Below are 72,089 nucleotides of genomic sequence, written 5' to 3'. Positions count from 1 at the left end.
CCGCGATGGTTCTTTTAAAGATGAAGATATGCGTGGTGCAAAAGATATGATCTTTGGTTCTTGGGGTGACCCAGGATGGCCAATTGATTATATGAAAGATGCGTATAAAGCTTGGATGAAGATGAAAACTTATTGGGATAAGGGTCCAGAGTTGAAAAAACAAGACAGCTCTCTCTCTCAGTCTCAGTTGAAACCTGATGCGTCTCTTCCCCCATATGAATGTGTTGTTTCTGCTGAAATTCCAAAGCCCTTGACCAATCGATTGTATCCGCAGTTGCCGTCCACAACTGAAGTTTTTCCGTTTGTACAGCTTCCAGATGGTTACAAAATTACTCCTCTGAGTGTTATTTTATTTTGACTAAAACACTGCCTGCGGAAATCACAGAGGAGGAAATGATTGAAGAAGTTTATTATTTAAACCCCATCTACGATACACCGCCTGTTCGTCGTGTTGTATCTCAGAAAGCTGGAGATTCGAAGCCCCTTGATTTGTCTAAACCTTCACGAGTGCTTCTAATTACTGATTCGGAGGAAGATGAGGACGAAGCAGGTGATTGGATTTGGGCCAGCTCAGGTAAACTTAAAGATTTTTTCAAGCAATTGACTGCTTTTTTGTTAAAAGTGTCTTCTGCTAAACAAGACATCTCGCATGCAGCCAATACCAAACAGAGAACTGGTGAAAGCCCTGTTGCATTCTTTAATAGATTTAAACATGCATGGGTTGAGGAATCTGCGATTCCTATTGAACAAAATTGTCCATTGTTCTTAAATACGTTCCTAAATAATATGAACAAAGACACTGCGCAATTAATTCGTATAACAACTCAGAATATTACTACCATTTCTGTTGATGAATTAGGACGACGCTTGCGTGAGCTTTCCTCTGCTGGAGCTTTTGATGTCTCCAGGGGCAAAACTCCTGCAATGCTTCAAGTGAATGCTGCTGTGAATCCTCGTCCACAACAATTTGGAAATGTGAGACGCTGTTTTTATTGTGGCAAGCCAGGACATCTGGAACGTGACTGTAGGAAAAAGGCTTGGGATTTGAGGCAGAGGTCAGAAAAGCAGAAGAAGAAGGGCTCTGGTGGTGGCTTGAAGCAAAAGCCCCCACTTGCGCTCCCTTCTGCAAAGACTGACAGACAAAATCCAATGTATCCCATTTCCTGGCAACAATGACTGAGTTCAACTGAGCCCTCTTCTGATAATTTTTCATTGATTTCTTTGAGTTATCCGAATGTGTCAACTGTTTTGCCATTTATTGAATTAAATGTTGACCATAAACCCTATGTTTTTCTCATAGATACGGGGGCGTCGATGTCATCGTTATCCTCTCTTGTCTATGAGGGCTCGATTACAGGAAAACATGTAAACTCTGTGGGAATCAATGGTGTACCTGTGAGATGTGAAATGACACCAACATTTCCGGTTACTTCTAATGATATCCCATCACTGTTTAAAATGCATGCTTTTGCGATAATACCGAGTTCACCATTTTCTCTTCTGGGACACGATCTCTTACATAAATTAGGTATTCAACTTAATTTTAATGCTGACTCTCTACAACTTATTTTTCCTGCAGCCTTTTCTCTCACTGTTGATACAGGAAATGCTCTCCTTGAGGATGATTCTGCAACTGAGCTCAAACAGGAAATTGAGGGCGTCAACCCCAAGTTGTGGGCAGCCCATAAGGATGACGCAGGATTCATTGATGTCCAGCCCTATGTTGCTAAGCTAATCACAGACAAGCCTGTGTATCAGAAACAGTACCCCCTCTCAAAAGAAAAGGTGGAGGGTATTCTTCCTGTTATTGATAAATTACTGGCTCAAGGCATCCTGGTGCACACTCATTCACCTTATAATACACCAATTAATCCAATTAAGAAAGCAAATGGTTCTTGGCGTTTAACTCAAGATTTGAGAAAAGTTAATGAGTTGGTAACACCATTGTCTCCTATTGTACCTGATGTGCAAACTATAATTAATTCTATTCCTTCTGAACATTCATTTTTTACAGTTCTGGATATTTCCAGTGCCTTCTTCAGCATTCCTGTTGATCGCCAAACACAGCCATTGTTTGCTTTTACCTTGGAAAATTCACAATTAACGTGGACAAGACTCCCACAAGGGTTCAGGGATTCTCCGGCTGTTTTCTCTGCTGTAGTGCACGCAACGCTGAAAAATGCCAAACTTCCTCCAAACACCTGTCTGCTTCAATACGCAGATGACATCCTCATCACAGGAGCAACTGAGGACATGTGTGCTGCTGCCTCTAAAATTGTCTGCAATATTTTGGCAGAGGCTGGTTTCAAGGCATCAAGAGAGAAACTACAGTGGGTACAGAGGAGGGTCGAGTACCTTGGACATGAACTGTCACAGGGCAAAGTGCAATTGTCTGCTGACAGAGTGAAAGCTATTGCTACTTTCAAGCACCCATCGACACGGAAGCAGATGCAAAGCTTCCTGGGACTGGTTAATTATTGCCGAATATGGGTGCCCAACTGTTCCATGTATGATAAAATCCTACGAACTGCACTCTGGGGGACACAGAGGACATTACATGGACAGCTGAGATGGATCAAGCATTCAGACATTTGAAATCCTCCCTCATGAAACCTCCTGCACTCGGCCTCCCAAATTACTCTCAAGACTTTCACTTATACGTGCATGAAAGTGGGGGTACAGCCACCGCAATCCTGGCCCAGGAACATGGGGGTACTTTTCGTCCCATAGCTTATTTGTCTAAAACTTTTGATTCAGTAGCTAGGGGACTTCCTGCTTGTTTGCGTGCAGTGGCTGCCACGGCGATCATGGTGCAAGATGCTGAAAAAATTGTGTTATCACATAAATTGATAGTGCATACCTCTCATCAGGTAGGAGTCATTATGAGTAATATTTCTACTCAACATATGACTGCTCAACGCCGCTCTGGCTATGAAGCTATATTATTAGCTACTGCTAATTTGATTTTGAAGCCAACTTCTGTTATTCATGGCCCTACTGTACATTTGCACAGGTTGCTGACGCAAGGTGAATTTGAGAGTGATGACCACGAGTGCCTGAACAGAATCCAGATTTCGACTGCCTGCAGGCCAGATGTTTCTACATCTGTCCTGGAGGAGGGGAAGAATTGGTATATTGATGGATCCTGTTTCAAGCCAAATGATAATGTATACTTGTGTGGGTATGCTATTGTTGAATTACCTGATCGTGTAATTGAGGCATACTCTTTGCCATATAAGTCAGCGCAAGTTGCAGAATTAATTGCTTTAACGAGAGCTTGTCAATTAGCAAAAGATCACTGTGTGAATATATACACTGATTCTAAATATGCGTATAGCATAGTACATGATTTTGCTAAATTGTGGGAAGAAAGAAATTTTAAAACCTCAGATGGAAAGCCAATTGCTCACCATAGTATTGTAGCGGAGCTCATTAATGCAGCACAACAACCATCAAAACTCGCTGTTATTAAAGTAGCAGGACATACGTCAGGAGAAACAGATGAAGCCAAAGGAAATAGATTTGTAGATGAAGTAGCGAAATGGGCTGCTAAAGAAGTAATATTAAGTCCACGTGTAAGCGAAAGGGGCACAGATGTGCCTATGATGAATTCATTATTGACTAATGATTTGGACATTAAAATATTACAAGCTAACCCTACGCAAGTTGATTTGACTTACTGGTCAGACAATGAAGTAAAACCAGATCAAGTTGGAATCTTGAGAGACAAACAGGGTAGACTTGCATTACCTGCATCTGCGATTGTTATGCTATGTAGACATTATCATGGTGTATCACATGTGTCAAAAAAGAAAGTGATACAAATGTTGAATCGATCTTATTGCATAGCAAATATTCAAAGAAATACTCTGTTGATATTGGATGCTTGTCTGGTGTGTGCTCAAACTAACAAGCACAAGGCAACTAAACATGACGCTTTACCACATCCTGAGCTACCATTCCAACACTTGCAAATTGATTTTACGCATATGCCTCCTTGCGGAAATAATAAATATTTGCTTGTGATTGTTGACAGATTTTCTAAATGGCCTGAAGCTTTTCCGTGTGGAAAAGAAAATGCACAGACGGTAGTTAAAGTTCTGGCTAAGGACATTATACCGCGTTTTGGTATACCAATGGTTATCGATAGTGATAATGGAACACCGTTCACTTCCAAAGTCACGCAGTTGTTAGCCAAGGAGCTTAATATTACCTGGAGATTACATATCCCATTTCATGCTCCATCTAGTGGACAAGTTGAGAACATGAATAGGGTTATCAAAGATCGTCTTAATACAGCGTGTCTTGATACAGGCAGAAATTGGGTTGATCTGCTGCCTGCCGTATTGACAGAAATTAGAATGTCACCATCAGCAACAACAAAGATGTCTCCGTTTGAAATCCTTATGGGTAGACCTTTCCCGACCCCATGGGTCAGAGGACCGCGCTGGCAATTTTTCCACAGGTGACACGGAGGTGATCATCACAGATTATGTGGATTCCCTAATTAAAACTTTGAATAGCATCAATGGTGATGTGTCTCTCTCTCTCCCTCTTCCTGCAGAAAAACCCACACATCCTTTCGTTCCAGGACAACAGGTGCTGATAAAGTGTCTGAAGCCCACAAAACTGGGTGAGCCGAAATATCTGGGGCCCGCCACGGTGATTGCTGTGACGAGAACAGGAGTGCTGACTGACTTCCAGCCGCAGTGGATCCATGCCAGTCGACTGAAAGCAGCTCCATCCCAGGGGAACGTTCTGGTCAATGAGGAGAAGAAAGCCAGTGAGCCAAGGAAAGATCCGAAGGAAGGTGAACCAAGACGTTCAACGAGGAGAAGAAGAAAGAGATTGCTAGAGATCTAAAACCAGCAATAATTATCATTGAAGCTCTCTAGCCATGATTGCTAAATTGATATTTTACCTGGTTGTGCTGACAAATGTGTTTATTCACATACAAGCTGCTGTTAGCACTGGTAATGAAACTTGGGTACATTATGAAGAAGAACCACATGCCTTCGCAGCTAACATGTGGTGGAGATTAGCCAACTACACTGCCAAATCTGAAGGAAAAACAGGTGGCTGTTATGTTTGCACCAAAATGCCACATAGTGCTTCTGGACCACATGTAGAGGTTAAATCACCAAGGACAGAAGAAGAATTAGAATGCCCTATTTTTGTTAGCATTACTGGAATGATGGCTCCAAATAGAAGTGCAATATGGAGTTGTGGAAAAAGTAGAATAATGATGCTTGCAACGCAAGTACATGCTAAAGTGACAACCATTGGCTCTATTCCAGACTCACTGTTATGTATGGAAAGAGAAACTGGAACAGTGAGACTGGGGGTAATTCCTAAAAGTAAATGTAATCGAACATACCATCATTGTGAGATAGAAAATATGTCTTGTTGTATGAGTTGTATTTTGCATTATCCAAAAGCTAATATGACTGAGTGTTCTAAAAGAACACCACATCCTATATCTACTATGATTGCTTATGGATGGGCTAATTCTTTTATTCAAGATGTGTGTTCTAAATATTGTGCACTTGTGTCAGGTCAAAATTGCTACAGATATGCTCCTGCTTCACGGGGAACTAGAGCTGTAAAAGATTGGTTTTGGCTGTGTGGACATAAAGTCTACACTACTCTTCCAGAAGATTGGAGTAAAAGATGTGCTCTAGTAACTTTGGAAGAATATTCCATGGTTATTAGACCACACAAACCTCACGTTATGACAAAACAAAAACAGAAAAAGAAACGCTCCCTCTCTAGTCGCGGTTCAACTAGTAGTTTGAGTAGAGATAATCCAGTACCAAAGCAACATCGACTCTGGACTGGTACTGAAAGATTCTTTGAAGCAGTGTTTCCAGGAATAGGTGTCTCTAGTCTTCAAATTGAAGTTGAGGTTACAAGATATGAGCTAATTTCATTTATCAATACTACAAGAGACACATTGGCTGGTGTTCAACAGGAACTCCGAGGGCTCCGTTTAACTGCCCTGCAAAACAGGCTAGTTTTAGATCAATTAACCGCGGCAGGAGGAGGAGTTTGTGTTATTGTTGGTACCTCTTGTTGTACTTATATCCCTGAAAATGATGCAGATGGTCATTTAATTTCAGAGGGTTTAAAAAATATGACTAGAATTGCTCAAGAATTACAAGAACGAGAAGTTACTGATAATCAAAGTGGGTTCTTAGCATGGCTCACAGGATGGCAACAAATGCTTGTATCTGCTTTGATTCCTATAGGTGTGATCCTATTAATTATGACATTTATTATCTGTTGTATTATTCCATTTATTAGAGCTTTGATTAATCGTGCCATGAACAACTTTGTATCCTCTCAATATGCTTTGATGAATAGACCTGTTAAATGTTAATAATTTTGAAGGAAAATGAAGGAAATGTTTGCTGAAGAATGTTATGATTTTGAAAGTAAAGAAAGTGATTATATTTGGATATGAGAAAAGTAATGCTGAGACTTGGGTGTGGCAATTTTATTGCCAAAAGGGGCAATTGATAGATTTTATGTTAGTCTCAGCATTGAAAGTATGTGGACTGAGGCTCCTTTTTTTTTTCCTCTGTCAAAGTTGTATACTATGTTTTAAACATATGGTTTTCTATGTACCAGAACCATTTCCATATAAGGCTCTACTAGGAGTGAATGTGAAACAGGGAATGGTCCCTGCTTAGGAGAAGGTCCTTGGGATGCTAAGGGACCTCATGGGTACCTGACCAATAGATGACCATATTTAGACTTGTTTTTCTATATGTATCACATTCCTATAACATGATCTATATGATGTATTCTCTTTCTCATTGGCTGAAACTATACTACACCCCTTGTACTCTTTCTATATATTCTCTCTTTTCTTATCAATAAAATGAGACTATATTCTCCCTCAGCGCTGAGTGATTGCTCATTCAATTGCCAAATAAGAGGTCTGGGATGAGGCACGAATTAGGAGCAAAAACCTAACAGGTATATTGTGGGGTATAGACTGTTTTTTTTTTTTTCAGCCTTTTTCTTGGTGGCTGTTATAAATAGACAAACACATCATTTAACAGTGGCTTTTAAAAAGAAGGAAAAAAAGTGGCTTTTTAAAATAAAGACAGTATGAATTAAAGGCTACCATTTTGTAGAATATTCTTGTATTTCACTTTTATTTGTTCCCATGTTCTAGTGGGTCCAGTGGTGGCTCTGACATTAAAGAAAGTAAATATTAAATTATTAAAATGCAAAAACACATACTGTAGAAAATGATAGAAACATCTACTATGGACAGCACTTACGCATTTAATTTGTCTGCTACTTTTTGCCAGCCCACTCTCCTGGCTTTTGCAGACTTTGAGGTGTTCCCTGTTGTTTTAATTAATGACTCAAATTCGGCATAACCTTCCATTAAAAGCTCTTGTTCTGCTTGGGAGAAAAATTGGGCACGTTCTTTGGCCATGCTGAACAGCCAATAGCAGCGTTGCTGATCAATGTTTTTACTATCGATACATATCCCCTTTTAAGCCAACACATGAACGCGCAATTATCTCAGATAACTCAATCCAGCGATACTAATCATACACAACAGGTGTGTTCGAAGAACCCAATTAGCCGGATCATGATTAGCACGATGATATCATCTTGGATGTGTCATTTGATCTCGGATGTAATAAGCGACGTACGAAGAACGGGCCCCTGGTATAAAGATTAAGATGTTCCATCGGATCACAAGTAGACAATGGAAACACATTCCGTTTACACCTGTGGCCTGTTGCACAAAGCCGGTTTCCATTTCTACCCAGGTAAATTTAAAATTAGTTTGAGCTAATCTTAAATTTTTTTTTTGGGCTCAAGAAGGTGGATTGGTTTTTAGCGGGTTTTATTGCTATAGTAACTTTCACTACACGGCTAACCTGCTCAGGAGCAGGTTTTATTCCGGGTTAGAGGTCACAAACCAAAATTTGACCAATCAGGTATGAGTAGTGACCTGTATTTGATGCAATAAAACCACTCTCCCTGTATCTCTTACTCCAAATTAAATCAGTTTATAGTGAAACCATTTTCTAATTAGCCATTATATTCATATTATAGGAATTATAATTATGTATAATTCATATAATATATTAAAATTATTATATTAATTAACAATATCAAACTTTGCTTTTAAATTAAAATAAATATAATACATGCATTAATATATAAAGCTTTAAAACAAGTTAAGTTTACATGTATTCTTTTGAAGTCTTTGAGAAACTATATAAATAAGGCCTATTTGTTTGATTCACATGCATTGATATAGTCAGATATTTTCTTTCAGTTGCCTTCTCAAACTTTCACTGCAGCAGCAGTGTTTATTCTTGCTTTGTAAATGCATTTAATTTTATGATATTTCTCATAACGATCTCTTAATATTCAGCAGAGAAGTGAATTGTGTCTGATTCCTTCGAGGGGAGACAACATTACAACATTACCAATTGATAAATGAGAAAATGACTTGGCTCTCTCTCCCAACACTTCTGGAAGGAAATCTGTAGTACCATTTGTTTCTATGACTAACAATACAAATCTACAACTCATACAGTACAAGATCATTTACAGGACTCACCTCACTCAAAAGAATAAGTTTAAAATGGGTCAAAGCGACAGATGTTTGTTCACAATGCACTTTGGGTAGCACTGATGACTATTTGCATGCCACATGGATCTGCCAACCTGTTTATTCATTTTGGATATCATTGACCGATATGCTTTCTATCATTATGGGCTGTAGGATTCCTCCATCTCCATCACTTTGTTTATTAGGTAATACCATAGAAATTTATAATCTTCCAATTAAATACAAAAATCCACTCCTCATCTCTCTCACTTTCGCCAAAAAAATAATTCTGTTAAACTGGAAATCAAAAAAATGCATACATATTAATCACTGGACTAACCTTTTAAATGACTGAGACAAATCAGACACAATTATTTGTTATATTTAACAAATAATGTTTAAAACTCACTCTGGAGTCTGTAGACCCATCCCCCTAGAAGACCAACTGGGGCAAGGGCCTCAGTAACCATGGACACCATCTGATAAGGTGGTTTATTGCCCTCCCAGCTACGTGAAAGCGCAATAGCCATGGAAAAACCTATAGCCCTCAAAACAGACTTTCCTGCATTCATTTATAGATGAACTGATCTATAAATGAACATGCGTCCCAGGACATTGTGTTTATGATTATGTTTTGTGTAGTGTCTTTTGTATGGTATTTTTCTTTTATGCATATTTTATGATAAGAACCAATGGTTAAAGTATCCTCACCTACACCAAGTTTGGAGTCTATGAGTTTGTATTTTGAAGATTTAAATGCTTGTGTATATGGTATGTCGATACCTGTGCAACATATCAGTATTACAAGAATCTATTTCATAATACTTCATCCAACGCAGAAGATATTGATCACAACTTCGGACCGAACCATGAAGAATTTCTCCTCATCCTGCAGATCCGGATGCTCCTCAACAGCTAAGCCATTTTGCAAGTATTGTACATTTGAACACTAAATAGCGATTTAGTATTAATTTGTGAATCCCTTTGTTAGTAAAGGTGCTTTATTACTGAGAAAACTGATGGTCCTTCCAGCTTGTTTAATTGACTCTTCTCATCGCTTCATTCCCGTTTTGATAGGGTTCCAATTCATTTCCACTCTCTCATCTCCTATGTATGCGTGAATTGTATGTTTGTGTTTGTTTAGTCTAGTTATGTGTTCATAATTTAGTTAATAAAACTTTATGTTAATGCAGCTACATCAAGTTAATCATCATCAGGTTAATAATATAACTTAGATTTCTACTAACTTAGACTTTGGGGGCCAACATGTTGAGATTGTAAATAATTTTAAATATCTAGGGATTATACTAGATCGTAGTCTTAATTTTATTGAGCACACAGATTATAAGAAAGCAATCCAAAGATTGTTTCTTTTAAGGAAATTAAACAGTTTTAATGTGAGTAAGGAAATCCTGGATATGGTCTACACCAGTTTGCTTGAAAGTATTATTTCATATAATATTACCTGCTCGGGGCTAGAAGTAAAAGCAAGCTCACAAGGATTATTAATATAGCCAGTAAGATCATCTTGGACCCCCAGAGGCAGCTGGGGGAACTGTATATAAATCAGATCAGGAGGAAAGCTTTACAGATAACGCAGGAATTTGAAAAACTTCCCTCAGGCAGATGATATAGGGTACCCAGAGCAACAAGAAATATTTTATTCCGTCTCCTATTACTTTGTTAAATAAATGATCTATGACTAGGCCTAAGTATGCTATGGAACTAGGGGTTGTTAGAATATTTAATTAGCAATATTACTTAGTTATCCTATTTATGGTCTTAGTGTTAGTTTATATATTTATTTTATGTTTTGTTTTTGTAATCCATGTGGCAGGTAGTTCTTGCAAGTTTTTATGTTTTTGTGTGTTGTATTATATTGTGAAGTTAATGTATCTGTGGTATATGTTTTTTATGTTTTTGTGAGGCTGAAGATGAATTGGATAATAAAGATATCTAATCTAATCTAATAACACATTTTTCAGTTTTACTCAAATTAGGGTAATGCAAAAATGAGTACATTTTTGTACCTCTTTTGCTACAGTATTCTAACTGATAAGTAAAGCTTTGCTGATCTTCTTGTAGCCTTCACCATTCTGGTGTAAAGAAATTATTTTCTTTCTCAGGTCATGTGACATTTCTCTTCCATGTGGTGCCATTGCTGACAGCATGAAATGGGAAGGGGTTTTAACACCCTTTTATAGTCAACTGTCTGCTGGACACCTGTGTAATGAATAATTAGACTCACCTGTGGTTGAATTCTTGTTAAGTTATACATTTGTAGTCTAAAATTTAGCTTTGTTCTAGAGACTTTCAGTGGGGTGTACTCATTTTTGCATCACCCTAATTTGAGAAAAAATGAAAATTTTGTTCTCTAAGTTATAACATGAAAGTAAGGGTAATAATATAACAGATGTTATATAAAACTTAGTCTTGTCAACATTTTGAAAATTGTTTTTGTGTTCATTGAGATATTGTTTAACCCTTAAATGCATACCTCGGGTCTTTAGTGACCCGGGACGTCATTCACTACCCTCCTCCTCGTTCATTTTTTAAAGTTAGACATCAACCTTCTTGGTATTCCTCAATCAATTCATTATAAAGAATATAACAAGAAAAAAATCATAAAATTATAAAAGAATGCCTATTTTTGTATTAATTTTTTGTAAAAATTGTATAGGGTCGCAAACGACCCAAGGTGTGTATGAGTGTACGTATATTTTTTCTGCACAACAATAATTGAATCTTAGATGACGGAATAAGAGCAATTCACCTTTATTCCACAAGGTGGCAATGTCTGATACACAATGTTGAAGTACCGACTCATTTAGACAGAAAACGAAATAAGAAAAACAAGAAATGGCTCAGCGATTTACTGCAGAGCAAGTACTGTACGCAATCAAATATGACTGTAACTGTTACAGGATGAATCTGGTGAAGCTGTTAGCGATCGAAATATTGATTTTGAAGATGTTGAAAATTATATAGTTTTGAGAATATGTTTGAGATTGCGAATGGGCTCATACTCGTGACCTAAAACATAAAACTAGCCCATTATTTTTTTAATTTACTGGGAAATGAACTCTGACGAGGACAGTGGTGATGGCATAAAACATCTGCTCAAACTGAGCCCTTTCAAGCTCCAAAAGGTAACAAAATGTGATTTATTTTATTCTTCTGTAATTGTTACTCTAATATCAGAGGAGTTTTATACTATCGCGACAGGTAGAGATCCTTCCGTTTTAGATATAGATCCGGGTCGATAAAAACCCAAATATGTAAGAATGATTGGCAAAACAGTCATGCATTTAAGGGTTAAAATGTTACTTTTCAAAGGAGGTGTACTCATTTACGTTGGGCACTGTATGTGTATTGTTGTATGTATACTGACATAATGTATAGTTTCATTATATATTCTGTTTCTACTATTATAATACCACCACTGAAGGTATATATGTAATCTACACATCTATGTTCTTTCTACCCCTCCCTTTCATTTAGTTATTTTTTTCCTCTTTCTTTTTTTCCTTTCTTTCTTTCTATATTTCTTTTTCTTTTCCCTATTTTATTTATTTATTTATGCATTTAATAATTTATAGCTTTTTTTTCTGTTGTTGTTGTTGTAGAGTACTGGGGTGACTCCAACCTGATAAGAGGTAGGTTCTCCCAAAGGGAAAGACACAGGCTTCATTTAGGAGCAACCGTGGAAATTACACATATGTCATATGTGTGATCCCTGCAGGGTCACACATATGACACCCAGCCAAAATTGGTTCTCAGGGATACAACGGAGCATAGGCCTGGTGGCGGACACTCCACCACGTCCGGCTGCCGAGGGTGAGGGAGGACTCAACAGGGTCTGCCCGAAGGGACTCTTCTGGAGTAATCAGCACATGAATGGTACAGCAAGCCAATACTGAGCCAGGCCTCTTGGTGCCTCTTCCCATTTGAGGTTAGAACACAGGAGGAGGCCAACTCCACACATAGGCTATAGACCCTAGCAAACATGTTGGGTGTCGCCCAGCCCGCAGCTCTACAAATATCTGCCAGCGAGGCACCACGACCCAGCGCCCAGGAGGACGCAACGACTCTAATATAGTGAGCACGCAACCTGAGCAGGCAGGGCACGCCTTGTGCTTGGTAAGCCAAGGCGATGGTGTCCACTATCCACTATCCACTATCCAGTGGACATGCACTGCGCATGTGTCAAACTCTGTCATCCGCGCGCATCCTTGGTTTAGTATACATTGAAAGACGCGCGTGACACGACCGGGCGCGGAAAGTGAAGTATACCCTTGGCTTGGACTCTTTTTTCCTGCTTGCGCATGCGCTGTTGCACGCGCACCGTCTGCGCGGTCTCGAAATTTGAGCTGCGCGATGAAAATTACGTCATGCGGACGGTGCACGAACGCGGACGGCTGAAGTATACCTGGGGCTTTAGATGGCAATATCACTTCCTTACAGCAGAAACAAACTGCCGCAGAAAAAGTAAGGTCCCATGCAAAATATAATTGCCTTACTCATCACAAATTTATTGGAGTAAAAAGTACATTGAACAAGTACTCAAGTAGAGAGTAAAAGCAAAGTCCCTTAAGACAAGTCATTTCACTCGGCGGCCATCTTTGAAACGCCTCTCGGGCATCCTGGGCATCATGCAATCTCTTTGAATGGGGAAACATCAAATTCATCAAAACTGTTCGCCAACCTTACAATTAAATTTCATATTTGAAATCACCAATGAAATCTAACAACAACCGGCTCATAAATTTTGTTTCTAAACGCTCGAATCATGACAAAAAAACTGTATTTTTCAGGCTGGATCAAGCTAATGCGCATGCGCAGACCTAAATGCGCGTCTCTTCGGAGGCGCGCGTCTGATTGTTTCTATAGACCACTTTGGAGCAGACGTCACAATTACGTCACTTGCAGCTGCGCACGCATACTGGTTGCAGAAAAATAGTTGAAGCTATTGAAGAAAAATGAGAAAAAATCCACAGAATAAGAGAAAAATGTTTTGTTGTGCCTCTGGATGTTGGAATCGGAATGCAAAAAATATAGTCTTCATTTTTAAAGAAAACCATCGTTGAAAACGTAATTTGAAGATAAACAGAGACGTTTCACAGACTGGATTGATGACACCTGCAAGGATTAGTCTACTATTAAAGCAGGAATTTGATGTAAACAGTAAGTCTCTACATAATATTCACATATGCAGTTCAGACGACATACATACATACAGCATGAAACAATTATAATTTAAATAATTTAAACCTATAATATTTTACATAGATAACTTTTAAACATAATAATTTTTATTTCACAATTCTGACTTTTTTTTCTCTTGCATTTGCGTGTTTATTACTCCCAGTTCGGACTTTATAACTCGCAATTGTGAATTTATTTCACAATTCTGAGGGGGGAAAAGTCAGAATTGCGGGATAAATTGCAATTCAGAAAAGACAGAATAACGAGTATATCTCACAATTCTGTTTTATTTTGTAAGAAATGTGATATGTGAACTCAGATTTGCGAGAAATAAAAGTCAGAATTGTGAGATATAAACTCGAAATTAACTTTTTTTATTCTTTTATTTCGTGGCTTCCATAGACTTCTACTGCTCAACTTTCATTTTCTGCAACCAGCTAGGCTCCGCCCACAAAAAACGTCATCGCTGTTTGCAAACACCAAATTGGTCTATAGAAACCGGTGATTCTAACGGCCGCTGAAGTGACGCGATGACTTTACCAGTCGACGATTGGCTCTTATTCAGAAGGCGGGACTTATTCCGCCATATTGCGCGTTACACTTTCTCCCATTCAAAACAATACGAGTGACACGTCTTGTGTTATTCTATAGTCTTTGGTAAAAGTTGCCTATATCTTTGATACTCAGTAAAACTACAAAGTAGATATATATTAACATTTTACATTTACACCACTGCCTGTTTCCAGGTCTACATTTCAACAAAAATATTTACAAATTCAAATGTAATTACAAAGAAATCTACAAAGAAATGTACAAAAGTTTTGAACAGGGGAGCAATATGACCCCTATCAGGGACGTGCACAGGAATTTTGAGGGGCAGTTGCTCTGACCTAAAAAAAGGGCACTCCCCTACCAACACCCCCCCTCACGGGCTATATGAAGGACTGAGAATAACCGTGGTATAAGCGGAATAATTGACTCCGCTTCGAATCACAGCTTAAATAGTGTTTTGACATCGACAACCCAAGTGCATTTTACCTCAAACTTGCGTCTAGTTATCTTTCTAAAGTAGAAATCGCTTCTCAGGTCGACATTAACACACTGACAAAATTATATTCAGAATTAAAAATATTTTTATACCACTTTTTAATGTGTGATTGAGTAAAGGTTTTCACGAGATACCAACCTTTCGCGAACTTGCTTCCAACACTCGTTCTCATGGAGGGGCTGTGCGCGCGCGAGACACGAGTATGTGAGAGACGCGTGAGTGAGAGACGCAGGGAAATGAAATGCAGCTGAACGTTTGCTCTATGAAAGACATTGACAAAGACGAAAACTAAGGACATTTAATCTATAATTTTATTTTATTTTAGTTAGTTTTGCCAAACACACATTACAGTTTTGGTTAGTTATCGTTTTTTTGTAATGCCTCGTTTTTATTTTTATTTCAGTTAACGACGATGTTTTTTCCCACCTAGTTTTCGTTTTTTTCTTTCGTTTTCGTTAACGATTATAACCTTACTCACCTTTCCGACAACGTTAAGTCGTCTCACCCGACAACCGCGACAATCTCCTTCTAGTGCCGCTCATGCAGGCTCAGCTCAGGTGCCGGTCGCGTGCAGCGCTGCAGCCACATAAACAGAGTTTGCCCTTCCCCTACTGACTTTCACTTTCGGACGGGTGCCCGAATATGGAAGTGAATGAGGCTGTGCGATTTTTTTTATTTATTTATCTAGGCCTACGTGAAATTCTGCATCCATTGTAGGCTACAATTATTTATTTATTTTTTTCCCACCTCGGAAGGGCAACTTGAGTCGAGAAGGGCATATGGGCAGTTGCCCGGGCAACCTGAGCAACCCCCCTGTGCACGTCCCTGACCCCTATCCACCACAGTCTCACAAAATCTAAAATGACCCATAATAGCAAAACAACAAATCTATGACAAGTAGGCCTACATTTCACAAATAATCTGCTATTTGATGAGACAGCTGAACTCGAGTCCCGACCTACATATTAAAGAGTGGATTAGCGAACAGCTGAAAAAAAACAGAACACAAACTAGGGCTGGTTATTGGTGTCAGCACAAAATTCACTGAACACACATTAGTCCGGGTAAGAACAGGCTGCTGCTTCGTTGCCATTTTTTCTTTCTTTCTTGTTTTTTCTTTCTTTCTTTTTCAAGTTGGAAGTGAGGAAATATAGGGAGCGATGGAGGTGTGGCACTGTAAACAACCGGATGGGTAAGTGGAAAATCCTGAAAGATGGTTAGGGATGTTTTTCATACGGATTTAGGCCAATTTAAAGAACTGCTGTCTTTGTCTGAGAGGTTAGTTATCGAGTCTGTGTTCCTTGTTTAAGTCGTTATAAGTAAACCCAAGGGGGTTTATAGTCACGCAGGAGAAAAGAGATTCCAGCAGGATGGATGAATTGAGGGGGAAGGGAAAGAGTGGACGTTATGAGTAGTGAATGGTATGGTGTTTGTGTATGGCCGAGTGTGAGTCGATCAAAACAATTCAGCGCTTTATGCGAAAAGGAAATTGAGTTAACTTGTTTTAGCGTATGACAAGGTAGGATATTTGTTTTAAGCTTTGTCATATTTTATCAGGGCGTCAACTTTGGCAGCCGAGACACTGTTGGACAAACTGTGTAACGTTTTGTGTATCAACGGTGACTTTACAAAAACATTTCTTCTGATCTTCTTCTAATTAATCTAAAGTGGAATGCATTTATCTTTTAACTGAGTGGATTTTGTCTAGTTTTATAAATCGTTAAAGTGGGTGTGTGCGCTGTTTGTTTGTAAAGACCGCAGCAGTATGTGCCTACTCCAAAACAGCCATTGATCCATCCGTAAGATAATTTTTTAATAGAGGCACAAGTTAACCGGTATTATTATCTATGTTTAGAAGTTACCTGTTATATTTTGATTGTACTTATTAAGTTGTAGTACACTACTGTTGGGTATGATAACTGAAAGAATACCATTACTCTTTTGCAAAAACATGTAAGGTTAGTACCAAAGTTATTTTGCTACTTTTTTATTTTATAGGTTACATAACACGAGTGTAAGGCACTGAAATGCAACATATATTTTAAATAGTACAGGTAAAAGTATTTGAAAACAGATAATGTGCGTTACTCGCTGACAAGACCATTAAAGATTTTGGAAGAGATACAAGTGAGATTCATTGTTCAGTTTAGTTCACACGCAATGAATAGTTTGAAGCCCTTTCTCACTTGTAAAACAGTAACAGGAAACTAAGGTGGACTGAAATGACAGTGCTTCTCAAACCTGTCTTAGAGACTGCACTATGAGGATGATGTACCTGGACTTTAAAGTGGACTCAAACAAGCATGCACAGGCATTTTTTTATTTTGTTCAATTTAGTCACTGAAAAGAGTCTGAGCTATATTATGCTCTCAGACATTCACAAATAAGTTTGGTTGATAGCTCTTCACAATATGTTTTTTTTTTCTCTCCATCTCAGGCAATATAAGAGGGAAAAACACATTCCTTGAGCTTTCTGCCCAGGAGATTCAGGGATGTCAAGAATGATTTGTTGATCCAGTTGTTGTTAGGAGATTCCAAACAGTTTCACTCAAAGGCTGTCCTTCATAGACTTAAATTTGCTCAGTTTGCACGGTTTGTGAATCAGAGTTAATCACAGACACACACCCATATACAGCCAAGCCCATACAAACATTCAGCTGACACCTGTCATACACACCATCATGGCCAATATTTATCCATATGGCTGCTTCACTCATGCTGTCGTCAGATGTATCCCAGAGTCCTTTGGGAAGTTGGCAGAGGGTGGAGATGGGTTTCAGACTGACCTCGCCAAGGCCCAGCGTCAAATGGGTGTGCTGACAGGTGCGCTGAGGCAAAAGGTGGGGCTGCAGTTGATAGAAATTCCAGCAGACTCTGAGCTGCCTGAGAGCTGGCGGATCGAAGACATTGCTGTGATCCAAGGTGACACGGTGCTCATCACACGACCCTTCAAACAGCAGAGACGCCTTGAGGTAAGGAGCACACGGATGGCTGTAGGAGATGTAGATGTTACTTGGGCTCATAAGTGTTTTTCTTTAGGCAGAAGCTGTGCGGCGAGTCCTAAATGAACTGAACCTGACAGTGGTGGAGATGGGCGATGAGGAGGGAGGGTCCGGTGGAGCCACTCTAGAAGGAAGTGATGTCCTCTTTACTGGAAAAGAGTTCTTTGTGGGCATTTCGAAACACACCAATCACAGAGGGGCAGAAGTTCTGGCCAACACCTTCAAGGTGTGTTTCGGTTGAATTGATTCTGTTAGCATTGGCTGATTAGAATATTGTATATGTAAAAATCATGTACATTAACATATAAAATGCAAACAGATAGTAGATTTTAATAATGAATTTCATTTGTCAAATGGTTTGAATTGAATTCTTGCTGTTTTTCAGATAATCATAAGGTGCTACTCTTTTTGATATCACTGTAAAATCTTTGCCTGTGTAATTGCCAGCAAAAAGAAAATAACAACGGTTTGGTGCTGTGTGTTCAGGACTTTGCTGTGTCCACTGTGCCCGTTTGTGGAGGATCTCGTCTGAAGAGCATCTGTTCCATGGGCGGCCCCAATACCATCATCATCAGTAATAGCGACGGGGCCAAAAAAACACTCAGAGTGAGTGTGTGCAAGTAAAATACATAACATAATCTCTATATAAATGTATATAGATGTATGCAGTTTTTCTGAGGAGAGAATCATATACAAGTACATCATCATCCGTAAAGGCCAGTTCACACCAAGAATGATAACTATAAAGATAACTATATTTGCTTCTACACCAACAAACAATAACAGTCTGTTTATTCTAAGCTCACGCTCTGCAGTTTCAAAGTGTGTACATCATGTTTTTGCTGTTCTTGTTGCATTTACACGGCTTTAACCAGAAGATGTCCTCAGCATGCCATTTTTCGAGTGAATAGTTAGTGTAATCGATCTAATCTAACAGTGAATTTAGCTGACAATGTCAATATAGTAGAATAAAAACAACACCTAGTCTTTTTCACTGCAACTTCAAAGGAAGCAAGACAATGTTGTTGAAACTAGCACTGGATAGCTGAGATAATTTTATGTTACGCTGTTTGCTAGCCTGGCATAATGATCTCATCGTTAGTACTTCTCACCATTTATTCCGAGGGCATGACTGATTGTTTTCCATATATCCATTTTCTTTAAAGTATTCTTAAAAAGGGGTTTGACTTGTCAAACAGTGGTGGATTATTTTGGACCTTGGCAATGAACTTTTCCACAATGTCGTCTGCTTTTTTAAATGCGTAAGCCGCATTTAAAGATAACGATAAAGATATAGTTCTAAAAATCATTCTAAATATAAAAGAATAAGCACGATAACTATAAAGATATAGTTATCGTTCTTGGTGTGAATGGGCCTTAAGTGCTCATTGTTTTTGTGTTACAGGTAATGGAGCAGCTGACTGACCATCACTATGAGATCTTGTCAGTACCTGAGGAGGTTGCTGCTAACTGCATATACATTAGAGGTCCTGCAAAAGTGGACTACCTCCTGCACCCCACAGCGGAGGAGTGTCCCAACAGTATCCCTGTGAGTGAAGGAGGATGTACAGTAAAAGCTTTTACATTACAGAGAGTAATCATCAACACAAGCCTAATTGACCAGCAGTTTTTTAAGTCTAAAAAGATCCCAACAAACTGTTTTTGTAAAACTGTTTGTAGACAACTTCACTGATTATAACGGGTGTGTTTGCAAGAGTGCAGAGCTCACACTGATGAGATTGACAGCTTCAGTGGTTTTAAAGGGAGCATTCTGTGCTCACTTTGTTTGTAACCTATTCATAATTTGAATTAAGTTTGGTTTCTCATGGTACTAACTTCACAATGCAAAGTTTCTGGATTGACAACCGTATTTGAATGTGGAATTGATCAGAAAATGCGACGGTTGACAGTGATAACCATGGCAACGGACAGGACAAAAAAAGTCCTGAATCAGTTTAAATTCTTCTGAATGTTTTGAATGTTCCAAAGTCTAAATGTTAGTGAATTACTGAGTCAATTCAAATCTTAAGTCTAGCATTTGCATCAGCTGACAGCAGGTAATAGAAGTAGCAGATAAAGTAGAAACAGCTTTTTTCATATCTGATTATATGAAAGTATGGAAGAAGCCATGTTTGCTTTATTTACTTATTCTCTGTTTCAGGCCTTCCAGCGTTTGACAGACTACACCCTACTGCCCACAGCCTGTAGTGAAGCCTCTAAACTTGGGGGAGCACTTACCTCCTACTGCCTTCTCATCAACAAGAAATCCAACTATTAAGACACTCCAGTACAATTTCTGCATAATCAGATTTTCATTTACTTTGTTACATCATTTCTTATACAGTCAGTTCAGTGTGTGATTTTAGGCACAGAGTATAGTGGTATAGTCAAGCTAGAACTGGTTTGCTGTAGTCTGCAGCTATCCAATTTGTTTTTTTGTTTTTTTTAATATGTTTATGTTATGTATTTATCGTGTTTAGATCCTTAGAATGGGCACATATTATAAGAGTAATATAATAAATGGCTTTGAAATAAACAACAGATGAACTGCTCACTCACAATGGAACTGAGCAGTTAAAGTTATAGTTCACCTAAAAAAAAAAAAGAAAAGAAAAAAAAAAGTTGTTTCATTATTTACTCACCTTCGTGTCATTCTAAATCTTTTGTTCTAATTCAGGGGTTCTCAATTCTGGCCCTCAAGGTCCACTTTCCTGCATAATTTAGTTCTAACCTTGATCAAACTCACCTGCCTGTACCTCTGTAGTAATCCTGAACACATTGATTAGTTTGTTCAGGGGCCCATAGCAGGAAGGTAGTTGAACAAACTTTGGGTTACAGGATTTATTTCAAGTTGATAAAACCAAACCAGTCCAATCAGGCTTAGTTGGTACTGTAACATTTTTTGTCAACTCAGATTTTAATCCTGAGTTCTTGAATAACTGTTCTGCGTATGCACATGAAAGTGTGACATCAGTAGCAAGCAGCCGATCGCAGGCCTTCAAAACACAAACTGATTCACTTCTCACAGAGCGAGTCAGGGTGATTCATTTCTTTCTTCTGCCAAAGATTAAGAGATTGAAAAATAGGGAAAATGTAATCATATTTACACAGAAAGAAGATTTGTCCATAAAAGAACACAATTAAAAGAAAACATCTTGCTATATCAGTGCAAGTGAAAGTTAATTTTATATAGGTTTACTGGCTCAAAACTGTAAGCGCACACATAATCATTTTTAAAGCTTTATCTATTAATTCTAAATCTTAATACATATTATCTGCATATATTTATATTAATTTAAACAATAGTTAATTGTTAAATAGAAATTGCTTATGTGTAATGGATTAAGGGTATATAATTATACAAATATATAAATCATATAAAATAATAGTCTTTACTATAAGCTTGACAATTTTGTATTTAAAAAACTTTTACTATGTTGTGACCTTTAATTTGGAGCAAGAGAAACTAGGAGAGTGTCATTATTGCCTAAGAGATTTTACTTTGCTCAGAGCTGATTGGTCCAATTTCAGTTTAGATCTTTTACCTTGAACATAACCTGGACTGGAGCTGGTTAGCCACTATAGTGATGAACACCGCTACAAGCGTGGTGTCAGAAGCCCAGGGTTGGCACAAACTAAACTGAAACACCTTTATAGCCACCTAAAACAACTTCATGGTACAAGCCTGTGATGTGTATAATTAGTGTTGGAGCTAAATGCTGCAGGAAAGTGAACCTCAAGGAAAGAGTTTAGAACTACTGTTCTAGCTTACAAGATATGGATTCTGTAGGTATATTCCACTATTAAAGGTTATCATAAACAATGATTTAATTGCTTTTCTTCCCAATAAAGATCAACATGTCAGTGGATATATAGTGCCCTCCACAATTATTGGCACCCTTAGTAATTATGAGCAAAGGTGGCTGTGAAAATAAATCTGCATTGTTTATCCTTTTGATCTTTCATTCAAAAAATTCACATTCACAAATTCTAACCTTTCATTGAAGGAAAACAGTTGAAAGTGGGGGGAAAATCACATTATGAAATAAATGTTTTTCTCCAATACACGTTGGCCACAATTATTGGCACCCCTAGAAATTCTTATGAGTAAAATATCTCAAGTATATTCCCATTCATATTTACATTTTTTTAGCACACCAGGGTGATCATAAACATGAAATTGTCCAGCCATTACTTCCTGTTCCACAGGAGAATAAACATGAGGAAACACAAAGGCTAAATTCCCACAATCATTCATCACAATGAGTAAAACCAAAGAATATAGTTCTGATGTGCAGCAAAAGATTGTTGAGCTTCACAAAATAGAAAGTGGCTGTAAGAAAATACCTAAAACATTGAAAATCCCCATTTCCACTATCAGGGCAATAATTAAGAAGTTCCAATCAACTAAAGATGTTACAAATCTGCCTGGAAGAGGATGTGTGTATAAATCGTCTTAATGCACACTGAGGAGGAAAGTTTGAGTGGACAAAGACTCTCCTAGGATCACAGCTGGAGAATTGCAGAGATTAGTTGAGTCTTCCTGCTTCGCTACTGTTCGGACGCTCTTGCTTACAGCTCTGCGCTTTGCTCTATTGCTTTTATATTTTATCTCCTAATTTTAAATACAGCAAACAGCACAGTGCTCAAACGGCAAATCTTGGCACCAACAAACTTTTTAACTGGAAGAATTGCTACAAAAAAGGGGAATTTTTATCCAACCAGCCTCCCACTGACAGGAACCATCAGCTTACATTCCGGAGAAGGGAAAACACAGCCGCCTACATCCAAAAGGATTAGAAATAATATGCCTCCTCTGGTTGAAGAATCTACCTGCTGCACAAACTGCCACAGACTTCTACAAAGGATTGCAGTTCTTGAAACAAAGTTACTTGCGGGACTACCAAACCAGACGGAACAAACAACAGAGCTTCGTCATGGACGTCCTCAGCACAAAGCCGGTGAGTCCCATGAATCTAATGCCCCTAAACAGACCGTACTGAGTGCCGTAACTGATCAACATACTAATCGATGCCACAAACAGGGAGCGAGACCCAAAGGCACTCGAGACATCAGATTGTCACAAGCATCACATTTTGCAGTAGCATCCTCTACCCCAAACACTAGCTCCCTACCACCGCCAATACATCTGGAGAACAGATTTGAAGTGTTAATGAATGTGGGTGAGGAATCTCCAGACGTGATGAATGTGGGTGAGGAATCCCCAAACATGATCGGACACAGATCAAATCAGCCAGCAGCTAACACCGCTAACTGCCGCTCAAGGTTGAACAGACAGCGGCACTCAGCTCAAAGAGCAGCCGAGCCCAGGACTCTGATAGTGGGTGACTCTATTATCAGAAAACATTAGCAGCAGGGATACAACTACATGCTGCCTTCCACAAGCAACAGTTTCTGATGTAAACAGGGAACTTAAGAGCATTCTGATGAAATATAAAACTGCAAACCGACTAATCATCCATGTGGGGAAGAATGATATTCGGAAGGAGCAGTCAGAACTCCTTAAAAGGGATTTCAATGAACTTTTTGAAATGCTCAGAAGACTAAAAGTTCAGTCGTTCATCAGTGGACCACTCCCAGCAAGAGGAACAAATAGATTTACACGGTTGCTTGGTCTTAACACATGGCTGCAAAATACCTGCAACTTAAATGGACTGAATTTCATTTAAAACTTCAATCTTTTCTGGAGTCAGAGACAGTTGTTCACACATGATGGCCTGCACCCAAACAAACTGGGCTCAAGAGTGCTAAAGGACAATATCTACTTCTCTGTAAGGCCCGCCCAATCGGCCCAATGGCGGTTTCCCACAGGACGGGGAAGGTTTCTTGCGCGTTCCGTCTTTTCAGCGTGGCAAAGTAGTTTCATTCCAAATAATCTTTTATCTGACTCCATGTTATCATGACCTCGAATTTAGTTTAAAATGTCAATTGATTATTGGTCATTTGTATAATAATTTAGCTTTACATTTGAATATTCTATTTAACTCTTTACTCTTATTGTTCTCGTTCATTCGGTTCTCAGTGTCACACAGGGTCCTCGCACTAGCCATTCATTAATATGCGGGCCCACGATCACAAACTCGCCAGCCTTGGTCACTAGACAGAGGTAATTGACTATACTATTTAGAAGGCCGCTTTCATGCTTGCTCTGTCTAAAAGTATTTGTGTAGTCCCCTTAGATCTGTATACACTTGAATTAAAGTAACACTAACTCTAGTCAGAGGTCATAACCACTATTTACAGGGAAGTCGACCAATATTACTTCTCTTATAATAGCTTTGGTTTGGTTATGCCATGGTTTTACCATGTACACTTAGCTAGAGTAACGTTACAATAAACAGAGGAAAGGCTCACCCTATTTAGGTTGGTCAATCAACATTTGTTGCCTAAACGGAAATTCCATTTTTAGCCTTTACAGTCTTAAGTACACTTGAACTAATGCCAAGCGTTAGTCGGAGCTCTAAAATCACAGTTAGTGTGCCCTATGCTCCACTCAACTGGACTTTAGTCCGTTACTAACCTGACGCAGATTTGCGGTAACAATGGATACATCGGAATCTACTAAAGTCAATAATTTCAGAGTAAATCAGAATAAAGTCAAATGTGACAATTTATTAGTCAGGTAAATGTATCATGCCAATTACATAATCAATTCAAAGATGATTAATACAAAACATCAAATGCTCAGAAATAGAGTAAGATGCATACCTGACATGCATACTGCTGAGTGTCCAGACACTCAGCAGTATGGGCTCCATCTGAATACAGAGGCGCCCCGAGCCTTTTGCAACATTTCTTTAAATACTCAGACCAACCAAAACATCCCCCGATGTGGGGCATGAACTAACAATCAGAATTTGCATTGACTAGGGTCACAGACCTCAGGGGTCTGCACCTTGCTGTGGAACAGGAGGTAATTTAGATGAAAGACCCTGGGAAAGAGGCACACCCATGGTTGCAACCAAAGTATCTCTAAAACTCTTAAAACCTTTAATACCTTTGGTTTACTTCTATGTAGACGAGACCATTGTACCAGTTGCACTGAGACATTTCAAACGATACCAAACATGATTCATTTGCATTGACAGAACATTATAATTTGTATATAATCTTTTTAAGTGAACTGAGTGATGGGAAGAATGTGTAAAGGGAAGGAAGTGGGGGAGAAGAGCAAATGTGAAGGAAGGACAGGATGGAAAGAAGCCTTCCCGAAACTTCACGCTGAGGGGTGTGGAGACAAATGGCTGTATGCGTTTGTGCTGTCCATATCTCAGGAGATCAAAGTATCTGAGGATCTGTTGATCTTACATCTTCCTTCATCATCCTTCAGCAGTGTGTGCAAATCCACTCAATCTGAATGGCACAAACACACCTGGACAGAGTGCAACTAACCACAGGACTTCATTTCAGCAGCTGAATGGACATGCGGCTGACACATCCCACAAGGACAATGATAACACCACGCAGCCACAACAACCACTGCTCACGGACAGAATCCCAACTGAGCCCTGCCCACAGAGCTCACCGATAGAGAGTGACGTATTAGAACTTCTCCAAGATTCAGCACCCAAGGACGACTTTCTGGAAAACAGCCAGGGAAGCCAGGACAACATATTACAGCCTCCTGTAACACCAGAGCAACAGCCTCTCTCACCGGACACGTTATCCCTCTCTCCAGCATCCCCTCTTCTGTGCTTCTCAGAGAAAATGGAGGAACTGGTGTATGCTGGAACCAAACTCTGCCATTCTTTTGCTGCGAGCCCCCAGATATCAACGAAAAAGTGACAAGCCCCACAACCACCAAAGCCTGTGGGCCCAGCTCGACCTCCCCCTCCTCCTGTGAGAGTTCTTCGGCCCCTGCCACAACGCCAGGGCCCTCAACCTCCTCCGTCTGTTCTAGGTGAACCAAAAACAACTGATAACAGCTCTCAGTGATGTGTGTCGGGTCCCCGCTATGATAACAGTGACTTTGTCAAATGTTTACAGAACAAGCGGGAACCCAGTGTGCCTGTTGCTTTCTCTATTTCTGTTTTGTTACGTAATAGAAAGCCAAAGGCCTTCTCAAAACGTTTGGTAAATCCATTTAATCTGCTGCCTATTACACGTCAAACTAAGATTACTGTAGAAACAGAAAGTAAGACTGTTAATTTAGCACTTTTAAACATCCGTTCACTTAAAAATAAATCATTTCTAGTCAATGACTTAATAACCACAAACAATCTAGATTTTATGCTTCTAAATGAAACATGGCTTGAAGACAGTTGCAGTTCAACAATCCTGAATGAAACAGCCCCTCCTAACTTTACTTTTATGAGTGTCTGCAGAGCTTTTAGGAGAGGTGGAGGTGTAGCCGCTAGATTTAAAGATGTCTATCAGTGCAAGCAAGTGTCATTTGGTGATTACTTATCTTTTGAATACTTGGGTATTGTGTTAAAAGGTGCTCCTCGCATTCTACTTATAGTCATTTACAGGCCTCCAAAATATTCTCCAGCCTTTGTGGAGGATTTTACAGAACTGTTATCAGCAATCTCCTCAGAGTTTGACTGTTTTGCTATTAATGGGGACTTTAACATCCACATAGAAAATGCAGAATCCAATATGGCAAAAGAAATTCTAACAGTTTTGCATACTTTTGATCTGACTCAGCATGTACATGGACCCACACACAATCGTGGACATACACTAGATTTAATTATTAGTAAGGGTCTAAACATTTCATCCATTGTCATTAAGGATGTAGCACTATCTGATCATTTCTGTATTTTCTTTGATCTATTGATCTCTCCGACTGTTGAAGCTAGATCTATCTCGGTCAAAAAGCGATGCTTAAATGAGAATACTAGTGCTCTGTTTATGAAGGCTATATCTTTAACACCAAGCATATCTGCAGACTCTGTTGATTTTCTCCTTGATTCTTTTAACTCAAAAGTACAGAATGTTATTGATAACATTGCTCCTGTGAAAGTCAGGAAGAAGAGTGGCAGGCAAAAAGCACTGTGGAGAAACTCAACAACAGTGCAAAATATGAAAAGAGAATGCAGAAAAGCTGAGCGGATGTGGCGAAAGACAAAACTTGAAATCCACTATAACATCTATAAAGATAACCTTCATGCTTTCAATGTGGAACTAGGGAAAGCTAGACAGACCTTCTTCTCAAATATTATAAACAGAAACTTAAACAACACCCGCACTCTTTTTGCTACTGTAGAGAGACTAACAAACCCCCCAAGTCAGATTCCCAGTGAAATGCTCTCAGACAGCAAATGCTGTGAGTTTCCTTCCTTCTTCTCTGAGAAAATTAATAATATCAGAAAGGCGATCAGCACATCCTTGAGCTGCACTGGGGAAAAACAGATCAGATCACAACCTCAGAAAGTAGCCATTATGTCTGTTTTTGAAGCAATTGATGGTAAAATTTTGGAAGAAATAGTACAGCACCTTAAAACATCAACCTGTGCCCTTGACACCCTTCCCACATCTTTTTTCAAAAGCGTGTTTAACTGTTTAAAAGCAGATCTCCTAGAAGTGGTAAATGCCTCTCTTCTCTCTGGGACTTTTCCAAAATCCCTGAAAACTGCAGTTGTTAAGCCCCTCCTGAAAAAAAGCAATCTGGATAACACCATATTGAGCAACTACAGGCCAATCTCAAATCTTCCTTTCATAGGCAAGATCATTGAAAAAGTTGTTTTCAATCAGCTGAACAAATTCTTAAGTTTGAATGGGTACTTTGACAACTTTCAATCTGGTTTCCGACCGCATCACAGCACAGAGACAGCACTCATAAAGATAATAAATGATATTCGCCTAAACACAGATGCAGGTAAATTATCAGTGCTGGTTCTACTCGACCTCAGTGCTGCGTTTGACACTGTCGATCACAACATTCTTCTTGACAGGCTGGAAAACTGGGTTGGGCTTTCTGGGATGGTTCTTAAATGGTTCAGGTCATACTTAGAAGGGAGAGGTTATTATGTGAGTATCGGTGACCATAAGTCTGAGTGGACATCCATGACATGCGGAGTCCCTCAAGGTTCAATACTTGCACCCCTCCTGTTCAACCTATATATGCTACCACTGAGCCAAATAATGAGAAAGAACCAAATTGCATATCACAGCTATGCAGATGACACCCAGATTTACCTTGCCCTATCACCTAATGACTACAGCCCCATTGACTCCCTGTGCCAATGCATTAATGAAATTAAAAATTGGATGTGCCAAAACTTCCTTCAGTTAAACAAAGACAAAACTGAAGTCATTGCGTTTGGAAACAAAGATGAAGTTCTCAAAGTGAACACATATCTTCATGCTAGGGGTCAAGCAACTAAAAATCAAGTCAGGAATCTTGGTGTGATTTTGGAGTCAGATATGAGTTTCAGTAGCCATGTAAAGACAATAACTAAATCAGCATATTATCATCTCAAAAATATTGCAAGAATTAGATGCTTTGTCTCCAGTCAAGACTTAGAGAAACTTGTTCATGCTTTCATCACCAGCAGGGTGGATTATTGTAATGGACTCCTCACTGGCCTTCCCAAAAAGACCATAAGACAGCTGCAGCTCGTACAAAACGCTGCTGCCAGGATTCTGAGCAGAACCAGAAAATATGAACACATCACACCAGTCCTCAGGTCCTTGCACTGGCTTCCAGTTGCATTTAGAATTGATTTTAAAGTACTGTTACTTGTTTAAAAATCACTCAATGGCCAAGGACCCCAATACATTACGGATATGCTCACAGAATATAAACCTAACAGATCACTCAGATCATCAGGATCATGTCACTTAGAAATACCCAGGGTTCACTCAAAGCAGGGAGAGTCTGCTTTTAGCTGTTACGCCAGTCGCAGCTGGAACCAGCTTCCAGAAGAGATCAGGTGTGCTCCAACAGTAGCCACATTCAAATCAAGACTCAAAACACATCTTTTTACCTATGCATTTGCAGATTGAGCACTGTGCTATGTCCGAACTGATTGCACTTTATTTAATATGTATTATCTCTTTATTCTTTTAATAACTTTTCCTGTTTTTATTTCATTTTAATGTATTTTATCTTGTTATTTCTTTTATATATTTTTAACGCATTTTAAATATTGCTGTCTGTTTGAAAAAGTTGGGAGAATTAGGAAGAAAGCATTTGTGATTAGGTTAAAATTTGGTAAATTTGGACAAACCATGGGGAAATTTGAGCTGTGATGGATGATTAAGATATCTCTGGATTACAGTCAGGACACTTTCCAAAGGGGAAATTTGAACTGTGTTGCATAGATAAGATATCTCCGGAAGGGGGATTAGGGCTGTGTGGCGCAGTTTGAGGTGTCTTGGCAAAAGAGATTGAAACTTTGTTTATCAGTTTGAAGTGCCTTAACAGGTCGCTAGAGAGCGGCCCTGTCGTGTGAGGTTTAGATCCACTCTGACGGACAACAACAACAACACAAAACTCCCTAAGACTTCCTAGCTCTTCCATCCAGATAGCAAAATTATCTGTTTTACTGTTATTCCTTATGTTTTATCTTTATTATTCTTCTTTATGTAAAGCACTTTGAATTACCATTGTGTATGAAATGTGCTATACAAATAAAATTGCCTTGCCTTGCCTTGCCTTGCCCTTGAGTCTCAGAAAGCCTAATAAAAATGATCAAACAGCACCTACATCCCCACAAGTTGTTCGGGAGGGTTTCAAGAAAAATACTCTGCTTTCATCCAGAAACAATCTCCAGCAAATTCACTTTAATCAGCTAATTAACTCAAAACACCTGAAAAGGCCTTTAAATGGTCTCTCAGTCTAGTTCTGTAGGCTACACAATCATGGGGAAGACTGCTGATTTGACAGTTGTCTAAAAGACGACCATTGACACCTTGCACAAGGAGGGCAAGACACAAAAGGTCATTGCAAAAGAGGCTGGCTGTTCACAGAGCTCTGTGTCCAAGCACATTAATAGAGAGGCGAAGGGAAGGAAAAGATGTGGTAGAAAAAAGTGTACAAGCAATAGGGATAACCACACCCTGGAGAGGATTGTGAAACAAAACCCATTCAAAAATGTGGGGGAGATTCACAAATAGTGGACTGCAGCTGGAGTCAGTGCTTCAAGAACCACTAGATGTATGCAAGACATGGGTTTCAGCTGTCGCATTCCTTGTGTCAAGCCACTCAACAACAGACAGCGTCAGAAGCATCTCGCCTGGGCTAAAGACAAAAAGGACTGGACTGCTGCTGAGTGGTCCAAAGTTATGTTCTCTGATGAAAGTAAATTTTGCATTTCCTTTGGAAATCAGGGTCCAAAGGAAGAGAGGAGAGGCACACAATCTATGTTGCTTGAGGTCCAGTGTAAAGTTTCCACGGTCAAACTCTGAATGACATTTTGCCAAAAAAGGGAGATAATATTGCCATTGTTCCCATAATTGCAATGTTTTAAGTATTAGCTTGTAAAATTATCATGAAATTAGTTTTAATAATATTCCGGAGTAAATGACGGCAGACGCAGATGTTGAAAAATAATAAGCATTTTATTCTACTGCTCTGATGCTCCTGCCTGCTTTGCTTATTACTTTGTTTCTAACTTGCTTGGCCCCCAAAATTATTCCTTGTAGCTATATTTATGAAAACGTTTTGTTTGCCAACATAAATGATGTTATCAGGATGATTATTTTGGGTGGAGAATCCCCTCAATTATGGTCACTCTTGAACTTGTGACATACCGTAGTGAGGGGGAACTCCCTGTTCAGAAATAAGATATTACTCTGACAATCGCAATCCTGAATACCTTTCTCTTGTCATTGCTAAAGGACCATTCACACCAAGTATAATAACTATTTTTGTAATGTTGCTGTTTTCTAAATTTACTTAAGTAAATATGTTTTAAAATCATAAGATGTGATTTTGTTTTATTAAGTGTTACTATCAGCAAACACTAACAGGTACATCAGTGTTAGTATTTTGAAGTATTAACTGTCCATACATTGCACATAAAAAAGAATCTGTTGAGGCTCTTGTTGGTGAATAGAATATATTTTGAAATATATATTTTTTTCTTTGTATCTGTCAAAATAGTACAAGATTGTCCTACAACATATGTGACATCAAATAAGGGTTAGCACAAAAGTAATCTAAATGTAATCCAAAAGTAGTCAGATTGTGTTACCAAAAAAGTGTAATCTAAGAGATTATATTACTGATTACAAATTTTGTCATGTAATTTGTAATCAGTAACTGATTACAATTCATAAGTAATCGACCCAGCTCTGGTTATATATCTCAAAGTTTAATATTGTAATTTTTCTCATATCTTCACATTGTTTACTGAAGATCTCCATGGTATAATTCTACATTTTATGAGTGGAATTTTACTGCTTATCGTGACAAAAAACAAAGTCTTCTTATAAACATCTAAAAAGCTATATAATGTACTAATAATATTTATAAGTGGTCTTTGTCTACTTTAAACAAAAGTTAGGTATTCTTATAAACATCCATAAGCTCCCTAGTGAAAAATAAATATACTAAAATCTATTTGAAATACATTTATTTTATGCTAAGTGTACTACAATTGCATTCACATTTGCATGTACTTAATGTAAATACCCTGCAATTGTACTTTTAGTATAGTAAATTGGTATACTTAAAGTCTGCTAAACTGGAAAAGTATTTTTGTGTTGAGGTCCAACTAAAGATATACTTAAGTATATTTTATTATGCTAAAGTGGAACTATTGCAAGTATACTTTAGTACAAGTATATGTATCTTGCATTCAAATTATACAGTGATCATACTATCCTTACTAATAGTGATATTAAAACATTTTAGGGTTAATATTTAGAAATATGCATTGTGCACTGTGAAATAAAGATTAATTTTAAAGTTTAATTAAAATATTTATGTCAGCATGTCTGTAAATAGTCAACATTTGAAGTGGATCAAAACCCTTCATCAAAGTTGTCCTAAAACCTAAGGACAACTTTGATTAACTTTTTTGATCCACTTCAAATGCTGACTACTGTATATTAATGGGTTTTTAGTTAGTGTGAAATAAATGTAGGCCTATTTTAAATACATTTTGGTGGGGTTTTTTCACTAGGGCAGACTCTGCATTCATTGCTTCTGACAAGTTTTATCACCGTCACATACTTAACCCGGAAACTCCAAGAGTTTCCTAAACTCATAATTGAGTTGTGCTGATGTTCATGTGCATTTTAAATACATTCTTTCTGACATGACTTGAAAACACTGTAACTGCTGAAGCTAAACCTTGACCCCCATTGGCCTGCCCCAACATCCCACTATTGGTTGAACCACAATGATTGATATGTTTTGAACACGCCATAAAGCCAATGCCATCACACTCTTTAACAATCGGTTTTGCTGTACTTTTGCTAAACAACCGAACTCACTGGAGTGCACACTATTGGGAATCTGTATTGCAGATTTTGGCACATTTGTCAGAAGGAAACTTCTGTCTAGAATCTAGAAAGTCATTGTAGCTAAAGACACAAGTCTCACCATGTATTTCAAATCCTAGAATGATCAAATTATTTTTTGATGATGCTATATAATTTGTTTAGATGAGACTTTCTTTTTGTGCAAACCACAGAAAACATGAGGTATGAACTGAAACATATAGTTTGTTTCTGCTAATTGGCTGTAAGGGCAGAATTTTCAAACACAACTTTTGCCTACAGCTCAGACGTAACCATGAGAAATTTGCAAATAAAATGATTTCATTTGTTACATTTTTACTTCAGTAATTTATTTTTGTTGAATACTATGTTGCCCTGTTATGATTAAATGTCCAATTCAATGAACAGTATTTGAGTTCTACTTGTTTAGTATAAAAATAGTATTGGCCTAGATAAAAGTTTACAGGAAATGTGTTTTGATTTGCAAAAAAAAAAATCATAAGTAAGTTTTATAATTATGACCTTTATCTATTTTAATAATTTGCTCACACTTTGAATATCAGGTAGGCTATTGTTTAATTTAATTCAATAGCACTTTTCACAATTTTGCATGGTTGCAAACAGATATACAGTGGGTACGGAAAGTATTCAGACCCCCTTAAATTTTTCACTCTTTGTTATATTGCAGCCATTTGCTAAAATCGTTTAAGTTAATTTTTTTTCCTCATTAATGTACACACAGCACCCCATATTGACAGAAAAACACAGAATTGTTGACATTTTTGCAGATTTATTAAAAAAGAAAAACTGAAATATCACATGGTCCTAAGTATTCAGACCCTTTGCTCAGTATTTAGTAGAAGAAAAAAAATAAATCCAGAAACGTTTACTGCATGAAAAGTAAATCATTTTAATTTATGCGTCACATATAAATCTGCAGCTTATTGCAAGACCGCCAAATCATTTAATTGTGTTTTTGTCAGGAGTTGTGGTGCACTGAGAGTCGAAGCGCGCAGAGACAATCGGCAGAGGAATGTTACGGATGATTATATTTCATCCGCACACACGGAAACACAAGCAGTTCTGCACGTTCATATTTTTCCACCAATGAACGGAACTGTCTATGTTTTAGTGCGTGCACAAGAATAAAACTAATGTGCCGGTTTATGCAATTGCTTCATGTTGCATTAATGACAGATAATGTCAAGTAAAATGGAAGCAAAACATGCTTGATGTTTAATGTTGCGTCTAATGGTTTTATTTCTTCAACAGCTTAAAGTTTCACGCACGTTCGTGTTGTATAGCAACAGGTCATTTCACGTTTATTTTCACGCACCACTTACTGTGTCTATATTAATAATTTTGTCGGCGATTCACAGTCTTTTAATCCATATAAACCCACTGGGGCCCCATGTGGGTTTTCTGTGGGCAAACCCACTGTGGGCTTGCCCATAGAAAACCCACACGGGCCCCCAGTGGGTTAGCCCATGCAGGGCCCATAGCAGTTTTGCCCATTTGGGCCCCCATGAGGGTTTACTCTGGGCAACCCACAGTGGGTTTGCCCACAGAAAACCCACACAGGTCCCCAGTGGGTTAGCCCATGCGGGGCCCATAGCAGTTTTGCCCATTTGGGCCCCCATGAGGGTTTACTCTGGGCAACCCACTGTGGGCTTGGCCACAGAAAACCCACACTGGCCCCCCGATGGGTTATCTCATACAGGGCCCACAGAAGTTTTTCATTGTAGTGCCAACATGAGAGTTTACTGTGGGCAGCCCACCATGTTAACAGCACAGTTAAATCATTGTTAAATCAGGGTTAATCAAACTATTTTTTAACGATTCAGTAAAATGTCACATATGTCATTACATTCAACAGCCCACACCAATGTTCCCTCTAAGCTGCGCGCATGCGCGGCCACGCAGAAAAAATAATTGCCGTGCAGAGAACAGACATGAAAATGATTGTAGTATTTTAAATGAGAAATAATTGCAGTGCTCTGGACAACCGCTATAGAGTTATTATCTATGGGAAGCCAAACACACCAAAAGTGGTACGAGGCAGCGGGGTGTTACAAAGCTCGCGTCGCGCTGACATGTCATCTGCGCGGATCAATGGACCGAGCCGCGCGACAGACTCCTCAGCGCAGCGCGGACGTGCTTCCTAGCGCCACCCAATGGGCAGCGCGGCGCAAGCTATTCTCACCAGCGCAGCGCGGACGTGTTTTCTAGCGCCACCCAATGGGCAGCACGGCGCGAGCTAATCTCACCAGCGCAGAGCGGACGTGTTTTCTAGCGACACCCAATGGGCAGCGCGGCGCGAGCTAATCTCACCAGCTTGGCGCTAACCAATTTAAACTGATACAAGTTTATTTGGCGCCAGTCGTTTACATTTTACCCACAATCCTCTGCTATTATTAATGTACATGGTTGAGGTCAAATGGCTAGGCGCATTGTAGAAATGATTTTAACTACTCCTGACATTTTGAACAGAATTGAGGAGGCTCTAGGGGACAGAGACATTAATTCAGAAAATGAGACACGAAGACTTTTTAACCGTATGCCACAAACCAGACCAACTCCAGCATTCCAGTTTGCACATAACTTCAGTGGTGAGGCCTCACGGGGAACTGTAAACATGAGAAGAAGGTAAAATAGTGAATAACAATGTGCTATTCGTCTAGCAAAGTATTTGCATTTAGCCTAGTCATAGACAAACTTATAATTGAGTATTTAACTCTCTAAAGTCAAGTAAGATATGTTAGATAATAAAAACGCAAGTGCACAATTGCATTTTCTTATTTTTTTTAGGTGCCAAAGAAACACTGGCGGTCCCTTCATTAGAGAAGTGTGTCTATTGACCTCCCCGGAAACCGCAGCTGTCCCTAAGGGAATGGCTAGAGTCCAGCTCCTGAGTAATGATTACATTATTAGTGGAGTACAATTCCAAAAATGTTGGAATGCTCAGCAGGTGTTGCAGCATATTCGTTCTATATATGAATCAAAACTTCAACTCAACAATAAGTAACAAACTCTGAAATTAGTTATTTAAATGTTTTAATACTGCATTTTAATAATATATTTGTCACAACAGATCCCTTACAAAAATTATACGAATAAAAAAAGAGATTTATAAATATCACCATATTTCCCCATCTAATTGATTGCATTAAAAATTCGAAAACATTTTTTGTATTACAAGTTTTCTAAAATGTTATGTTTAAATATGCATGATGCAAATGATGCATTATCTAATTAAATATGTACTAATTTAAATAAATTTCTACAACAAAAATCTGAATATTGGATGATGTCAGGTTCAAAATTCTCATTAAATTTTTTGGACATATTAAATTCAAAGGAGTGAATTTTGGATATCTCTTTGTATCACTCCATGAATGAGAAAATACTATCAACAGCAAGAAAAAAATGGCCTTTAAAGATATTTACAGTTATTGAAATCTACAGACGCAATGCAAATATACACTTAAATGTGTATTTTGGATGTTTTCTATTCACCAGTACAGAAAAAAAATTTATGAAAAGCAAAAAAGTGCAATATCTCAAAATTGAAAGGTGCCTGAAAATAGTGTTTTTGCCTGTGTCTCGCCTCAAGTAACCAATTTTCAGCATAAATCTCAGAATTTGTCAGTATCTGGCCCTTTTGACATTATTACACAAGTAATTTCCCTTCTTTTTTAAATGTAAGATTAGAGATATTGAGAGCTTTAAACACACAGCTGGTCAAACCTACGCTGGAACCTGGAGTTGAACTGACTGGAAGCGTCCTCTGCATGCTTTTTAAAGACAGAGTCATCTATGTACACCCTTCTGTTTACCTGTCTCAGCCTGCTCAGGTAGGGTCACTTATTCTAGGAGGACACACTGTTAAGCACAGAAAGTGTGAAATTTTGTTTAATATATATATTGCTGTACTAAAATCATATTTGTTTGCATATCTATGAATTACATTATAGAAATTATATTTAAATATGTACAAACTGTCAATTAATGGGCTTTTAAAACATATTTGAAGAGCATATAGTGATAGCCATGCTAAAATCATAGGTTTGATTCTCATGTAATGCATGAATGTAGTCAAACCTTTATTGCATTGTAAGCTGCTTTGGACAAATGTGACAAATTAATAATAATGTAAATGTTTTCTTTAGAATTGATCACAGGTTCAAACTTTAGCTGAAGCACCATTACAAGCCCAGACAACTGCTGCCCATCCAACACATGCTCAGCCACCTTCATCAGGACAGAGACCTGAAACACCTTTGGTCCAGACAGTGGGTGTAGTCACATCCCAACTGCAAGAAACATCTCCTGTATTGTGTCAGGCAACAACTAGTATGCCTTTGGAAACTGAACCAGTTTCTATAACTCAGCCACTTTCTGAAGCTGCAGCTGTTCCCACACGACAGTTCCACTCTACAGCCACTACATCATCATGGGAGCAAAGCACACCCCAGTGCTCTCATAGTACTACAGAATCACCATTGGTCCCACTGACATCTACCTCTCCACTTCCAGTCCAGGTAACTGTGTGTTAACTTTGTAGCATTTCTTTTTGTAATGACGCTTCTAATAATGTTATGTAACAATTAAAATATTTATTAATGAAAAATTGTGATATTTTCATTATCAAGTTTTAAAAGTACATAAATTTTTTAGGACAATGATAGCCCTGTGATCTATGAATGGGTGAATGCTGGAACTCCAGATGTGAGTATGGTATATTTTAATTTTGCACAAATGAAAATCTGGTTCCCTTGTAGTCCTTTGTATAAATATAATACATACATACATACATACATACATACACACACACACACACACACACACACACATATATAGATATATATATATATATATATACACACACACACATTTTGTATATTTTTTTGTGTATTTTTTTTGTGTGTATTTTTAAAGGTGATCGCACAATGTCTCTGCTTTGTCTTTAAAAACAATAATAATTTTTATAGCATTTTTTTTTGTAGGTGTACTACAGGGTTAACCCATCAGCAAATGAAGAACATTCAAACTCTGAAGTTCAGATTGGGTTTGTTATTATTATTGCGTGTTGGTATGGAATACTTAATTCTGATTGTCAATTATAGCATCTAGCAGTCAAAAATTCAGAAAAGTTAAAGGGTTTTTTTTTTCTTTTCTTTTTTTTAAGGGAGGACTTTGTGGTTGTAACAGACACAGAGGAAGAACCGGTTATGTTGGGCTCTCCTGATTACACCAATTCAGACTCTGTGAGTACATACTAACCAGGCACTTTAGATGAAATGTATAACTAATAATAACAATAACAATTATGTTACATTTCTCAACCTTTATTTAGGAAGAAGCAGATTTGGCTGACATTCTGAGATCATTCCAGAAAGACCACCTGGACACTGAAAATTGTGCCATTGTTGTTGCAAGACGGTCAAAAATTCTTCACAGTGCCTGTCAACAGGGACGTGCACAGGGGGGTTGCTCAGGTTGCCCATATGCCAACTGCCCATATGCCCTTCTCGACTCACGTTGCCCTTCCGAGGTGGAAAAAATAAAAAATAAAAAAAATCGTACAATGGATGCAGAATTTCACGTAGGCCTAGATTAAAAATAAATAAATAAAAATCGCAATTCCAACGACTTACTGCCATTGTGTAAATAATATAATCATGTAATCCATAAAAAAAAAGTAATAGTCTGATTACGAGTATTTTAAAAAGTAGTTTACTTGATTTACATGTAATCCGTTACTACCCAGCTCTGTATATAATACATAACTTAAGTGGATAAAATTTTTCGTTTTGTGTTATACATCATTTTTAATAGTCACAACTACAAATAGGCAAGTATTATTACTGCTGTTATGATTAGTCATGAGATAATACAATTAATAAGGCAATATGTGTGCATTATAAGAATACCCATATGACGCATCATACTCTTAAAAGGTATAACCACACATAGCAAAGTATCACAATGTATTATTACTGTTATGATTATTTATAAGATCATACATGTTATGTTGTTTATAATGCATTAAGAATACCCTTATAATGCATTATAAATACAAGCTTCATAGAAAGGGTTACGTTTCTAGCCCTTACGGATATTAAATTATTAGTGTAAATGTGAAACTTTGGACAGGTAGTGGCGCTAGAGGGATTGAGCTAGAGACTCCAAATTTGCTCTGGTGACAGTTCAGACTGTTCTCTATCTGTGCGCCAAATTTCCTAACTTTCCCACAAGCGGTTCTATGGACTGCCACAGACTCACAGAGCGGAAGAAACAACGGCATAAGAATGCCAATGGACACAATAGGTGCCTACATACCTTCGGTGCCCATTTAAAAAAAAAAAAACAAAAAAAAAAAAAACACACACCCTTAATGCTATGATTGGCCTGTTTGACAACTCAAAGAAAACAACTAAAAACTAAACTTGCGTTCACAAACAAAATCTGAAAATATTAATGCATTAGGGAAACATGCTTAAACTTGTGTATAGATTTGGTTTTAATATAACATTACATTCACTTAATGTAATCCAAGTTTCTTTTTTGGTCATGCAAGAAGTGTTTTTTTTTTTATTTTACCTGGACAATGTGACGTTAAATTACAAAAAAAAAAAATGCATATAAACACATTTGTCAAACAACAGGGTTTGAAAATGATGGGTGTTTCCTCTTCAGATATTGTAGATATCAAAAATAATGGTATGACACATTGACAATCATAAGTTTATTCAAATTTTGTTCTCGTGAAAGCAACAAATTTTTTTTGGGGGGGGGGGGGGGGGGGGTGGATAAGGTGGGCATCACAATGTTTTCTCAGGTCATCTTTCTTGATGGTGTTTGATGATCCCTAAGACAATACAGAACAGGTTACACATCTGATGCCATATAATCTATAACGTCAAACAAGCAGATGACATGTTTCTGAGCTGGTGATTGGCTGGGCAATAGAAAGCAGCAGCCAATGAATAAGCAAAGAGCTACTCTGCGAGTACTATAGCACACCAGGACAACAAACAATATCAGGATGTGACTCTAGTCTCGCTTTGCATCAAAACAAAGTATGATCGCAAACATACAAATTATAATCAGCTGAAGACAAGCAATTAATTTTCTTAAAACTACATTGTAACTGTAGTCTAGGCCAGGGGTTTTCAAACTGTGGGTCATAGATTGGGAAACGTGGGTCACCTACAGTCACCTGGCCACAGCTGAATTTGTGTTTCAGAGAATGACACACAAACACAGTTTAGTCTAGGGCTGCAAAATATACCAACATTAAATAGAAATAGTGATATTGCTTTGTGAGATTTGAGTCGCAAAGGCTGTGATTTAATTATATAAATACATGATGTGCGTTTTAAAGAGCAGGTGCAACTTGTAATAACATTGAGGGTCTCAGAATGACTAGTTCCTTATTAAGCATCTCAGTCTGCATTATTGAGAACAAACTCGTTCACTCCAATCACTGTGCTGCATTCTGCATGAGATTGCATAACACCAGAGATTTTAAAAAGGTACAAAAGACCATTTCAGGTCTGTTCATCCATCTCTGTAGTCTGTTCAACTCAGCACTGTTGCTTTCAGAAACAAAGAGTGCATTGTTTTTGTTCCTTCGTGTGCATTTGGCTACCTACCAAACACATAAGGAAACCGTCTGTAAAAAGCATTTCACATGTACGCATGGAATAAGCATGGAGTTTTCTTCACTGAACGCCGCAATGAGTTTAACAACACTCGAAGCATGAATTACAGTTCACATCTGGACCGGAGTGAATGTGTTCAAAGTTATGGACATTTTATGTACAGTTGCAAGAAAAAGTATGTGAACCACTTGCAGAATCTGTGAATGATTTTAACAAAATAAGAGATCATACAAAATGCACGTTTTTATTTTTATTTATTTTTTTTTAGTACTGTCCGGAGTAAAATATTTTACATAAAAGATGTTTATTTATAGTCAACAAGAGAAAAGAGAGAAAAAAAAAAAAAAAAAAAGACAAGAAAAGCTGAATTAAAATGGCCCCATTCAAAAGTTTTTGAACCACTGGTTCTCAATACTGTGTGTGGTTACCTGGATGACAGTTTATTGTTATTATCTATGACAGTTTTTTTTGTTTTGAGATGGTTGTTCTTGAGTCCCTTGTTTGTTCTGAGCAGTCAAACTGCCCAGTATTCTTCAGAAAAATCCTCTGGGTCCTGCAGATCTTTCAGTTTAATCATTTTTTGCATATTTGAACTCTTTCCAGCAGTGACCGTATGATTTTGAGATCCATCTTTTCACACTGTGGACAATTGAGGGACTCAAACATAACTATTAAAAAAAGGTTTGAACATTAACTGAAGCTCCAGAAGGAAACACGATGCATTAAGAAGCCGGGGGGTGAAAACTTTAACAGGATGAAGATGTCCAAATTTCTTATTTTGTTTAAATATTTTTTTTCCATTTAGTACTGCTCTACAGAAGCAACAGAAGATACTTGCATGTTTTCCAGAAGACAGAAATACAATTTACCTTGATCTTCAAATTCAAAAAGTTTAACCCCTGACTCTTAATGCATTGTTTCCTTCTGCAGCATCAGTGAATGTTTGAACATTTTTTAATAGTTGTGTTTGAGTCCCTTAGAAAAATTTGAAAGGGTTCAAATATGCAAAAGATGCTGGAAAACTGAAGAATCTGCAGGACCTGGAGGATTTTTCTGAAGAATATTGGGCAGTTTAACTGCTCAGGACAAACAAGGGATTCAAGAACAACCATCACAAAACAAAACAAAAAAAAGTCGTAGATCATCCAGGTAACCGCACACAGTATTAAGAATCAATGGTTCACAAACTTTTGAACAGGGCCATTTTAATAAATTCAGCTTTTTTTCTTCTTGTCGCCTATATATAAACATTTATGTAAAATATCTTACTCGGGACAGTAGTAAATAAAGATGCATTTTGTATGAGCTCTCTTATTTTGTTAAAATTCACATTTTCAGATTCTGCAAGTGGTTCACATACTTTTTCTTGCAATTGTAAAATAAATATTAGCATTTAATTTTTACAGTTGTACTAATAAAAAAAAAAAAAAAAAAAAAAGAAGAATACTCCATTTCTTTTATGTAAAACATTTGATAAACATTAAGCTTACAGTAATGTAAATGTTTTATTATCTTAAATATTTTGAGACCGATTATACTTGTCTATGTGGGTCCTGGAATGGAAAAGTTTGGGAACCCCTGGTCTAGGCAACACAGGGATGTGCCTTGATCAGGATTTCTGTAAGAACATAATTCACCTCAGCGGCACGGATGAGCTCATGGGCCAGACACTCTGCACACCCAATGTTCCAGAAAACAGCTTCTCTCTCACCAGTACACAGCAACTGAAAAACACATTCTCTTAAAAAATAAAATATATAGACCCCTGAGGCAATCTGATATAATTCAGAGTGACATAACACTGGAATAGAACTGCAAAACAAAGCCTACATATTTAAATTCACTCTCCACCTATAATCACATTTTATTAGTTTCGCTTTAATGACTGCATTGTTCTTGCATTTAGCATCAAACCATGATGCAACAACTGATACTGGTGACAGAGTTAAATGCTGAGAATTCCCTGTATTTCTGTATTCTTTTTCAAAGTGAAAAGATACTCCATTTCTATGTAATAGTTGTTTATACCTGGTGGATTCTGCAAAGGGAAGACATCTCTACAGCCTGCCTCCTGACCGATACGGGGGATGCTATTAATGACCGCATTCACCAGCATCTGGAGGAGGTTGAGAGAGGCAACTAGACATTACACTTGATCAACCAGTAAACTAGTACACAACAGCAACAAGGTTCAAGAAAGTTGGTGGATTTGTATCTGAGCTGGTGATTGACTGGGCAATTGAAAACAGCAGCCAATGAATAAGCAGAGAGTTACTATGCGAGTACAATAGCACACCAGGACAATGAGCAACATCAGGATGTGACTCTAGACTCGCTCTTCAGACATAACTTTTTCTAAAAGCAACTTTAATTTAAAACTAACATGCAGCACTACCTTCAGTCTGTCAACATACCCACCTCTCCTGTAAGGAGTTGGATGATCTAGAATCCATGCTTGAGGTTTACGGTCAAGAGCTACCATTATTAGTGTCGTGCATCATCCAAGTTTGTCACGTGCCCCACAGTGGGGCACTAGGCCTTATGGAAATGGTTTGGTAGAGTAGAGTAGTGACAGCCAGAATGGGGAAGGTACTTGGCAAACTTTTAACAGTGATGTAATCCTAAATGAGTAGAAGAAAAAAAACTCTTTGATCTAAGAAGAAATGAGAGTTGAGACAAAAAAAAAAAAAAAAAAAAAAACACAAAACAAAAGCAAGGCTCAGGAAAATATGGAGAAACTTAAGTGTCCTAACCAGGTGTGACATGACAAAAGGTAATTTTTTTTTTTTATGCAACACTGTAAAAAATTACTTGCCATTTCTTGTAATTATTTGAAAATGAAAAAAGCCTTAAAAGCCAATATTTTTCAGTGTAATCAGCCAAAACTAAGGGTGGGAATCATAGGGTACCTCGCAAGGCTCTGCGATAGTCGATATATTGCTAGACAATCCTATAATGATTAATCATGATATCCGTCTATGAAAACAAAATGCCAGTGAAAAGGTTAAGTGCAGGTCCACATGAAGTGACCAGGTGAAAACAGACTATAACTTAGAGCGCTTACAGATTCACACAGGAGCATTTGAAAGCAGGCGTCTATCAGCGTATATCCGCTGATAGATGGCTGCTTTCAAACACTCCTGTGTGTATCTGTGTAAGCGCTCAGTGAAGAATGTCAAGGATGTTTACATTTGGTATAAAAGCCTAAGTGCGTCCAGACATTTTACTTAAACGTGGCTGGGGCCCCTGTTATTTTACTCACACTGCTGTCCACCATTAAAAACTTTAGGCTAGTTAACTTATGTTCATGTTTCCCTCATTCATGTGTTGAGTGCCACCTTGAAGTAGCAAAATCTATTTAGACCACCTTTTTTATTAATTAAAACATAGATATTTAGCGCCAGCATATCAATTCTCATATTGCACAGTGAAAGATGACGATATATCGACCTATCAACATTTTGTCCCACCCCTAGCCAAAGCTGCAACAGGCTGCTGCTAAAAACTTGTGGTTAGGTGTTCAATTCTTTTTCAAAACTCATATCTGAGAAACTTGGTACAAAAACAGAAAAATGCCTCAATTTTAAGGATGTTTCTGAGCTGGTGATTGGCTGGGCAATGGAAAGCAGCAGCCAATGAATAAGCAGAGAGTTACTCTGCGAGTACTCTAGCACACCAGGACAATGATCAATATCAGGATGTGACTCTAGTCTCGCTTCTCATATGAAAACAGAACCAAAAAGAGACATTACTGGCACTGAAGACAAATGTTGAGTGGAGACATGGCAAATGTCTCCTGAACTGGAGACAGATGTTGACGCAAAAAGCTTGATCTCAGCGTATCTCTGCCACAACCGGAGCAGATCTAGTTCATGCTGTGGGGGAAAAAAAAAAAAAAAAAAAAAGTTAACAAAGACATGAACACAACCAGCTCCAACACATTCTACAAATCTTTCTTGGGGAAAAAAAACAATAAAAACAGTTCTAAATGGTGTGACATTTGCCCATGTCAGCAAGTAAAGCATACTCAGAACAAATGTAATCCCTAATCTCCTTGTATCCCAAAGTCATCATAGTCGCTTTTCCACAGTAGGGCCAGTGCGAGGTAGGGCTAACAACATGCCGGGCGAGGCCAACGGCCTCGGACCTAAAGGCCAAAATCTAGCTGTGTTTCCACTGTTGAGCCAGTAGCCCTGCAGCACTACCCTAAAACTCGCCCTTAACATTCCTCTGTAGAACGTTACACAACCCCATCATTTCATCAGCACAGGGAAGGTACATTAGCTGAATGAAAAATAGATTGGAAAAAGAACATGAGAAGTGGATGCTTGGTCTTTAAGAATTAAGGCTCCAGCATTGATATCTTACCAATAATTATAAAAAAAACTAAAAAAAAAAAAAAAAACAGTAACTTGTGTCAGAAGTGCTTATCAATCATGCTGAAACAATTCTTATTACACATAAAAAGCGAGCATGCACACTTGAGTCGCCATTCTGACGAAGAACCTGGAAGCGCTGAACGTAAACAGCATAGGAGAACGACAGAAGAGAGGAAATAGTTGAATAAAGTTGTTGTTTTTTCGCACAAAAAGTATTTTCGTCGCTTCATAAAATTAAGGTTGAACCACTGTAGTCACGTAGACTAGGGCTGCACGATTTGGAGAAAAAAAAAAAAAAAAATTGAATTGCGATTCGATGACGTCAAATGGTTGCACTCTGTCAACTACTTACATTACTCTATGGCTATTTTTACCGCAACACAACTCTGAATATAATATATGATGCCACACTGTGCAGCTTTTGGTTGTAATTTTCAGTCGATGAGCCACAAGAGAAGCTATGCAAGTCTTTATTGCTTTACTAGCGATAAGAATAGAATGGGAAGTTGTGAAGATTGTGGACGAATAAAACTTCATAAAGATCCGCGTTTTTGTTCTCTTCACAAGCCCTGGTGCCTTTGAGGCTTTTAGTAGACCACAGCTGAAAAAGCTTACAGTTGGCGATGGATATAAGTGTATGTTTATGTCGTGGAGATTGCCTATAGGATAACAATTGAGATAACATCTCGATTGAGACAGACTGCCTCAAAGCTTGCGTGCGCAGATGCACGAGATATCTGTGATCGCATATCTTATCAGCATGTTTAACTGTGTGTATACATTCAGGTGACATCAGACGATTTTTACACATCATACAACAGTAGTTTGAATAGCCACAGAGTCATTGCACGTCTTCATCCTCACTAATTTTGCGCTCTGGCTCAAATTGAAAAAGGCTGATCGTGTTTAAAAAGGAACCCCGCGGATATTAAGACTTGTGTTACTAGATTACCATTGCACCAAAACATACAGATGAGCATCAGGGCTAAAGTGGAGAGAACATTACACCTGGTCACTTCATTTCTCTGATCAGATAGCTATCTGATTTATAAAAACGATTACATTTACACTTAGCCACATAAATGTGTTTCCGCAAAATATATCCGATCTTCAATTCCCACGCTATATGCAGATATCATGTCACCGAAAGCAACAAATATGAGCTGCATTTTACTGATCATCAGCTTCAAAATCAAGACTGCAATCAGAGAGAGCACGGCAACAGCACTGTTAAGATCATTCAGTCTCACTACTTTTAATGAAGATGATTGTGTTTTGAGCACCTGCGACTTTCAGTTTGATTTGCGGCAGTTTGCGTGTTGTCTTCCTGAATAGAAAATCAGCTGCTCATCTGCGGTGATGTGTGCTGCATAGCGCCGTCATATCTGGCTATAACATTGTTTAACTTATAACATGCTCTCACACTTTATTTTTTTAGTATTTTTGGGAGGAATTAAGTTTACATGTGGATTCAACAACCAGATGCATTTAGACCTGTTCAGTTTTGACTGGAATGTGTCCCAGACCACCTCCTGAAGTGGTATGAGTGATCGGATTTAAATCCATCTCGAGTGCCACATTCTTCTCTCCTCTTATTGCTAGTAAAAGCAGTAAAGACTTACATCGCTTCTCTTATGGCTCATCAACTGAAAATTACAACCAAAAGCTGCACAGTGTGGCATCATATATTATATTCCGAGTTGTGTTGCAGTAAAAATAGCCATAGAGTAATGCAAGTAGCTGACCGAGTGCAACCATTTGACGTCATCGACATAGAACGCAAACAAAATGGCGCCGCCCATTGTCCAAATATGTTATGGATTTTTTTTTAAATAACGTAAATCTTTCATGGGTTTTCTATTACATATTTCAGTAAGAGACATCATTTACCTTATATTAAGCCATACAAGTCTTAACACCAAGGGATCCCTTTAAAGTATTTAGCATTAGTATTTAATAATAAATATAACTATAATAATTAGAAAATAATATTTAAAACTTGTATGACAAAATGTGGGGTTACCTATTAACATGCAAGCAGTACGTCTATAAATCATTAGAAAGGTCTAAGGATGTATTATCAAATAATATATTATGATAAAAATCTGTCTCAATTTCTTTATTTTTGTCAGGAGTTATGCAAAAATGCAGGCAAAATCCATCCACTTCAAAGTCCATGTATTTAATATGAACTACATGCCTCTTATGCATCTACTGCGGAAAAAAAAAAGAAAAAAAGAAAAAAAAAGTTATGTTTCCCTCAAAGTTCTTTAGAGAGAGGAATTATTTTTCCTATTTTTACCCTGAATAAGATTGAGTGAGCTTTACTTGGCGCTAAACACGTCTGTTTCATAATGGACGCCGGAGAGCGCCCTTGAGCAAATACTCCAAATAAACGCAATAAACACTGTTCCAGGAAATCCCCAATGGGCATCATGCCATCGCTGTGACTGAATAAAAAGTTAGAAACCCTTCGATTGATTAAACATGAATAAAATAAACAGACGATTACAACAATACATGGTTTATATGTTTTCTTCAAGCCTTCTGGGGTATTTCCGTAATAAAGTATATTTATAATCCAAATTATTATGCTAATCAAAATGCTATTTCAAACACTCAACTTACGTTATGAAGTGAGTTTGGAGTAAAAACATTTAATGTCTTTTGTTAGAAAAGTTCATAAAGGCTTCTCATGTTTGGAAAGTTTGTATATTTGACGTGTGATGCTTTTTCTAATGCAGCTGCTCTCAGATGGAGCATAATTTACTACTGATCACAGAGCAGCTCTTCTCTAACACACCATGTACATATTTATATAATAATAAAAAAAAAAAATAATAATAATAATAATAATAATAATAATAATATCGCAGCCTTTGCAATGTCATAATCGCACTAAGCCAAATCGCGATTTCGATTCGATTATGATTAATCGTGCAGCCCTAACGTGGACCATTTTAACTATGTCTTTAGTATGTTTCTGGGCCTTGAAAGTGGTAGTTAAATTGTCAATGGAGAAGTCAGAGTGCTCACGGATTTTATCAAAAATATCTTAATTTGTGTTCTGAAGATGAACAAAGGTCTTACGGGTTTGGAACGACATGAGGGTGAGTAATGACAATTTTCATTTTTGGGTGAACAAACCCTTTAAGGCTTTTAAGTCCAAAGGCTCAAATATACAGAAAACTATTGATAAAATATCATACGTTTACATCACATTTCTTTAGAAAGAATGAGCATTTCTATTTTTTTTTTTTTTTTCTTTCCACAAAATTTTGCAACTGAGGAGGTTTGAGTGATCTCTTTCATCTCACTATACAATCATCCTTTCAGCCAGAACAACAGAGGGAGTTCACGGACAGAAAACAGGAGTTATGAGTTATATGACAGAGTTAACGGTGTAAAAGTAGCCAAATTCCAGAGGAAAACCACAGACTTGGCAACACTGTTCGGTATCAAAGGCACAGGGAAGATCCAGATGAAACATGAAATCAGATAAATATCAGGCATGAAAACGGGTCAGGGGTGAAAAAGGTGAGAAGAATATTACCCCTCTAGGGGGGCCCGGGGGCATGCTCCCCGGAAGAAAAATTTAAATATTCCATATTTTAAAGCATCAATCTGATGCATTTTGAGATGCTTTTTTTGCCAACCTAGGGAGAGCTGGAGAAACTTAACTTCAGCCATGAGTCAAAAATTATTATGGCCTCCTTACTAAGTATTATGAAGGGGGGGGGGGTGGTCGAGCGGGAATCTTTATTGGTGTCGATTTTCAGTCTCTTTTTAATGATAGGCTTTATGCATCTGTCAATCATCCCCACTTGCTATTTGGGGGAAAAACCTAGCGCTATGATTGGTTGAACTCTTCTTCTTTTGCTGTTGCTTGATTTGAGGACTGCGCGTGCACAGAGGCGTCACCAGGTTTTTGCGTAGTTTAGAGTGACAAATCGTACCAGTGTACTTTGAAGTCAAAATGTGTATTTCTTTCATTTCTTTCGTATCCGCTATGCAAATTGTGTACAGGTTGGCAGGTCTGCTTATCGATAGAACGGTGGACCACTTTACCTTCTGCCTTGTCAGTCCCTTCACCTCAAAATCTACCTCCTCAAAAACGGTAGCGTTAGCTAATAATTTTCCACCGGAGCTTTAGCTAGCTGGCTAACGTTGCGTTCTCTCCTGCTGTGTTTAATGACTCCATTCATCAAGCTGTAGCTAACGTTAGCTAAGTCTATGTCAACAGAGCTCGTGGGTAACTTAACTTAGATATACCAGAAAATATTAAAATTATTGAAACCATCCAGGGCTCAACGCTAAGGGTTTTTTTCTGCAGGCCCAGTTGGGCCAGTGGTTCAAATTTTCACTTGCCCCGCCAAAATTTTCCGGGCCCCACAACAAAAAATTAATAAAAGTAAAAGACAAGAAAATGGGACTATAAAGTAAGCATAGTTATTGTTTTCATTGTCTTTGTTACATTTAACCTCAATAAATAAGGTTATGACACCAAAAGCTACTAGATTAAATATTTTAAATATTGTTAGACAAACAGTTAGTAACAAATAATCAAATTACGAGTAATAGCACAAATAAATACAACAGAACAAACATATAAATTAAATAAATGGTGCTTTTCAAGTTTTTCATGTAGGTTTAAACAGAAGATTTTCAGGTACAGAAATTGTAATCTAATGTATAACTATAGAATAGATAACTTTATTAAAGTTAATCAAGAGCAGTTACAGATGCATAAAAATGTTTTAATGTTCAAAATATAAAACGTTAAATACTGTTATTTGAAATTATAAAAAAAAAAAAAAAAAAAAATGAAGACACTTTAAATGTGAAATTAAACCCGCCAGTAGGTGGCAGCGAATCACTGTTAATAAGCGAATCAGATTCAACCGATTCATTCAAGCGGCTGATTCATTCAGGAAGTGTTGCTCAAAGACGTAAAACAATTCTGTGGACTTTGGAACTATTTTCGTTGGCGAAATACAGCGAAACAGACGATTTGGTGTCTAAAATGTAAGTCACTTGATATTACGTTCTTGTTCATTAAACTGTACGCTGAATAAAATCAATATCACATTTGTAATCATGCTAATATTTGGAGAAAAACGGCACTCTTTGTGCAATATTGGTTAAAATAACGTTAGATGTTAAATTATATAAATATGAAATATATACAGGGGCATTTTTGCCCCTTATCTTGAATTTTGGGGGCATTTTAATAGACTAAATCACGCAGTGAAAGCGTACACTTTAATATGCGCACACACTACTCTTACCTACTGGACTATGTCAAGTAGTGCATGCGTGCACTTAATGGGTGTGTTTTTGTTTTGTTTTTGTAAAGTGAGGGACATACTCGATCATTTCAGATCGTTAAAAATCAACAATTACGATATTATAGACGATATATAACGCACACCCTACAGCACTGGCCCGAGCGTCGTTCACACTGGCCCGAGGCCATCGGGCAGTCCTTATTGTCGAGCCCTGCCATCACTCACCAAATTCAGTCAGGTAAATTGCAGAGGCCAGGCGTGCTTTCAGCTTCTGATGGTGGTCTGCACTGGTGATGCAAGCCCCTTCGCGTAATATTTCAATGCACCCGCGCTCCCTTCTGTTCGCAGTTCACTGAATCGCAGGTCGCAGTTCACCGAATCTCGCGCTCCCTTCTGGCACGCGCACCTGTTCGCAGTTCACTGAATATGAATATACCCCACCCCCCTCCCAAAAAAAATTCTCATAGAATCGACACGATTCACGTAGGTCACCTATTTTGGTTTCAAAACGGCGAATTTCGCCGAAAGGTGAGGGATTTTCATGCCCGAAATATACAATAATCATCAAGCAGTCTCCGGTATTTCAATAATCTTATGTGCATTTATCATGGCAATCGTTAGTATAAGTAGGTAACCTTTAGGAATGCATATAAATACATTTCTGCCTCATACGGTGATCAGAATTCAAATCGGATTGCAATCGAAATTATCTCATACACTTGGTGTCTGAAATTGAGTTTTAGCTGAAATTTGTTTTAAAAGTCGTTATTGTTGAGGTTAGCTGGTAGCTTCATATGAAACATGGGAAACAAACAGTTGTGTTGACTCTCTCAAACTCCGCCCGTTCATAGCCACTCTTAAGCCTCAGTTGGCTCACTTTGGACCAAGGTATTCTGCGGGCTAAAAAAACGCCTGGTTTTTAGCCCCAATATCTGCGTTTCCACTAGGGGTGCAACTGTTCACATTAATAACAGTTCGGTTTGTATCATGGTTTTAGGGTCACGGTTTCGGTTTGGTACGTGCTATATTCAGGGAAAATAGGACTACTGTCAAATAAAAATAAGGAAAATAAGAACAAATAATCAAACTACAAGCAACAGCAAAAATCAGTACAAGAGCAAATATTCAAATAAAATAAGCAGTGCTTTTCAGGTTTTTCCAGGTATCTAACATAAGTTTTCAGGTACAGAAATGAATAAAGTACTCAAATCTAAAATAACACTGCATATTATCTTCACTGTATACATTAAGATTAATCATTACTGAAGTTAAAAAAAGCTATTCAGTCAAGAGCAGGGAGTGATTTCTTTGTCATTCGGATGAGCCGCGCATACACGCAAATCTTATAGCGCACAAGAGTTCTCTTTCACGTCTTGCCCATGAATGTTTAAATTAGCAAGGTTTAAATGAGTTTAGTTTAAACCAAGCGGCAACCTCCCCCAGTTTCTCTTGAAGCCAATACGGAAGTGACTTAAACTGCAATTCATTGACTGGCTGCTAGAGACAGGCTCCAAAAGAGAGCAGAATCTCATTGAGTCCCATGTTAAAATGCCCAACTTTACAGCAGGGAAAAAAAAAAAAAAAAAAAAAAAAAAAAAAAACACACATTTACAGCCTTGTACATATTGTGGTTTTGGTCTATATAGCTAATTTTGCCTTTGAGGGGGGTGAATTTTTTTATAACTCATCCACTGTTAAAAATAAATGTAAATTTACAGGTAATGGTCTGTATTTTTTTTTTTTTTTTTTTTTTTTACAGATTTTTCCCATTTTGTCATTATACACCAAAATGCCTGTTTTACAGATATTTGCTGTAATTTAATTTTCCACTATTAAATTTACAGAAAATTGCATGTATTTTAGTATTATGTTAAATTTCTGTTTTTTTTTTTAAAGAAATGTTCTGTATTTTTACAGAAAAATTTGTAAATTTACATAAAATGTTGATTAATATTTTACAGATTTTTTCTGTAAAAATAGAAAAAAGGGAACAAATGTATAACTACAGAAATCAACAGTCATTCAACATGTTTTGTCTTCCATTTAAGATAATGTGTTGGTGAAAGTTTTTTAAGGTACAATTACAGTATTGGTACATACAGTAGGTATGTGCCTTATGCAATGTTTATTTTACTAATATTTTAACCTCATCTTGCACATATGCTTATTTTGAAACTGCTGATTGGCCTTGACTTATTCTCCTCTAAATTTCCTGAACACATCTATTATTGATATGTACATTTTATGTTTTTCCAAATCGAGCTGCAAATGCGTAGCTTTGTTTGTGTGTGTAAGCGCATGCGACGCAGATACAAATTTGCCGCCGCTTACTTTACCGTTAGTCCCGCCCACAACAGTTCCCGGTCTAAGCCGTACAGTCAGTTATGGAAGGGTGAGCCCATGGGTGAGCCCCGCAGGTAATTTGAATTTATTTCAGGCTATGCTTGTGGGTCGTGTAAAGCAATCGTAAAGAGCAGTCGTGGGCAGGAGAATTTATTTGAGCACATCCGTCGATCCATTCTTCAGAACAGTGTGAGGTAAAACTAACACGTCCTTTCAGCGAGAAAACCACAGCGGACATCATACCAACCGATCACTGGCTGAGGTAAGAGTTTAATTCTACATGCGTGTGATATTTTATATTGTGTGGCTACACATTTGTATTGTTTATAGTTTTGAAAAAGCTAATGTTAGTATTTCTAAATGGTGTTCAGACCATAGACTGTAAAAAAATATGGACGTAGTGTCCGTGACGTCACCCATAGATTTCTGAACAGCAGTTTTGACGCGAAAATGAGGCCGCTGCCATCTTAGCTGCGCGTCACCGCACGTCACTCCGGATAACTGAAAATGGGCAAAGAGGCGGGACGAAGTTGGAGCCCATGCGACTTGTTGCTGAAACCACGCCCGCCCTAGCTATCTATCTTAGATACTACCTAAAATATTAATAAAGATAACAATATCATTAGAAAATACTAATCAATCTGTCAATTACTATGAATCTACGGTGCTTTTATAGATGCTCCAACACCAGTAGGCTAATTAATTTGTGTGGGGTGTGCAAATAACACATCAAATGGGATTTCATACCTTTATAATCAAATAGAGATCGCAAGATGAATCCAATCCGTGGCACTTGGGTAAAATATATATATGTACCAGATGTATATCTCTCAAATGTTCTCTCAATGAGCACGTATCCAAAGTATAATTTTTCAAAATAGTGCAGCAGTTTTATTTATATCAAGCAGTGCGGTCAGAGTTGTATATGCTCCTGGTATTGTCATTGTAGTAAATCTCAGGAACAAAACTTTTAGCCAATGCCACGACGATCCAACAACGTGTGTTCCTCATGCGAGCACATGTACACAGACTGACATCTGTCTCGAGTATGCAGCAGGCCATATATTGTATAAAATAATGCAGAAAAAAGCACAAATACGACTGAGATGCCAAATTCAGCGGCTGAAATGAGCTGCTGAGGTAACATGACGGCTCAAAGACAGCAAGCGGCATACCTGTCACTCAAGTGACCACGCCCTTAATTATGCAGAACTTTAAGGCTTAATATAATTTAAACAGATGAGCTATAAAAAAAATTCACCCCCCTCAGAGTTGTCATGAAGGGCAAAATTCGCAGTATAGACCAAAACCACAATATGAACCAGACTGTAAACATGTTTTATTCTGCTGTAAACTTGGCTAATTTAACATGATGGTCAATGAGATTCTACTCACTTCTGCAGCCTGTCCCTAGCGGCCAGTCGATGAATTGCAGTTTAATTCACTTCCGTATTGGCTTCAAGAGAAACAGGGGGAGGTTGCCGCTTGGTTCAGACACATAACGTAACGATAACTGCCGTTGAAAGCAAAACAACTGCAGCAAGTATCTTTCAATTTTCCATCTGTTTCAAACCAAGAAAGATTAGTTATACATAAAGTCCATTTAAGTGTTTATGTCTTCGTTCAGATGTGGTAGTACCGCCATTATTTCAATCTCTTTCGATACTCTGAACGATAAGACTCTTAACTGCCATTCTGCAGCCTGTATAACTTGTACATTAGGCCTATACAGGAAAGCAGGAAAGTACAATATGAACAACATAATAAATTAAATATTCTGAGTGCATCTGCTTGCAAACACGAGTAGTATGCATATATTAGTGTTATAATAAATACTAATAATATAAAAAAAAAAATATTATATGACCTGAGTAAATTGTCATTACTGAATCATAAGATACATTGGAAAGTTGGAAATAAAAATTCCAGATCAAAAAAGGTTAAGGTTTTGCATTGTCTCAGTAAAACATATGCTGGCATGTTTGAATGAATGTAATAGCCAACTAATTTTTACTTCTTTATGATTTCAGGTCATGTGGAAAGACTAGAGATCTACAGCAGCAGTCCAGGTGTGGAAAGAGTACTATTCTTATACAACAAATTCTGTGTTTACATCTTTTCATTTTGCTGTTCTGTAAAGTTTTTTTTTTTTTTTTTTTTTTTGTAATTGTAACTAGAATCATTCAGAAACATGGCTTTTCCTATCACTGCTATCCTGATACACATCTCTACTTTTCATTCCAGCCAAAAAAATCATTTCTATGCATTCTGTGCTAGACTAACTGGAAATTGTCATTGTACTTGTTGCATCCATTCCCAGGTGAAAAAAAAAAGTACATTTCTATAATATACTTAAAGTGCTCTATTTTCATGCACTAATTTTGTACTTAATATACTAAAACAATCTTAAGAACATCTAAGTGTACTAAACTGTGCTATTTTAAAACAGCATGAAATATGAACTAAAATGTGCTTTTAATATACTATCTCTGTATTTAAAAAAAAAATATTTAATTACCACTTGTAGTACACTATGGATTCAAGTGTGCTACAAGTGGTATCTAAATACATTTTTATGTATATTAAAAGCACATTTTAGTTCATATTTCATGCTGTCTTAAAATAGCACAGTTTAGTACACTTAGATGTTCTTAAGATTATCTTAAGAAGTTCTAAAGAGGATTGTTTTAGTATATTAAGTACAAAATTAGTGCATGAAAATAGAGCACTTTAAGTATATTATAGAAATTTACTTTTTTTTTCACCTGGGTTGTACTCCTTGTCACTTTGGATAAAATGTAATCATATGTATAAAATAACAGCAATATTACAGTATAAAAGTATACAGAAATTGTCTTTTAAATGTAAATGTTCTATATACTAAGCTTGTATTTCCTATAATTTAAGTAACTTGACATACAATGTCTTATATACACAATGACTAATATCGTGCATGTTCCTTTGATTAAATGTATTTGGTACTATATTTTGTCAATTTAACAGAAATTGGTTGTAAAGGTTTTTATTTTTATGCATTTCTAAGTAATTAATTTATAGATTGATTGTAGTTGTGATTGGTTCTGTAAAAATAAAGATTAATACTGTAAAATGCAAACATTTGTTTTTGAATTTATGTGCTAATTTACTTGAATTTATGTGCTAATTTCTGGCTGAAATATGAATCACTGATACAGTATGCTTAAGTGAATAGTATTTTTTTTTAAATTATCAGTTTTATGCAATTTACAGGAAAAATAAGTCTGTTAACTACATTTAAGGCAGCAACTCTGAAGTTATAGAACAAAAATATAAGGTAATTCTCAAAAGAACTGCAAAAATACTTTGTTTCTAAACACTTTAATTACTGAGAACTTAAATTTAAGCATGTTAAGAATTAATTTTAAGATAAATCACGGTTGCACCACATGACTTAAGGCAAAAAAAAAAAAAACTAAAATAATTTAATTTAAAATTAATATAAATTAATGCGTACACAAAATTCTTAATGTTTGAACAATTGCAATAGATTTTTTTGCATTTTAAAATTGGCCTGTCGAAAATACATCACTGACCCATATGTGTAGTGAGTCCCGAAATTGGAAGCAGTGTCTATTTTAATTATGCATTTTAATTATGTCTATTTTTTCCCCTCATATTTTTTTTTTTTTTTTTTTTTTACTTACGAGTCGTAAGTGTAAAAAAAAATACGCGCCTGTTACGCAGTTCATATTTAGCAGACTGAAGGGTCCTGTAAATTGTCAATCGAACCTGTGCAAATTGAACGCAGCCCCGTTAAAATTAACAGCTTATTGGTCAATTAAAACGTTGATGTTTTCATCTAACCTAATGGTAGGCTTTCCAACTAATGTAAATCAATATTTACATCGTTTAACAGTAGCAAATATATCCTCACGAGTCCCGCAAACTCACATTTCTTGCAACAAGGCAATAACCAGGTGGTCACCCTAATAAATGTGGTATTAGGCTATTAATTGACTGCAAACTGCTCTGAAACCTCACATTTAAATAAATCATAGTTTTAAGAAGTTTTTTAATAAACACATCGGTCGTATCGCGATTCGTATTCCAAAATGTAAGACCTCTTGAAACGATAATTAAGACTTTTGAACATATCCCAACATTTAATCCATCGAACAGATTGTAGAGTTCGATTAATGTGTGCGAAATACTGTTAGACAAGTATATTAAGCATGGAATGATCATTTAGACCAACATTTTTAAAAACGAAGCGTTACTTCTCACTTACATCTCTCGGATGCCGAACGCCACACCGCTCCGAGACAGAAAAAGAACTTCCAGTCTGCGAACCCTCCTAATGTATTCTACTTCTTCTACTTCTTTAGATGTTTTATGGTGGTTGGCAAACCAGCTTAAATGGTGCATTTACCGCCACCAACTGGACAGGAGTGAGATGCGTTGACTGGGAATGAGCTAAAAAAAAAAAAAAAAAAACCTTCCTAGACTATTATTCTGTTTAACAATCCTGTTTCACTTAGATACCAAATTAAATTATTATAAACCCTTGACTCCTTTTGCGCTTTTCGAAATATACACTGATGTCATTAATTCGTACATGGCTTAATGATTCTTTAAAATGAATTCTGTCTCTTTCATATTTGGTACATTGAATCAACACATTCAACTGTTTCTGGCAGGCCACACTGTCCACAGTTTTCAGATTCTCTTTTCCCTTTGATGAACAGTGAATAAAGGGATGTGTGCCCTATTCAAAGCCTAGCTATTGCAGAGTCATCCTTTCTGCTTCCATATAGCTCTTTGCCAAATGATCTACCTCCTCATTACCTTCTACCTCCACATATGCTGGAACCCATAAAGGAAATATTCACTCCTATTCTGCATATTCTGTAAAGATATTGTAGAAATTTATACAAGATATCCTGCCTGGATGTTGATTTCCCACTGTTTAAAGTCATTAAAGCTGAATATGAATCTGAACAAATCACTAAATGCACAGGATGAACTTCTTTCACCACTCTGAAGTGCCATTAAAATTCCAGTCATTTCTGCCTGAAACATGATCTGTAATTCTCCTTTCAATTGTATATTTGAAATGAAGAATGTAAACTGCTGCTGCTGTATGTCTGGGGTCTGGGTTCTTTGATCCATCAGTGAATATTGTAATATTCCTGATTTAAATGCTGCTTTACTCCTTTGATATGATGGTCTCCTTTGTTTTCAACTTATTTTGCAATGTCAGATCTATATCTGGTTTAGGTAAAAACCAAGGAGGAGTTGATGGTAATGCCACTGTAGGACTAATATTTATATTATTTATTGTTCTGGGCTTCTTTTCCTACATTCAATCCAAAGCTATTGATTTCTTTTTTCTTTTTCATGTTCCCAGCATTTCTCTACAACATTTTTTACTGGGTGATTCTCTGTGTGTCCCTTAAGTGTGCTCCAGTAGTCATTTTCTATTTGTACCAGTATCACTGGGATAGAGGATGTTCTGAATGCTTCACTACTTATTCTTAAAGCCTGTGACATTTTTTCAAGTGGATGCTGCTGCTGAGCTTTATATTATGCAACCATAATCCATTACTGATCTGATCATATCACAGTATATTATTTTTAGTGATTGCAGACTTGTGCCCCAACCTACCCCTGACAGACATCTTAAAACGTTAACTCCTTTTTTACATTTATCTATTATTTTCTTTATATGACTATCAAATGTAAGTTTGGGCAAATGACACAAGGAACAAGGGAACCAATGAACAAACAGAACTCAGAAACACATGACCATAAAACAACCAATCAGCACATGACACATTGACTAAGGGAGCACATGGAGAGCAAGGGAAGCAAGACAAAAACAAGCAACATGAATCAAACTACAAAATAAAAGACATGAAACATGAACACAAAACTACATTACAGATCCCCCCTCTATGGGCGGCTCCTGATGCCCAACAAAAAAACAAAACAAAACTAGACATGACTAGAAAGTTCAGGAGGGTGGAGCAGAGGTGGTCTTGGGGGAGGGATGGAGGGAACAGGACCTGGACCACTGCATGGCATTGGCAGGCCTGGGCCGTGGAGCATGGGCAGACTTGGACCTTAGAGCATGGGTGGACCACTGTTATGGAGCATTGGCAGGCCTGGACCATGGAGCAGTGGTGGAACTGGATCATGGTGCATTGACAGACATGATGCAGTGGCAGGCTATGGAGCATTGGCGGTCTTGGACCATGGAGCAGTGGTGGGCCAAGCTCCGCATCTGCTGGAGCTTGGTACCCAATAGTCACCCCCCCAAAAAATCTTTAGGGGAAAGATGAGTGGTCATGGCGTGACTTGACTCTGGCATAACATTCATGATGTGGAGAGGCTTTGGCGTGGCGGCCATGATGTGGAGAGGCTCTGGTGCGGCAGCCATGATGTGGAGAGGCTCTGGCGTGGATGTGTGTGTGGTCCATACATAAAGGATAGCTGTGGCCACAATTGTGCTGCACAATTTTAGAGACTCTGGCATGGCGGCCATCTTGGCTGAGGGCTCAGCGTGGCAGCTATCTTGTGAAGAGACTCTGGTGTGGTAAGCATGACGTGAACAGGCAGAGACTTGGCAGACATGATGTGAAGAGCCTCTGACTAGGCAGCGGGTTGGAAGAGAGTTCCTCAGGGCCCTTTCTCTGGTATTATATCCTCATCAAAGTGTAACATTACTGAGAGACTGTCCACTCTTTCCTTATTATTGGTGTACTTCAGTCGTTTATCTTCAATCACTGAGGTGCCTGTTATGCCATTTTTAATTGCTTCTTCAGAGACATTATTCCTTTGATTACACCTCTCATCCATTTTTTTTTATCTCCCACTGTTGAGCAAGTGACTTTTTGTCCCATCAAAGATTTTGGGCCCTATCATACACCCAGCGCAATGCGCAATGTGTTTTTTGCTAGTTTCAGCCCGACGCAGTTATCATTTTCACATCTAGTGATGTTGTTTAAATTGCAAATGCATTTGCAGCCATTTGTGCGCCCATGGGCGTGCTGGTCTGAAAACGAGGTGTGCTCAGGCACATTGTTGGCACATTGCTATTATGAGGCAACTGAAATAGACTGAGCCATTGACTAACTGAAACTTGGAAACTTGAAACATATATATATATATATATATATATATATATATATATATATATATATATATATATATATATATATATATATATATATATATATATACATATACATTATATTGCCAAAAGTTTTGGGACGCCTGCCTTTACGTGCACATTAACTTTAATGACATCCCATTCTTAATCTGTAGGGTTTAATATGGAGTTGGCCCACCCTTTGCAGCTATAACAGCTTCAACTCTTCTGGGCAGGTTTAGGAGTGTGTTTATGGGAATTTTTGACCATTCTTCTAGAAGCGCATTTGTGAGGTCAGGCAGTGATGTTGGCGAGAAGGCCTGGCTCACAGACTCTGCTCTAATTCATCCCAAAGGTTTTCTATCAGGTTGAGGTGCAGGCCAGTCAAGTTCCTCCACACCAAACTTCCTCATCCATGTCTTTATGGACCTTGCTTTGTGCACTGGTGCGCAGTCATGTTGGAACAGGAAGGGGCCATCCCCAAACTGTTCCCACAAAGTTGGGAGCATGAAATTGTCCAAAATGTCTTGGTATGTTGAAGCATTAAGTGTTCATTTCACTGGAACTGAGGGGCCAAGCCCAACCCCTGAAAAACAACCCCACACCATAATCGTGTTCTAGTTTGACATCTAATGACGACACCTGACGGGCTTTTTGTGCTGCTAATTGCCAGAAGACCAGAAGAACTTGCTACCGTGGTGAATAAATCTTTGATAATATAACATATAATATCATTTTAATAAACCGTTCTACACATATAATATCAAAGTAATGTTTATTTATAATGAAGCTATAATTGTGAGTTGGCTGACAGTGCTAGAGTTGAGCTCCAACCCTAATTAAACACACCTGAAGCTAATCAAAGTCTCCAGGATTACTAAAAACTTCCAAGCGGGTGTTTTGGAGCTGGTTTGAGCTACAATCTGCAGGACACCAGCTACTAAACTAACCACTGAGAAGTCTTAATTTTGTACTAAATTCATAAACTATTCTTATTGCTTTGTCTGTAGCCAGAATATGACATGCTTTTTTCCACCAGCATTCTTTTAATTGACAGTAATGATCACTATTACAATATCAGGAGCAATAATGATTTTGTGATGATATTGCAGCTTCACCCTCTAATGAGTTGTATTTTATTTGCATTATGCATTTTTTTGTGTAAATACATGTACATGAACAGCTTTAAATAGTCTGTGTAAATAGGCATAAATGCCATGCCAGATTCAACTTCTGTTCCACCTTTGCAGTGTAAAGATGTCTTTTGTTGATGTAGAAAAGAAACTGGATTGGTTACAGTCTATAGTTACGGAAGCCCATTTCTGCTACATAAGAAAAAAGAAAAAGTCATAATTATGAGAATAAAAGTCAAAATTATGAATTACTAAATCGAAATTATGACTTTAAAAGTCATAATTATGAGATAAAATGTCGAAATCATGACATACTAAGTCGAAATTTTTACATACTATGTCGAAATTATGAGATTAAAAAGTCAAAATTATGACATAACTGAATCAAAATCGGGGGAAATCACATTATGAAATAAATGTTTTTCTCCAAAACACGCTGCGCCCCAATTGTTGGCACCCCTCAAATTTGTTATGAGTAAAATATCTCTGAAGTATATTCCCATTCATATTTACATTTTTTTTTAGCACACCAGGGTGATCATGAACATGAAGTTGTCCAGCCATGACTTCCTGTTCCACAGGAATAGTTTGAATAAAAGGGTGCCAATAATTGTGGCCAACATGTTTTGGAGAAAAACATTTATTTCATAATGTGATTTCCCCCCACTTTCAATTATTTTCCTTCAATGAAAGGTTAGCTCTTTGCTAATTTTATGAATTAAAGATCAAAAGGATAAACAATGCAGATTTATTTTTACAGTCATCTTTGATCATATTAAGTAAATTTTACCAAGGGTGCCAATAATTCTGACCACTACGTATAGATGGGGTTTTAAATTCTCAGTTGACAAGACAAAGATAATGTTTTTTACAAGGAAAAAAATTGGAAGTGAGGTAAAACTAAAATTATATAATCAAGAACTTGAAAAAGTTTTTAGGGTTGTGGTTTGATGAAAGAATTACATGGGTGATGCATATCCAGAAAATATTGGACAAATGTAGGAAAGTAATAAATGTAATGAGGTGTTGTTAATGTTCTGGGGCCATATTCACAAAACATCTTAAGGCTAAAAGTAGCTCCTAAATTGCCGATTTAGGAGAAACTCTTAAAAATAATGGGCGTGTCAGTCCTAATTTTAGGAGTCCTAAATTTTTGCTCTAAGAGTATTTCACAAAGCATTTTAGCGCTAAAACTAGCTCCTAAATCTGTGAAACGTTAGGAGTAGTCAAGAGGACTCCTAAGTCACTAAGACCAAATCACAATCAGTCCTAATCCACACAAAGACACTGAAAACCATTGAGGGAATAGAGGATAGAGCCTTAGGTGCTGAACATTTTCTTCATAAATGCAATAAAATGCAATGCAATAAAAAAAAAATTAATTTATAGATTTGAATCAATGATGAGATGCCAAAAATTAATCTTTAACAAATAAATAAATAAATATTGTCTGATTACCTGTGGCAGTGGTTTACATGGGTTCACACTTACAAATAATTGAATAGAGTAAAAAAAAAATATATATATATATATATATATATATATATATATATATAAAATCTCATCTGTGTATTTCTTCCTCTTCTCGTGCTGATTAGAAAGACCGTTTGAATGTGTTTCTCCCAAACTTTGTTTATAAAACATAATTTGTCGGTTGAATTCTGCATTCTCTTGAGATGCAGACATCCAAGAGGTGGACAATTAACTGGATAGTTTAATTAGTGACACTTAGCCTACATTTTAAAACCTTTATGGCAAAAATATGTCAACATTTTATTTTGACTGTGGGAACATTTTTATTAAAAAAACATTTATTTGAATAGGGCAACATTTGTATTTTTAAACCTTTATTTTAATATGGAAACATGACACCTCACTCTACAATATTTCTATGATTAAATCGCTGACTCCTCCACCATCAGCCAATCACTGTGTGTATACTCCATAGCAACGAGGTCAACCCCGCCCTTACTCTTAGCTTAAGACTTCAGTCTATTCCTTAGTAAAAGTTGGTCTCAGCAGCTTTGTGAATAGGTTTTAAGAGAAAACTCTTAGCTAAGAACTTTTACTGCTATTTAGGAGAACTCTTAGTGGTAAGATAAAATGTTTTGTGAATACAGCCCCTGATCTACACAGATGCATCAAAGAGTTTAGATAATAAGATAGGAGTAGTGTTTACCATTCCAGAATTTAATTTATCAATAAAGAAAAGGATCAGTGATGAGTTATCTGTTTATACAGGGGAAATGATTGCAATATTATTAGCAGCCATAGACTGTAAAAAATATGGATGTAGTGTCCGTGACGTCACCCGTAGATTTCTGAAGAGCATTTTTGAGGCAAAAATAACATAGACAGTAAAAGAAATGGACACAGCGACCCCATTGGAACTCAATTGAGACAAGTGAAGCCCATTTTTAGCGATTTTTAGCACTTCCGTTTCTGACGCGCAGACTCATACTAAGCTTGATGACGTCAGCAACCTGTCTGACAGATGTAAATCTTCTAGTAGCTGTGCGTGCAAACTGCCATCGTTAAATCTTGCAGAGACGGCGAGCTTGAGCGGGGAGTTCTTTGGCGTGAGTGAGCAGGAGTAAGTATTCTGATTAATTATTTTGTATAGTATTTTAAAATGTAACGCCAGTACGCCATATTAAGTTAATGCATACTATTGCCTGCGAGCTTCTCCTCCTGTCTGTATGGTAATTTCTCTACTGTGCGACAGAGAGTCGAGTGGTTATGACGCAATCGTTAGCCTATTTTTACAAAAACTGTTTCTACGGGGCCATAATGTAACATAGAAGGTAATGGAGCCCTTTATACATTGTCGTGTATCTTTAGAAATAAATAATGGACAAATGGAGTCTTTAAACGCCTCAGATGTAAAGTTATTCGCTGTCAAAGTGACGCCAAAATGAATGGGAGTCAATGGGATGCTAACGCAAGTGAAGTTCTGCTACAAGATGGCGGCACGCGGCCGACTTCAACTTCGGTCCACTTTCTTGGGCACTGAAAAATAAGGCCGCTTGTGGGTACACGATCCGTTTCACGCATGCGCGTGATTACGTAGTAGAAAACGTCACGGTTTTCCTACACTATCGGTACGTACCTACCCCTATGGTACCTACTAATGAAACACTTGACGGTAGTGATGGCGAAATGAAGCTTTGCGAAGCACCGAGGCTTTCCCCTCAAGTGTATCGTAAAAAGGTTCATTACTCGAAGCTTTTCAACACGGTGCGCACTAATGACATCTTGTGGTCAAAAGGTGAAAAAACTGCCTTTGCGTCCTACGACCCAGCTATTTTTGGACCGTTTCAGTAATAAATCAGTTTGTGCTACGAAAAGCGAAAACAATGTAAATTATTATTATACATGAAAAAAGTCTTTCACGTGTCATTTTACTTACACAATTTGAAGAAATGAGTCTGAATAAATTTTGGGGAGAAAAATAGGCAAGCTTTGGCATATATTATCAAAATAAATGATTGTCATAGAATGAAGTATGAACTGGGAATAAATACAAACTGAACACATGTAAATATTTATTCGTATTGTGGCATATTCTTTTGCTAAAAAGCAAATGACTCTTCACATCTGCGCAAGGGTTCACGTTATGTGAATCAGAATACGAAGCAGTCACGTGGTTGTGTGCGAAAACGAAGCTTCGGACGTCACCGATCACGTGGTTATGGCAAAACGAATCAAGCTCCGATACAGTGCTTCACTGTGAGATGTTTCATTTTTTTGATACAAGCTTCGAAGCCTCTGTGTCAAATTCCACATCACTACTTGACGGCAAGGCGGCACAACTTGCGGCATATTTGTGTAACGTTAGTTGTATTGTGTTTAACATTTAACAGCGGGTCTATTTTGATGCTTTTAGATGTACCTTACGCTATGCATTACGATGTGTTTACGTGGTTGCCAATCCAAAATAATAAAGGAGTTGTGAGTCGTTACATGAACATACATGATCAGTTTCCTCCATACTCTCCTTTGCGATTCATTGCTGGTATAAGTCTAACTTACTTAACTTGCCGTGTTTTGGTCTGAGGTCAGTAGTATTGTCAAAGACGGTTTGTGTCGGTTTTTTTATTAAAAGCTGCTAATAGTTAACTTTTAAGTTGAGTAATTTTGTATTAGGCTAGTATGGGTGTATATAGGCTAATATATATATAATCTAAATGAGGAAAATAACCCCTTCAGAAGACAATAAGGAACATAATATGCATTTCTGCCAAGACTATCTGCACTTACATGAAGAAAGAACTACAAACACGTGTGGGGAAACGTTATAGAGTATTTCAAACTGACAATGGAAATGACTTCAAAGAAGCATGTGTGCACACGGAAGTTTTATTTAAGAGTAAAAATTCTCTCTCTCTCTCAAATTCAAAATTGCTTTATTGGCATGACTGTAAATAATACAACATTGCCAAAGCATACATAAAACAATAATAAAAACATCTGTATAATAGAAGAAAATAATATCAAATATTATAATGCTATCAAATATTACAACATAACTTAAACTTAAATTAACAGTGTAACACAATAGAACATGTCTGAACATTTGTTACCACAGTGGTTAAACATATATATACACACACGTACGGAGGTTAACTGTGGTGGACGGTAGGGAAACACACTGAGGTCCGACACACACAATACATTCACCTGCTGTTTCTCAGGCTGTGGCACATCCACACGTATCTCGCAGCCAGTGCTGCTGTCGGTCCCTCTCCTAATATTAACTTTATTTGTTCTACTTCACTCATGGTAGTAAAGTTCTTAATTACGTTACAAAATTTTGTGAGGTAGAGATCTCTAATTGATATGTATTTTTGACAGTGAAGGAGGAAGTGCATCTCTGTCTCGATCTCTCCTGTCCTGCAGTGAACACACACCCTTTGCTCTCTGGGTAGCCAGCTCTTTCTGCTCTTTTCTAAAGAGTCTACTACACATGCATAGAACGGATCGTGCAGGTGGAACGGATCGTGTACCGACCATAGACAGTAAAAGAAATGGACACAGCGACCCCATTGGAACTCTTTTTTAGCAAACTTTTTTTTTTTATTGAACATTTCAAGATTTACAAACAAACATGGCTGCATAAGATCAGTTTCTTCAAGTAGAATACAGACAAGATATTATGGCGGGCCGGAAGGTCCAAAAATATGGCTACCGACTTGTCGCGGGAATTCACTATTCAATTCCCAGTAGCCACTGAGTTTACCACTGATAGGCCGGCGGTGCATCTGTATACACACTCTCCTCACGCAGCGAACGACTCACTTTCCTCACGCAGCTGACCACTGACTCTCCTCAGCTGCCGACTCACTTTCCTCACGCAGCGAACGACTCACTTTCCTCACACAGCGAACGACTCACTTTCCTCACGCAGTGAACGACTCACTTTCCTCACGCAGCTGACCACTGACTCTCCTCAGCTGCCGACTCACTTTCCTCACACAGCGAACGACTCACTTTCCTCAGCTGGCGACTCACTTTCCTCACGCAGTGAACGACTCACTTTCCTCAGCTGGCGACTCACTTTCCTCACGCAGTGAACGACTCGCTTTCCTCAGCTGCCGACTCACTTTCCTCACGCAGCGAACGACTCACTTTCCTCACACAGCGAACGACTCACTTTCCTCAGCTGGCGACTCACTTTCCTCACGCAGCTGACCACTGACTCTCCTCAGCTGCCGACTCACTTTCCTCACACAGCGAACGACTCACTTTCCTCAGCTGGCGACTCACTTTCCTCACGCAGTGAACGACTCACTTTCCTCAGCTGGCGACTCACTTTCCTCACGCAGTGAACGACTCACTTTCCTCAGCTGGCGACTCACTTTCCTCGCGCAGTGAACGACTCACTTTCCTCAGCTGGCGACTCACTTTCCTCACGCAGCGAACGACTCACTTTCCTCAGCTGGCGACTCACTTTCCTCGCGCAGTGAACGACTCACTTTCCTCAGCTGGCGACTCACTTTCCTCACGCAGCGAACGACTCACGCAGTGAACGACTCACTTTCCGCAGCCGGTGACTTACTTGCCGCAGCCGGCGACTCACTTTCCGCAGCCGGCGACTCACTTTCCTCACGCAGCAATTGACTCTCCTCACGTTTCTTTTCAAATACTGTGATGATGCAATAACTAACTACATCGAGTAAAGTTTATCATTTTTTGTGTTGTAATTGTAATTTATTCTGAAGCAATATTCCAATCAGTGTTCTGTAAACTGTTGTTAAGATGTAAACTGTAAATCATCAGATCTGTATATGCCCCTTAAAGGGATAGGTCAATCAAAAATAAAAATTCTGTCATCCTTGCCTTACCTTCTAGTTGTTCCGAACCTGTATGAGTTTCTGTCTTCTGTTGAACTAAAAATATATTTTGAATGTCAGTAAACAGACAGCTGACTGTAGCCAGTGAGTTTCATAGTAGGAAAAAAAAATACTATGGAAGTCACTGGTTACCGTCAACTGTCTGGTTACTGACATTCTTCAAAATATTATCATTTTTAGCTCAACAGAAGAAAGAAACTCATATAGGTTTGGAACAACTAGAGTGTAAGTCAATGATGACAGAATTATCATTTAGGTTTAACTATCCCTTGAAATTGATTGTCATGGCATTTTTTTTTTTTTTTTTTTTTTTTTTTTTACCTTTTTAAAAAGGTAATTTCCCCTAACCTTGGCTATCAATGTCATGTTAATTAGAATAACTCAAGATACTAAAGATACATTTTTGATTTGCAGTTGTCATGCTTAAAAACTGGTTCTGCAGATTTTTGACATTTCAAAATTGCATTGTTTTTGTAACACAGTTTAATGTATCTTTAAAGTTATATATTTTATCAACATTTGAACTTTGCAAAAAGGGAAATGTCACTTTTTCAGAATATTGTATATTAAAGATAATTTGTAAAATCCACAAAAGCTTTATAGATCTTTATTGTAAAGTTGTTAAACAGTGTTTTTCATGCTTGTTTTGCACATTCATATTAAATTTTATATACATGCATCTAAATGCCACTTCTCATGCAGATTTCCTCTGCCATGGAAAAAATAATGGTAAAAGCCCTACAGTGAGTTATTCTAATTAGCCTAACATGAAATTGATAGCCAAGGTTAGGGGAAATTAACTTTTTATAAAGGTAAAAAAAAAAAAAATGCCATGACAATCAATTTCAAGGGATAGTTAAACCTAAATGATAATTCTGTCATCATTGACCTACACTCTAGTTGTTCCAAACCTATATGAGTTTCTTTCTTCTGTTGAGCTAAAAATGATAATATTTTGAAGAATGTCAGTAACCAGACAGTTGACGGTAACCAGTGACTTCCATAGTATTTTTTTTCCTACTATGAAACTCACTGGCTACAGTCAGCTGTCTGTTTACTGACATTCAAAATATATTTTTAGTTCAACAGAAGACAGAAACTCATACAGGTTCGGAACAACTAGAAGGTAAGGCAAGGATGACAGAATTTTTATTTTTGATTGACCTATCCCTTTAAGGGAGCGTATATTCAGTAAATCTAACAACAGTTAGAACACTGATTGGAATATTGCTAAATATTATTCAACACAAAAAATTACTTTGAAGTGTCATCACAGTTTCTGAGGAGAGTTCAGGAAAGGGAGTCTGCGGAAAGTTAGGGGGTATAGGGAGTGTTAAATACATTGTTCTGCGTAAAAGTGAGTCGCCAGCTAGGAAAGTGACTTCACTGAATCTTTATCAAATGAGTTTTGTAGGATGTTATTTTTATTTTGTCTATTAGGGTAAAGATAATTAATAAAACATTTTCTAATAAAGTGGTTAGCATTTTTTATCCAAAACATGGATCCCTTGAATTGATAGTGGAGCCAATTGTGGTTGTATTGTATAATATGCCAAAATGCTTCTTGTTAGAAGAACAAAACCTTGGGGTAGTGCTTTACGTAATTTAAAAAAGTCAGATTCTGAGGGTTTGAAATTATGTTTGATGCAAAATTGTTCATAATTTAAAAAATGACCGTTGGTATCCATTAAGTCAGTCATAGACCATATGTTTCTCCCATACCAATGCCTCAAAGAACAAAGATCGGTTGCGGTGCAAAATATACCTGTTGTTCCAGAGTACAGATGTATGGGGTGAAAAGTTATGTATGTATAACATTTTCCAATACAAGAGTATTTTGTTTGTGAAACTCTGACAATGATATAGGTAATTTATTAACATTAAAATCTGCTCTAAGAAGAAAATCTAATCCTCCAATTTTCTTGAATAAGGTCTTTGGAACACAATACCAGAAGGAATTACCGTGTGTAATCCAAGATTTTAACCAATTTATTTTTAAGGTTCCATTAAGGCAGTCAAAATCAATAACTTTTAGTCCACCATTCCTTTGTGTCTTTAACCATATTGCTTTTTTTCATATAATGTGGTCTGTTTCTCCAAATGAAGTTTAGATTGATTTGGTTGATAGATTTAATCAATTTGTTTGGAATGGCATTGGAATAGGCTGGATAAATACATCTTGATAAACATTCCATCTTAGTTAGGTAAATTCGACCTAGTATTGATAAGTCCCTCTGTAGCCATCTATTTAATCTTGATTTGCATTCTTTAATTTTATTTTCTATATTCAGAAATTGGCTTTGTTTTTGGTCCTTGGAAAGGTAAATTCCCAGGTATTTAATTTCTGATTTAATAGGGATATTACAGATGTTTTTCAGTGGAGTGTCGTGTACAGCAAGCAATTCACATTTTTTTAAGTTTAATGTTAAACCTGAGGCTTTCGAAAAGTTTTCAATTTTGGAAATAGTTGTTGAAATTTGGTATCTATCTTTTAAGAAAATTGTTGTGTCATCTGCTAGTTGGCTAATTATTATATCTGTGCCAAGTACATTAAGTTTTTTAATATCATTACAGTTTTTAATATAGATTGCTAGCATTTCTGTAGCTAAGATGAAAAGGTATGGTGAGATAGGGCAACCTTGAGGGATGCCCACATTAATCTTGAAGCTTGGGGTGGTACCACTAGGTAATAGGACACAGCTATTAATATCACGATATAAACCACTAACCCATTCTCTAAATTTAACTCCAAACCCAAAGTGTTTGAGCACCGAGAGAATAAATGGATGTTCCACGGAGTCAAATGCTTTATAGAAGTCTAGAAAGAGAAGAAAACCATCATCCTCTATTTGGTTTCTATACTCAATAATGTCCATTACTAATCGTTATATTGTTATGAATTGATCTTCCTTTTAAGAATCCTGACTGTCTATCTGCAATAAGATCTGAAATCCCTTTTTGAAGACGAGAAGCAAACATGTAAGTTAGGAGTTTGTAGTCTGAATTTCTGAGTGTAATGGGTCTTCTGTTATCTATAATTCTGGGATCTTTTCCAGGTTTTGGGATAGAGATGATAACTCCATGTCTCATTGTTGGTGGAAGTATACAAGTTTCAAATATTTCAATAAAGACTTGTAGCAGCAGGTCTCTCAAATCTACCCAAAAATGTCTGTAAAAATCACCTGTGAGACCATCGGATCCGGGGGCTTTGTTAAGAGAGAGACGACCAATTACTGCGTCTAGTTCTGTAATTGTTATTTGATTATCACATGTTTGTTTGAAGCCATCTTCTATTTTTGGAATATGTTCTGCTATATCATGAAAAAAATTCCTGACAGTCCATGCTAGAAAATTTAGAGCTATAGAGCTGGCTATAGAATTTCCAGATTTCTGAAGAGATTACTTTTTCATCTGTGACTTCTTTATTATCAACCATCAGGGATCTGATGCTGTTTTTTTCTTGTCTTCTTTTTTCAAGACCACAGAAATACGATGAATTTCTTTCCCCCTCCTCTATCCACATAGCTCTGGATCTAATAAATGCCCCTTGGGCCTTGCGACTGTAAATTTCATCTAGTTTAGGTTGGAGGCTTAATATCTTCTGTCTGTCATCTTCAGTTGGGTTACCCCATTGGAACTCAATTGAGACAAGTGAAGCCCATTTTTAGCGATTTTTAGCACTTCCGTTTCTGACGCGCAGACTCAAACTAAGCTTGATGACGTCAGCAACCTGTCTGACAGATGTAAATCTTCTAGTAGCTGTGCGTGCAAACTGCCATCGTTAAATCTTGCAGAGACGGCGAGCTTGAGCGGGGAGTTCTTTGGCGTGAGTGAGCAGCAGTAAGTATTCTGATTAATTATTTCGTATAGTATTTTAAAATGTAACGCCAGTACGCCATATTAAGTTAATGCATACTATTGCCTGCGAGCTTCTCCTCCTGTCTGTACGGTAATTTCTCTACTGTGCGACAGAGAGTCGAGTGGTTATGACGCAATCGTTAGCCTATTTTTACAAAAACTGTTTCTACGGGGCCATAATGTAACATAGAAGGTAATGGAGCCCTTTATACATTGTCGTGCATCTTTAGAAATAAATAATGGACAAATGGAGTCTTTAAACGCCTCAGATGTAAAGTTATTCGCTGTCAAAGTGACGCCAAAATGAATGGGAGTCAATGGGATGCTAACGCAAGTAAAGTTCTGCTACAAGATGGCGGCACGCGGCCGACTTCAACTTCCGGTCGACTTCCTTGGGCACTGGTACCGACACCGCTGCCATCTTATTAGCTGCGCGTCACCGCACGTCACTCCCGGATAACTGAAAATGGGCAAAGAGGCGGGACATAGTTGAACTGAGGTGCCATGGTTACTGAAACCACGCCGCCTGGCTCAACGTGACCATGTTAGCAGGCAAATTAGATACTATCTAAAATATTAATATTCTAATGATATAACTGATCTTTATTAGTTAATAAAGATAAGTTATGTCATTAGAAAGTTATAAAGGTTTACTGTCATCTACGGCGTCTTTTTTACGATATGCTCCAGCACCAGTGATTTAACTTAAATTTGTGTCAGGTTTGCACATGACAACACGGAAAATCAAATGGGACTTTTACGTTGCACTTGGGTAAAATGTCCATGAGTGTCCATTGAAAAACAAAAACAAAAAAACAGTACTTTTTGTCCACAAAAGCGTTAAATCCATGAAATATTAATATATTATCCATTGTTTGCATGCATCACATTTCTTTTGAATGATCTGCTCTCCATCATCGTTCTTCAAGAAATTATGCAACCTGGGCAGCGTTTATGTTGTAAAACTGTATGTGATCATATATCTCACAAAAAAATGAGCCCGCGTCCAAAATTCAGCAGTTTTAGTTATAATATCCAAGCAGTGCTGTCGGAGTTTGTGGTGTCTTGAGAGGGATATTCTCCAGCCATAGTCATAGTAAATCTCACGAACAAAACTTTTAGCCAATGCCACGACGATCCTTTCCTTCCGCATGCGTGCACATCTACACAGACGCACATCTGTCTCGACCATTAACGCAGCAAACCATATTATTTTATAATTGTATAAAATAATCCCGAAAAAAGCACAAACACGGCAGAGATGCCAAATTCAGCAGCTGGAATTAGCTGAGGTAACATGACGGCTCACAGACAGCAGCGCGATCCACCTGTCACTCAAGTGACCATGCCCTTAATTATGCAGAACTTTAAGGCTTAATATAATTTAAACGGATGAGTTATAAAAAAATGAAACCCCCCTCAGATTTGTCATGAAGGGCAACATTAGCAGTATAGACCAAAACCTCAATTTGTACCAACCTGTAAACATGTTTTTTTTTTTTCTGATGTAAAATTGGCCATTTTAACATGGGATTCAATGAGAATCTGCTCTCTTTTGGAGCCTGTCCCTAGCGGCCAGTCAATGAATTGCAGTTTAAGAGAAACTGGGGGAGGTTGCCGCTTGTTAGCAACACAGTGTATAGAGGAAACAAGACCTTTGAAATCAGTTGTTTGTTCAG

At 37.7% G+C, this 72,089-nt stretch overlaps 1 protein-coding gene, 1 long non-coding RNA gene and 3 other non-coding genes across 9 annotated transcripts; 1 reads left to right on the top strand and 4 right to left on the bottom strand.

The window, feature by feature from the left end:
* Positions 1–15,722: 15,722 nt before the first annotated feature.
* Positions 15,723–21,714, top strand: ddah2 (dimethylarginine dimethylaminohydrolase 2). 5 transcript variants are annotated; one of them, XM_048202192.1, is made up of 6 exons: positions 15,723–15,907; positions 17,281–17,815; positions 17,883–18,071; positions 18,332–18,451; positions 19,251–19,394; positions 20,007–21,714. In XM_048202192.1, the coding sequence occupies exons 2-6, from the start codon at positions 17,525–17,527 to the stop codon at positions 20,121–20,123; spliced, it is 861 nt and encodes a 286-aa protein (XP_048058149.1). In that variant the 5' UTR covers positions 15,723–15,907; positions 17,281–17,524; the 3' UTR covers positions 20,124–21,714. The 5 variants fall into 5 exon arrangements, with proteins under 5 accessions (XP_048058149.1, XP_048058146.1, XP_048058147.1 ...); XM_048202189.1 differs by having other exon boundaries at positions 15,894–16,035; XM_048202190.1 differs by lacking the exon at positions 15,723–15,907 and adding an exon at positions 16,040–16,121.
* Positions 21,715–38,759: 17,045 nt separating this feature from the next.
* On the bottom strand, positions 38,760–56,325 carry LOC125275342. The gene is made up of 6 exons (XR_007186427.1): positions 56,205–56,325; positions 43,680–43,802; positions 42,346–42,548; positions 41,956–42,043; positions 41,565–41,651; positions 38,760–39,131 (listed from the first exon to the last, which is right to left on the bottom strand). It is a non-coding gene; the product is annotated as an uncharacterized LOC125275342 (long non-coding RNA).
* On the bottom strand, positions 39,198–39,327 carry LOC125276321. Its single transcript, XR_007186641.1, has one exon. It is a non-coding gene; the product is annotated as a small nucleolar RNA SNORA3/SNORA45 family (small nucleolar RNA).
* LOC125276323 lies at positions 42,135–42,264 on the bottom strand. Its single transcript, XR_007186643.1, has one exon. It is a non-coding gene; the product is annotated as a small nucleolar RNA SNORA3/SNORA45 family (small nucleolar RNA).
* LOC125276322 lies at positions 43,515–43,644 on the bottom strand. The gene has a single exon (XR_007186642.1). It is a non-coding gene; the product is annotated as a small nucleolar RNA SNORA3/SNORA45 family (small nucleolar RNA).
* Positions 56,326–72,089: the final 15,764 nt, after the last annotated feature.

The sequence above is a fragment of the Megalobrama amblycephala genome, linkage group LG9, assembly GCF_018812025.1.
Source record: "Megalobrama amblycephala isolate DHTTF-2021 linkage group LG9, ASM1881202v1, whole genome shotgun sequence".
NCBI classification, from domain to species: domain Eukaryota; kingdom Metazoa; phylum Chordata; class Actinopteri; order Cypriniformes; family Xenocyprididae; genus Megalobrama; species Megalobrama amblycephala.
The sequence above is the reverse complement of the archived record's forward strand: the minus strand, read 5'-3'. Positions and strand labels throughout refer to the sequence as shown.

Coding starts and splice junctions, on each gene's coding strand:
- ddah2 (XM_048202192.1), top strand. CDS start 17,525: ATGGCCAATATTTATCCATATGGCTGCTTCACTCATGCTGTCGTCAGA. Junction 17,816..17,882: donor AACAGCAGAGACGCCTTGAG/GTAAGGAGCACA, acceptor GTTTTTCTTTAG/GCAGAAGCTGTGCGGCGAGT. Junction 19,395..20,006: donor AGTGTCCCAACAGTATCCCT/GTGAGTGAAGGA, acceptor TCTCTGTTTCAG/GCCTTCCAGCGTTTGACAGA.